The sequence below is a fragment of the Phyllobates terribilis genome, unplaced genomic scaffold (assembly GCF_046119375.1).
Source record: "Phyllobates terribilis strain yellow unplaced genomic scaffold, ASM4611937v1 Scaffold_267__1_contigs__length_2608826, whole genome shotgun sequence".
NCBI classification, from domain to species: Eukaryota; Metazoa; Chordata; class Amphibia; order Anura; family Dendrobatidae; genus Phyllobates; species Phyllobates terribilis.
Window position 1 is genome coordinate 18,347 of NW_027363027.1, and position 72,089 is coordinate 90,435.

Below are 72,089 nucleotides of genomic sequence, written 5' to 3' on the forward strand. Positions count from 1 at the left end.
CGGAAAGCATTCAGACCCCTTTAAATTTTTCACTCTTTGTTTCATTGCAGCTGACGCGCCCCCTGGGCCATATTCTTTTAGGGGGAATATCCGGAGCCGGATCAGATGGGGGTTGTAGTCTTCCGAGTGGCTGTGACCCGGTCCGTGCCCAGGGTGTCAAACTCAGTTGTATGTGGCAGTCCTACAGATGTTGTTAAGTTCTTTATTGTCGACTACGCCACCCGTTGTATTGCGGTCACTATGGCCGCCGCTGCAGCAGGGTCCGCTGAGGCTGATGGTATAGGTGCAGCTTGTGATAGATAACCCCCAACGGGTGGGGTATAGCCTCAGGGGGTCAGGTGCAGAGGATGGGGGTTGTGGTGGTGCAGCATAGGTGTTAAAGGAAGACAGAGTCGGGTTATGCAGTTAAGGGTGTTTACTCACTGCTGATGTTCCGGTCACTCTAGCTTCAAGTGACCACCCGAGCCGTGCTGCATCCACCAGGTCCTGGATCCAGCCAACCCCCAAGCGAGTCCGGAGCGTGACCCTGAGCTCTCCTTCTGTCCTTTCTCTGGCCGTCCCCACTATTGATCCACCCAGGTCCAGCTCCCTCGGGCCTTCTGTTGGGAGACCCTTGGCCTTGGGTTCCCTGACCCTCCACGTGGTATGCCTTCGTGGTGGATATGGTGGGTGGCCGTGGCAGACGCTGCCCACGGCCTCCGGTCTCTGGCTGGGGTGTGTTTTTGCCCCCACCAGCTTGGGTTCCGGTACCCTGATGCCGACTCTTCACCCGTGGATTGGATTTGGGGTCTTAGAGTCCTCTCTTCTGCTTCCCCCTCTGGGTCTCTCTTTCTTTCTCCTCTCTCTCTCTTGGGCTGCTCTGCTCCTCTGCTTCTTACTCTGACAGACTGACCCTGATCTTTGATGGTGCCCACCTTATATACACCCTCTATGTGTGAGCTCAGGTGACCAGCACCCAATGAGCTCCTATCTTTACCCAGGCTGCTCCCCCTATCTGCCCCTACACTACTTGGGATGTTCCACCCCCCTCCCACTCCAGCCAGGAACAGACTCGGTCATACCTGCACATTTCTAAGTGGGAGTACCGTCGGCCTGTTCCTCGGAAATGGGATGTATGTAGTGCATGCAGCCTACCGAGCTCAGGTCCACACTCCATCCTTACCCGGGAGTGGAATATCACACCTCTGGGTTGAGGTGCAATACCCCTGTAGCAGCCGAATCCTCAGGGTGCTACATTCCCCCCTGGTAAATCACAGCACGTCCTCGGGCTGTAAGACATAAAACAACACCAAAACATACAAATTTTTTTCATAAACATATAAAACATATAAAACAACATATATTAGCATATAAAACATTCTCGTCGCCTCTGGCTCCTCCTCCGGTCACTGTGCAACGTGTGACCGGGTAAAGTGCGACAGTCTCTCTGGAAAACTGGTTTTCCTATAAAACCGGTAGGGGGCGCTTTAGGACGCGCAACTATATACAGGGATTATGGCCGCTCTCAGTCCTCGGCCAGGTATTGGGGAGGAATGACCGCTCTCAGTCCTCGGTCAGTGGGATTAAGGGAAAAACGGGTAAACAGTTCACACATGCTGGTCCCAACGGGGACTATATTAGCAACAACAGTTTCAGTTTCAGTTTCACGGTTTCAGTTTACGGTGCCCCGACGGGCAACTATATACAGCTTCTGCTTCGCTGTCCTTAGCGACGGCATCCTCCTGCTCTTGCTTTATGGTTACCTTTGGCTTCAGACCCGTCCGGGTCCTCTTGCTCTTCCTCCTCACACCGCAGCTCTTCCTCCGTCAGGCGATGCACATGGAGGGCGTAGGGACCTTTGGCACACTTGTGCCGGGTGAAGGTGACCTCGTCCCCGATGTAAAGGTCACGACCTCTGTGTCCCTCTGGTAGGTGGGACTCAACGTCTCTCCTGGTTACGAAGACGTCGCCTACGGTGTGGTGGTCTCGGATGAAGCCCCACCCATGCTGCAGGTTAAACTTTATCACAGTCCCAGTGGTGCGGGGACTATGCGCTGCACGGGGGTCTCTCCCGGCCCGGCTCTTCTGCTCCGCGCTCCTTATTTGAGCTTGCTGTTCCCGGACCCGCCTCTCTCTCCGCTCCCTCTCAAAGTCCTCGAGCTGTTGGCGGCAGCACTCAGCACGCTCCGCTGCAGCTGCCCGAGTCTCTTGAGTGAACCCCATAAGATCTTCTCCGGTGGGGTCCCACTCAAACTGCGCTTCCGCTAGCGGGGGCGAGATCCTCTTCACGGGCTTTGGAGCCGGGATCAGGGGTTCATCCAGGGGTCTCTCTCTCCGGAGTCGGGGATGGTGGAACTCCGGTGGCCATATAAATGGCTGCCCATCCGGGCACGTATGCTGGGCGTACAGGTCTTCTCCCAGATGCGGCACTTTTGGTCTTATGGGCGCGGTGGTGTTAGCGCCCGGGTTGTCCGGGCCTTGCGGCCAGGCCTGGGGTATCTGGAAGGTGAAGGGCACCGTAAGGACGGCGGCGCCCTGGGCTACTTGGCCCTGCGACCAGGCCGGGGGCTCCGCGGAGGTAGGGGGCGCTGTTGGTATTGCGGCGCCCGGGGGTACTAGGCCTTGCGACCAGGCTGGTGGTACTTCCTGCTTGGTCACGCTCGGGGTCGAGGCGTGTGACGTCACAGGGGTCGCGGCTCCCGTTTGAGGCCTAGTCTGCGGCGGTGACGTTGCAGCGACGGGCACGGCAGGATAGACTTCGGGCTCTGCGACGGGGAGCTGGGGCAGGTACGCGGTTTCCCGGTTTGGGGTATAGACGTCCCCTTTACCTGCCTCCACTCGTTCGGTTCCCTTCTCGGCGCCGTCTCCGGCCTTCAATCCTCCCGCGCCATCCTCAGAGGCGGTCTGTCTCCTCATCTCGGGTGGCGTGCTCCGCTGACAGGTCTCGGTCTGCTGGGCCATCTCTCGGCTCCACTCCGCCAACGTCTCTCGCTGCACCCGGGCCATCCTCCTTGCGAGGCCCTCCAGAGCGGTCTGTGCACACTCCCGGTCTCGGGGGAGCTGTGCTAGGACCTCCACTAGGCCTAGTGGGGTCGTTGTTTCCAGCAGGCTCCTGACCAACGAGTCGGTGCTGCTCTGCTCTCCTACAGTTGTCTCCAGCAGGCTCCTGGCCAGCGGGCCGGTGCTGCTCTGCTCTCCTTCCTCTGTTTCTAGCAGGCTCCTGGCCAACGGGCCGGTGCTGCTCTGCTTTCTCGCCATCTCCGGGTAAGCTCCTCCGATACTCTTCTCCAGGCTTCTTGCCTCCGGGTGCGCTCGCTCTAGACTGCTCCAGGCGGCACCCATCTTTGTTCTCTCCTTTCGTCTCCTCCCACCTCGAGGGCGGTCCCGGGGCCACTTGGTGACTGTCAGCTCCAGGGGCAGTTCTTTCACGCTGACAGACACCTCTAGCATCACAGTCTCTGTTGGTGGGGGCGGTTTCCACTTTTGGCGCCATTTTCGGTCCTGGCCCACGATGGGAGGTGGCCTCTTGCCACCCTCTGGCACGCCCATAATGGCGTCCGCTCTTCCAAGGCGGGAAACCTTTGGAAATGGCGGGAATCGCTTCCCAGTGGCGGGAAACTCTGCAGATGGCGGGAAAAAGCTGTTAATGGCGGACAACCGGCGGGAATCGACCTGTGATGGGGTCCGATGGCGGGGACCCTCCGGAACCGGCAGGAGACTTCTTTTTGAGGTAAACTTGTTCTTTTCTTCAGGCACGCAGTACCCGGTTGTTGTGGGCACGTAATCCTGCCGACTACGCCAAAGTTGACGCGCCCCCTGGGCCATATTCTTTTAGGGGGAATATCCGGAGCCGGATCAGATGGGGGTTGTAGTCTTCCGAGTGGCTGTGACCCGGTCTGTGCCCAGGGTGTCAAACTCAGTTGTATGTGGCAGTCCTACAGATGTTGTTAAGTTCTTTATTGTCGACTACGCCACCCGTTGTATTGCGGTCACTATGGCCGCCGCTGCAGTAGGGTCCGCTGAGGCTGATGGTATAGGTGCAGCTTGTGATAGATAACCCCCAACGGGTGGGGTATAGCCTCAGGGGGTCAGGTGCAGAGGATGGGGGTTGTGGTGGTGCAGCATAGGTGTTAAAGGAAGACAGAGTCGGGTTATGCAGTTAAGGGTGTTTACTCACTGCTGATGTTCCGGTCACTCTAGCTTCAAGTGACCACCCGAGCCGTGCTGCATCCACCAGGTCCTGGATCCAGCCAACCCCCAAGCGAGTCCGGAGCGTGACCCTGAGCTCTCCTTCTGTCCTTTCTCTGGCCGTCCCCACTATTGATCCACCCAGGTCCAGCTCCCTCGGGCCTTCTGTTGGGAGACCCTTGGCCTTGGGTTCCCTGACCCTCCACGTGGTATGCCTTCGTGGTGGATATGGTGGGTGGCCGTGGCAGACGCTGCCCACGGCCTCCGGTCTCTGGCTGGGGTGTGTTTTTGCCCCCACCAGCTTGGGTTCCGGTACCCTGATGCCGACTCTTCACCCGTGGATTGGATTTGGGGTCTTAGAGTCCTCTCTTCTGCTTCCCCCTCTGGGTCTCTCTTTCTTTCTCCTCTCTCTCTCTTGGGCTGCTCTGCTCCTCTGCTTCTTACTCTGACAGACTGACCCTGATCTTTGATGGTGCCCACCTTATATACACCCTCTATGTGTGAGCTCAGGTGACCAGCACCCAATGAGCTCCTATCTTTACCCAGGCTGCTCCCCCTATCTGCCCCTACACTACTTGGGATGTTCCACCCCCCTCCCACTCCAGCCAGGAACAGACTCGGTCGTACCTGCACATTTCTAAGTGGGAGTACCGCCGTCGGCCTGTTCCTCGGAAATGGGATGTATGTAGTGCATGCAGCCTACCGAGCTCAGGTCCACACTCCATCCTTACCCGGGAGTGGAATATCACACCTCTGGGTTGAGGTGCAATACCCCTGTAGCAGCCGAATCCTCAGGGTGCTACACAGCCATTTGGTAAATTCTAAAAAGTTCATTTTTTTCTCATTAAAGTCCACTCTGCACCCCATGTTGACTGAAAAAAACAGAAATGTAGAAATTTTTGCAAATTTATTAAAAAAGGAAAACTGAAATATCACATGGTCATAAGTATTCAGACCCTTTGCTCATATTTAAGTCACATGCTGTCCATTTCCTTGTGATCCTCCTTGAGATGGTTCTACTCTTTCATTGGAGTCCAGCTGTGTTTAATTAAACTGATAGGACTTGATTTGGAAAGGCACACACCTGTCTATATAAGACCTCACAGCTCACAGTGCATGTCAGACCAAATGACCAGTATTGAGTAGAAGCCCCCTTTTGAGCTAGTGCATCCATGAGTCTTCTTGGGAATGATGCAACAAGTTTTTCACACCTGGATTTGGGGTTCCTCTGCCATTCTTCCTTGCAGATCCTCTCCAGTTCTGTCAGGTTGGATGGTGAACGTTGGTGGACAGCCATTTTCAGGTCTCTCCAGAGATGTTCAATTGGGTTTAGGTCAGGGCTCTGGCTGGGCCAGTCTAGAATGGTCACAGAGTTGTTCTGAAGCCACTCCTTTGTTATTTTAACTGTGTGCATAGGGTCATTGTCTTGTTGGAAGGTGAACCTTCGGCCAAGTCTGAGGTCCAGAGCACTCTGGAAGAGGTTTTCATCCAGGATATCTGTGTACTTGGCCACATTCATGTTTCTTTCAATTCCAACCAGTCGTCCTGTCCCTGCAGCTGAAAAACACCCCCATGATGCTGCCACCACCATGTTTCACTGTTGGGATTGTATTGGGCAGGTGATGAGCAGTGCCTGGTTTTCTCCACACATACCCCTTAGAATTATCACCAAAAAGTTCTATCTTAGTCTCATCAGACCAAAGAATCTTATTTCTCATAGACTGGGAGTCCTTCATGTGTTTTTAAGCAAACTCTGTGCAGGCTTCCATATGTCTTGCACTGAGGAGAGGCTTCCGTTGGGCCACTCTGCCATAAAGGCTCGACTTGTGGAGGGCTGCAGTGATAGTTGACTTTATACAACTTTCTCCCATCTCCCTACTGCATCTTTGGAGCTCAGCCACAGTGATCTTGGGGTTCATCTTTACCTCTCTCACCAAGGCTCTTCTCCCACGATTGCTCAGTTGAGCTGGACGGCCAGGTCTAGGAAGACTTCTGGTGGTCCCAAACTTTTTCCACTTAAGGATTATGGAGGCCACTGTGTTCTTAGGACCCTTGACTAATGCAGAAATTCTTTTGTAAACTTGGCCAGATCTGTGCCTTGCCACAATTCTGTCTCTAAGCTCCTTTGGCAGTGTCAGGATGCCAGGTTTAATTTTACTTTGCCAGTAGTTTTTCCCTTAGCCAAGATGGCTTCCATTGCCTCACTGGGGTCATGTGTTTCCTGCCTGTGGACCTACTTAAACTGCATGTGTTGCAATCATGCCTTGCCTGAGTATTGTGTGCTTTTAGCTTTCTACTCACCTGTGCTAGCCCTCTGAATAGAGTCTTGCTGACCTTGTGTTTACTCCTAGTCATCCGCTGAAAGGATTGCTGCCTGAATCCTCTGCTAAGGGGACTTCTGCTGAAAGGAACCGCTGGCTGTTGTTCACTCACGCTGGGATCTCTGAACTTTTGTCTTCCTGAAGAAAACTTCTCCTGGATCTCTACACCTCTGGTATAGTCACCATCTTGCTCTGTGTTTAAATACCCGGCTCCAGCTCTGCTTAAGACATCGCTGTTTCCTCCGCTGCACCTTCTGCATTCTTCAATATCCAGATCCATATTCCAGTTTGTCTTCTCTTCTGCACTACGTGAGTCCACAATCAACTGAGGAATACCTACGTCTGCTTACTATCCTTATTTCTGTTTGCATATTACTGTACCTAAGTAAACTTGGACTATCGTTAACGTTTACATACCCTAATAGTAATGAAGGCCGTGCCTTACAGATTAGGTTCTAAGAAGTATTGTTTGGAATGAACTTACCTTCATAAACTGTTTGCTGTGATCTTTTGCACTTGAGTTTAAAATAGACTTTCACACTACTCTTGTCTCAGTCTCTGCTTTTGGCCCACGCCATTGGACTTCAGGGTATCTACTAACATCGTAACAGGCAGTTCCTTTGAGCTCATGATTCTCATTTGGTCTGACATGCACTGTGAGCTGTGAGGTCTTATATAGACAGGTGTGTGCCTTTCCAAATCAAGTCCTATCAGTTTAATTAAACACAGCTGGACTCCAATGAAAGAGTAGAACCATCTCAAGGAGGATCACAAGGAAATGGACAGCATGTGACTTAAATATGAGCAAAGGGTCTGAATACTTATGACCATGTGATATTTCAGTTTTCCTTTTTTAATAAATTTGCAAAAATTTCTACATTTCTGTTTTTTTTTCAGTCAAGATGGGGTGCACAGTGTACTTTAATGAGAAAAAAAATGAACTTTTTAGAATTTACCAAATGGCTGCAATGAAACAAAGAGTGAAAGATGTAAAGGGGTCTGAATGCTTTCCGTACCCACTGTATATAGTACTCAATGTTCCAGGCAGTGGGAGGCATTACTGGGATCCAGAGCAGTCGCTCCAGTCACGTCCAGAGCCTAAGGTCTGGCATAGGAGCTGCCGGACACTTTGTGTGCTCTGAAGTACAAAGGAAGATGGACAGGGACCTGCATAGATGGAAGTTGAAGGCCAGTCCCGGGTGCACTGCAGAGGTGGACAAGAAATACAGGATGAGCTAGCAACAGGGCTGAAGAGGAGTTATGCTAAGAAGGAGGATAATGTGAATTGCTGTGCCTTATCCCATCTGTACCCACCTGATGAACTTGAACTGTCAAGTATATGTTTGACTGTTACAAAGAACTTCGTGTTCCCTAAATTGTGAGCGGCGGCTTCTGAGGACAGAAGCCTGAAGGCAGTGGAGGCCTGCGGCCTACAAGAGAGTGTGCTGCACCCCACACCCTAGAGCACACTGGGACTGGGACACCCATTGTCTGTAAAGTGCCAGAGCGAAATCAGACCGACGTTCAGTCACGACTACCGCTCTGTGCCACTTTACAAGATGAGTGATAAGGGAACTTCTCCATCAGAAGAGACGAGGAAATAATGGTCGCTGCCCAAACTGTGACAAGAACAGGACCACAATGCAACAAGAACTGTCTCACAATGCTCTTGGAACTTTCCCATAATGCATTGCAAATTGAAACTAGAGCAAATACATTAAATCACTAGCAGACAGTGCAGTTATCAAACAATAAAAAAGAGACAGGATTCAAATGCAAGCAACATAATGTCAGAACTGATATACACATAAAGTGACTAGATTCCCTGGATAGCTAAATTCGCTGCTGAGGCAAGAACACGGGCTGCCCAGCACTATTTAAGTGCACCCCATGAAGATAGACACTCTAATTTACAAGGCCATAACATATAGGTGCATCTCACAAAATTAGAATATCATCAAAAAGTTAATTTATTTCAGTTGTTCAATACAAAAAGTGAACCTCATATATTATATAGAGTCATTACAAACACAGTGATCTATTTCAAGTGTTTATTTCTGTTAATGTTGATGATTATGGCTTATAGCCAATGAAAACACAAAAGTCATTAACTCAGTAAATTAAAATAATTAACAAAAAACACCTGCAAAGACTTCCTAAGCATTTAAAAAGGTCCCTTAGTCTGTTTTAGTAGGCTCCACAATCATGACAATCATGGTGAAGACTGCTGACTTGACAGATGTCCAGAGTTCCAATTTTCATTTGAAATCAAGGTCCCAGAGTCTGGAAGAAGAGTGGAGAGGCCACAATCCAAGCTGCTTGAGGTCTAGTGTGAAGTTTCCACAATCAGTGATGGTTTGGGGAGCCGTGTCATCTGCTGGTGTAGGTCCACTGTGTTTTTTCAACACCAAAGTCAGCGCAGCCGTCTACCAGGAAATTTTAGAGCACTTCATGCTTCCCTCTGCCACAGTATCAAGATACCAGGGGGGCAAAGGGGGCGGTGGCCCCGGGCCCCTCGCTCTTAGGGGGCCCATCCAGGGCTACGCCAGTGTAACTGTATCTAGCATGCCCCTGGTGCCAGCATCGGGCCCCACTGCCCGCCACCGCCGCAAGTTTACTGATGAGAGAGGGAGTGCGGATCTCTCTCCCATTAGTCCCTTCTGTGACTGACATCTCTGACATCATCACTTGGCGCCCAGCCCGCTGTGCTGAAGATGTGTGCGTGCTGGGTGCTCTGAGCAGTGTGGGGGGCGGCATTATATTACAGACTCTGCCTATGGGAAGGGGGAGGTGCATTATACTACAGACTCTGCCTATGGGGGAGCATTATCCTAAAGACTCTGCCCACAGAGAGGGGGGGCATTATACTAAAGACTCTGCCTATGGGGAGGGGGGGCATTATACTACAGACTGTCTATGGGGAGGGGGGAGCATTATACTAAAGCCTCTGTCTATGGGGGGGCATTCTACTACAGACTCTGCCTATGGGGGGCATTATACTACAGACTCTGTTTATGAGCAGGGGAGAGCAGTAGACTACAGACTCTGCCTATGGGGGGACATTGTACTACAGACTCTGCCTATAAGAGGGGGAGCATTATACTACAGACTCTGCCTATGGGGGGTACATTTTACTACAGACTCTGCCTATAGGTGGGGCATTATACTACAGACGCTGCCTATGAGATGGGGGGGGCATTATATCACAGACTCTGCCTATGAGGAGGGGGGGCACATTATACTACAGACTCTGCCTATGAGATGGGGGGGCATTATACTAAAGATTCTGCCTATGAGGAGGGGGGGGGATTATACTACAGACTCTGACTATGAGGAGGGGGGAGCATTATACTACAGACTCTGCCTATGGGGGGGCATTATACTGCAGACTCTGCCTATGGGGGGGCATTATACTACAGACTCTGCCTATGAGGAGGGGGGGAGCATTATACTACAGACTCTGCCTATGGGGCGGACATTGTACTACAGACTCTGCCTATAAGAGGGGGAGCATTATACTACAAACTCTGCCTATGGGGGGTGCATTTTACTACAGACTCTGCCTATAGGTGGGGCATTATACTACAGACGCTGCCTATGAGATGGGGGGGGCATTATACCACAGACTCTGCCTATGAGGAGGGGGGGCACATTACACTACAGACTCTGCCTATGAGATGGGGGGGGGGCATTATACTACAGATTCTGCCTATGAGGAGGGGGGGTCATTATACTACAGACTCTGCCTATGAGGAGGGGGGAGCATTATACTACAGACTCTGCCTATGGCGGGGGGCATTATACTGCAGACTCTGCCTATGGGGGGCATTATACCACAGACTCTGCCTATGAGGAGGGGGGGAGCATTATACTACAGACTCTGCCTATGGGGGGGAGCTTTATACTACAGACTCTGTCAATGGGGGGAGCATTTTACTACAGACTCTGCCTATAGGGGCGCATTATACTATACGAAGGACTATGGGGAGTGCATTATACTATATTGAGGACTATCTGGTGCATTATACTATATGTAGGCTATTTATACAGTGTGGGAGATAATGTGGGTTCTTTGAACAGCGTGGGGGCCATCATACAGTGTGGGAGATAATGTGGGGTCTTTGTATAGTGTGGAGGCCATCATACAGTGTTGGAGCCATCAGCTTGGGGGCTACTAAGGGGTCAGTATACTTTTTGGGGGTACTATACAGTGAGGGGGAATTATATCGTGAATAGGAGAACATCATACTGGTTAGAGCGGAGCTCTACATGGGGGGAGACTCAGGACATTATTAAATCTTAGGTGGGCACTTATTGTTATAGGGGAACTCAGGTTATCGTGACTGTCGAAGGGGCACTATTACTTTCTAGGGGGCACAATGCGGGCACTGTTTTCTAGGACACTTGCACACGGCATTACTTTATTTTAGAGGTTTGTTTTACCATCTAGAGGGCACACAGTAGGTGCAGTAATAGGGACACATTTTGCAGCAGAGGCTCAGTATTGGGGTATCAGCAGGATGAGAAGTTTGTGCAGGTTGGGGATAGATGTGGTCAGTGCCTGAAATGTAAGGAGTCAAATGTGTCTTTGTTGTGATCTCTGCATACCTGAGACTCTGAGCCCTGGCTGGAGAAGTTGTCGTGTCGGTCTGGGCCAGATGGAAAAGACAGGAAAAGTGAACAATTTAATCAGAAAGAACGTCAGCTGTAAGGTACTATATATAACTGAGCTGTGATCTCTTATATGTTTTGCAGGACTGGCATCTATCAATATATGTCACCATATGGCGGTAATATCAGTGCTGGTCTTTGTATAGAGATTATTTTTAGTAACAGCGCGGTCATCTGCTGAGGTTTTCCTACATCCACTATCTGGGTGCGCCGCTATAGTTGGAATCAGGGTTACCTGGTTAGAGGCCTACTCAGAAGTTTCGGCCCCCTGAACCAAAACCTTAGCTACGCCAAGCTTTTTGGAGATGGAAATTTCATTCTCCAGCAGGACTTGGCCCCTGTCCACACTGACAAAAGTACTAATACCTGGTTTACACACAACAGTATCACTGTGCTTGATTGGCAGCAAACTCACCTGACCTTAACCCCATAAAGAATCTATGGGGTATTGTCAAGAGGAAAATGAGAGACACCAGACCCAACAATGCAGACGACCTGAAGGCTTCTATCAAAGCCACCTGGGCTTCCATAACCCCTCAGCAGTGCCACAGGCTGATCGCCTCCATGCCACATTGCCGCATTGATGCAGTAATTGATGTAAAAGGATCCCCGACCAAGTATTGAGGGCATTTATTGAGCATACATTTCAGTAGGATAACATTTTGGATTTTGAAAACATTTTTCAAGCTGTTGTTATAAGGTATTCTAATTAATTGAAATAATGACTTTTGAGTTTTCATTGGCTGTAAGCCATAATCATCAATATTAACAGAAATAAACACGTGAAATAGATCACTCTGTGTGTAATGGCTCTATATAATATATGAGTTTCACGTTTTGTATTGAAGAACTGAAATAAATTAACTTTTCTGGTGATATTCTAATTTTGTGAGATGCACCTGTAGATGGGCTTGGCTGCACCCTGAATAAAAATAGCATGTAAAAAATATATATGATATATATGAGGTATTGGTCGATATTTTGGCCAAAATATACAAGCTCGCAACCTGCTCAAGGGTCCTCATACTTGCGAGTCCCTACACTAACATTAAAAGCAAAGTCACAAAAACAAGGAATTAAAGTTCCCACCAAAATTCAAGAATTAACACAGCAAATACAGCAACAATAATTACAAGGATGCAGCAAACCCATATAATGAAGAAGTCAGCAACACAGGTGCAAAATATTGATGAGACAACCACTCACAACCTACCAATTCATGGAGGGGGTGATTGCTTAGTATTAAAACTGCACACAAATAAGCCTTGTATAGGGCACTGGTCACACACAGGTAGTGCACAATGTCTGGCTTACAGCCTATTAGTGAAGCCCAAACTATTAGATTAGGCGGGCTGCCCAGCACTTTTTAAGTACACCCCATGAAGACAGACACCCTAGTTTACAAGGCCAACATTGATGGGTCTGGCTGCACCCTGAATAAAAATAACGTGCAAAAAATATATATGATATATATGAGGTATTAGTAAATATTTTGGCCAAAATACACAAGCTCGCAACCCGCGTCAAGGGTCCTCATACTTGCGAGTCCCTACACTAACATTAAAGCAAAGACAAATTTAAATTCCCACCAAAATTCAAGAATTAACACAGGAAAAAAGGGCAACAGTGTTTACCTGCCTAGGTCTCAGTACTAATCATACCATATAATAACGATGACAGCAACACAGGTGCAAAATACTGATGTGACAACCACTCACATATTACCAATTAATGGAGGGGGGTGATTACATAGTATTAAAACTGCACACAAAATTATATGGGATTGCTACATCCTAATAGTGCATTAGTTCTGAGATCTGGGCAGGTAAATGCTATATTAATAATTGATTTTTTGAGGAAAGTTAAATTCTCTTTTGTTGGCTTTACTTTTAATCTAACTGAAATACACATAAGCTTTTTTCCTAAACATTAGGATCTGTGTAGAGCCATCAGCTCAAAAAGGCTTCCTTTGACAGACTTGGCATAAGCAGGTCAAAAGGAACCCTGATCTTTACCATTACACCCCTTTACAGGAATGGAGACTTACCACATGCTCAGGGTTGCATCTACAGAGTAGCTGCTGGCCAGAGGAGCGAGCTTGAGGCTATAACTCTAACTAAAGCTTTTTTATTACTAAATGATGGGTTCTGTCTAAGGCCATTGGCTCAAAAAGGCTTCCTCGGACAGACTTGGCGCAAGCTACTCCATTCTGCAGATCCCAAGGGAACCCTGGCCTTTACCATTACACCCCTGTACAGGGATAGATACTTACCATAGGCCCAGGGTTGCATCTACAGAGTAGCTGCTGGCCGGAGGAGCGAGCTTGAGGCTATAGTGGTTGATTCAACTCTAACTAAAGCTTTTTTTTCCTAAATACTGGGATCTGTTTAAGGCTGTTGGCTCAAACAGACTTCCTCGGACAGACTTGGCGCAAGCTACTCCATTCTGCAGATCCCAAGGGAACCCTGGTTTTTACCATTACACCCCTGTACAGGGATAGATACTTACCATAGGCCCAGGGTTGCATCTACAGAGTAGCTGCTGGCCGGAGGAGTGCGCTTGAGGCTTGAGTAGTTGAGTCAATCCTAACTAAAGAAAAACCTATCTAATGACACTTTCTTGTTAGGACCTGTCTGAGGCCTATGGCTCAAAAAAGCTTCTTTGGAAAAACTTGGCAAAAGCCAGTCTATCCTACAGGTTCCAAAGGAACTCTGACCTTCACTCTTACAGCCCTGTACAGTGATAAAGACTTATTACAGGGCCTTGATTGCATCTACATAGTAGATGCTGACTGGAGGGGCAAACTTAAGGTTAGAATGGTTCAGCCAACCCTAACTATTGCTACTTTCTTAAATGTTAGGATATTTCTGAGGCCGTTGGCTCAAACAGGCTTCCTTGGACAGGCTTGGCGCAAAACACACCATTTCTGATGTTTCCAAATGAACCCTGGGCTTCACCCTTGAACCTCTATACAGGGACCGTTTCATAGTTTTAAGGTTGAAAGACACAAGTCCATCAAGTTCAACCTAAAAGCTAATGTGTTGATCCAGAGGAAGGCAAAAACCCCATGAGGCAGATGCTAATTGCCCCATATTAGGGGAAAAATTCCTTCCCGACTCCACATATGGCAATCAGACTAGTTCCCTGGATCAACGTCCCATAACAAAATCTAGTACGGATAACCTGCAATTTTATATTATTCAAGAAAGGCACACACATGCCCTCCTTGAATTTTTTTTAGAAAATTAAGTATTTCAATTTCATGTGGTAGAGAGTTTCATAACCTCATTGCTCACACAATAAAAATTTGCCAACTAACTTCCTTTAGACAAAGTGAATTAGGATCTTTATGCTAGAGTAATTGAATTAACTCTAACTGAAATAGATTAATGTTTTTTTCCTAAATGTTGAAATTTGTTTAAATCCATCAGCTCAAAAAGGCTTTCTCGGACAGACTTGACGCAAGCTACTCCATTCTGCAGATCCCAAGGGAACCCTGGCCTTTACCATTACACCCCTGTACAGGGATAGATACTTACCATAGGCCCAGGGCTGCATCTACATAGTAGCTGCTGGCCGGAGGAGCGAGCTTGAGGCTATAGTGGTTGATTCAACTCTAAGTAAAGCTTTTTTTTCCTAAATACTGGGATCTGTTTAAGGCTGTTGGCTCAAACAGACTTCCTCGGACAGACTTGGCGCAAGCTACTCCATTCTGCAGATCCCAAGGGAACCCTGGTTTTTACCATTACACACCTGTACAGGGATAGATACTTACCATAGGCCCAGGGTTGCATCTACAGAGTAGCTGCTGGCCGGAGGAGTGCGCTTGAGGCTTGAGTAGTTGAATCAATCCTAACTAAAGAAAAACCTATCTAATGACACTTTCTTGTTAGGACCTGTCTGAGGCCTATGGCTCAAAAAAGCTTCTTTGGAAAGACTTTGCAAAACCCAGTCTATCCTACAGGTTCCAAAGGAACTCTGGCCTTCACTCTTACAGCCCTGTACAGTGATAAAGACTTATTACAGGGCCTTGATTGCATCTACATAGTAGATGCTGACTGGAGGGGCAAACTTAAGGCTAGAATGGTTCAGCCAACCCTAACTATTGCTACTTTCTTAAATGTTAAGATATTTCTGAGGCCGTTGGCTCAAACAGGCTTCCTTGGACAGACTGGGCGCAAAACACACCATTTCTGATGTTTCCAAATGAACCCTGGGCTTCACCCTTGAACCTCTATACAGGGACCGTTTCATAGTTTTAAGGTTGAAAGACACAAGTCCATCAAGTTCAACCTAAAAGCTAATGTGTTGATCCAGAGGAAGGCAAAAACCCCATGAGGCAGATGCTAATTGCCCCATATTAGGGGAAAAATTCCTTCCCGACTCCACATATGGCAATCAGACTAGTTCCCTGGATCAACGTCCCATAACAAAATCTAGTACGGATAACCTGCAATTTTATATTATTCAAGAAAGGCACACACATGCCCTCCTTGAATTTTTTTTAGAAAATTAAGTATTTCAATTTCATGTGGTAGAGAGTTTCATAACCTCATTACTCACACAATAAAAATTTGCCAACTAACTTCCTTTAGACAAAGTGAATTAGGATCTTTATGCTAGAGTAATTGAATTAACACTAACTGAAATAGATTAATGCTTTTTTCCTAAATGTTGAAATTTGTTTAAATCCATCAGCTCAAAAAGGCTTTCTCGGACAGACTTGGCGCAAGCTACTCCATTCTGCAGATCCCAAGGGAACCCTGGCCTTTACCATTACACCCCTGTACAGGGATAGATACTTACCATAGGCCCAGGGCTGCATCTACAGAGTAGCTGCTGGCCGGAGGAGCGAGCTTGAGGCTATAGTGGTTGATTCAACTCTAACTAAAGCTTTTTTTTCCTAAATACTGGGATCTGTTTAAGGCTGTTGGCTCAAACAGACTTCCTCAGACAGACTTGGCGCAAGCTGCTCCATTCTGCAGATCCCAAGGGAACCCTGGTTTTTACCATTACACCCCTGTACAGGGATAGATACTTACCATAGGCCCAGGGTTGCATCTACAGAGTAGCTGCTGGCCGGAGGAGTGCGCTTGAGGCTTGAGTAGTTGAATCAATCCTAACTAAAGAAAAACCTATCTAATGCCACTTTCTTCTTAGGACCTGTCTGAGGCCTATGGCTCAAAAAAGCTTCTTTGGAAAGACTTGGCAAAAGCCAGTCTATCCTACAGGTTCCAAAGGAACTCTGGCCTTCACTCTTTCAGCTCTGTACAGCGATAAAGACTTATTGCAGGGCCTTGATTGCATCTACATAGTAGATGCTGACTGGAGGGGCAAACTTAAGGCTAGAATGGTTCAGCCACCCTAACTATTGCTACTTTCTGAAATGTTAGGATATTTCTGAGGCCGTTGGCTCAAACAGGCTTCCTTGGACAGACTGGGCGCAAAACACACCATTTCTGATGGTTCCAAATGAACCCTGGGCTTCACCCTTGAACCTCAATACAGGGACAGTTTCATAGTTTTAAGGTTGAAAGACACAAGTCCATCAAGTTCAACCTAAAAGCTAATGTGTTGATCCAGAGGAAGGCAAAAACCCCATGAGGCAGATGCTAATTGCCCCATATTAGGGGAAAAATTCCTTCCCGTCTCCACATATGGCAATCAGACTAGTTCCCTGGATCAACATCCCATAACAAAATCTAGTACGGATAACCTGCAATATTATATTATTCAAGAAAGGCACACACATGCCCTCCTTGAATTTTGTTTTAGAAAATTAAGTATTTCAAGTTCATGTGGTAGACAGTTTCATAACCTCATTGCTCACACAATAAAAATTTGCCAACTAACTTCCTTTAGGCTGAGTTCACACGATGCATATTTAATGCGTTTCCGCGGCGTTTTTGCAGTTGCGTAAACGCCGCGGAAACGCATGAAAAACGCATGGTAGAAGGGCAGCAATGTTCCCCAATTGAAATCCGCATGTGCTGTGCCCATGATGCGGATTTTTCTGCAGCGTAAACGCTGCGCTCAAAAATCCGCAGCATGTCAATTAATTTTGCGTAAACGCAGCGTTTTCGCCGCCATTGACTTGCATTAGAACGCGCCAATTCCGCAAGACAGCATCTGTACTTGCGTAATTGGCGCGTTCTAATGTGCGGATGGTACCCGAGTGTGGAGAAGAGGAGAGTCTCCTCCACACCCAGGTACCATTAAAAAAGCTGTAAAACAAGAATAAAATAAAAAATATATATATACTTACCATCTGTCGGCCCGCGCAGCGCTCCTGCTTGGTTCCCGGCACTTGCAGTGAGTTGAAGGACCTGCGCTGACGTCAGAGTCATGTGACGGGTCACGTGACGCTGACGTCGGCAGGTCTTTCAATTCAAAGTTGCCGGCAGCCGGGAGAACGGAGTGTAAAGCAGGACAGCGCGGGCCATCGGAGGTAAGTATATACACTCTCTCGGGTCACGCTATATAAATCCATGCTGTTTGCATGGATTTATAGAGTGTGACCTAGTTGTCAAGCACTTTCCAGGTGATGCTAAAATCGCCTGGAAAGCGCTTGTCAATCTGCATGCGGAAATGCATGTGAATCCGCATGTGGATCCGCATGTATTCTGCAGGAAAAACGCATGCACAACCTGCATGCGTTTTTTCTGCCAGGGAGATGCAGAAATGATTCAGAAATTTTCTGCTTCATTTCTGCATCGTGTGCACATACCCTTAGACAAAGTGAATTAGAATCTTTATGCTAGAGTAATTGAATTAACTCTAACTGAAATAGATTAATGCTTTTTTCCTAAATGTTGAAATTTGTTTAAATCCATCAGCTCAAAAAGGCTTTCTCGGACAGACTTGGCGCAAGCTACTCCATTCTGCAGATCCCAAGGGAACCCTGGCCTTTACCATTACACCCCTGTACAGGGATAGATACTTACCATAGGCCCAGGGCTGCATCTACAGAGTAGCTGCTGGCCGGAGGAGCGAGCTTGAGGCTATAGTGGTTGATTCAACTCTAACTAAAGCTTTTTTTTTCCTAAATACTGGGATCTGTTTAAGGCTGTTGGCTCAAACAGACTTCCTCGGACAGACTTGGCGCAAGCTACTCCATTCTGCAGATCCCAAGGGAACCCTGGATTTTACCATTACACCCCTGTACAAGGATAGATACTTACCATAGGCCCAGGGTTGCATCTACAGAGTAGCTGCTGGCCAGAGGAGTGCGCTTGAGGCTTGAGTAGGTGAATCAAGCCTAACTAAAGAAAAACCTATCTAATAACACTTTCTTGTTAGGACCTGTCTGAGGCCTATGGCTCAAAAAAGCTTCTTTGGAAAGGCTTGGCAAAAGCCAGTCTATCCTACAGGTTCCAAAGGAACTCTGGCCTTCACTCTTACAGCCCTGTACAGCGATAAAGACTTATTACAGGGCCTTGATTGCATCTACATAGTAGATGCTGACTGGAGGGGCAAACTTAAGGCTAGAATGGTTCAGCCAACCCTAACTATTGCTACTTTCTTAAATGTTAGGATATTTCTGAGGCCGTTGGCTCAAACAGGCTTCCTCGGACAGACTGGGCGCAAAACACACCATTTCTGATGGTTCCAAATGAACCCTGGGCTTCACCCTTGAACCTCAATACAGGGACAGTTTCATAGTTTTAAGGTTGAAAGACACAAGTCCATCAAGTTCAACCTAAAAGCTAATGTGTTGATCCAGAGGAAGGAAAAAACCCATGAGGCAGATGCTAATTGCCCCATATTAGGGGAAAAATTCCTTCCCGACTTCACATATGGCAATCAGACTAGTTCCCTGGATCAATGTCCCATATCAAAATCTAGTACGAATAACCTGCAATTTTATATTATTCAAGAAAGGCACACACATGCCCTCCTTGAATTTTTTTTAGAAAATTAAGTATTTCAAGTTCATGTGGTAGACAGTTTCATAACCTCATTGCTCACACAATAAGAATTTGCCAACTAACTTCCTTTAGACAAAGTGAATTAAGATCTTTATGCCAGAGTAATTGAATTAACTCTAACTGAAATAGATTAATGCTTTTTTCCTAAATGTTGAAATTTGTTTAAATCCATCAGCTCAAAAAGGCTTTCTCGGACAGACTTGGCGCAAGCTACTCCATTCTGCAGATCCCAAGGGAACCCTGGCCTTTACCATTACACCCCTGTACAGGGATAGATACTTACCATAGGCCCAGGGCTGCATCTACAGAGTAGCTGCTGGCCGGAGGAGCGAGCTTGAGGCTATAGTGGTTGATTCAACTCTAACTAAAGCTTTTTTTTTTCCTAAATACTGGGATCTGTTTAAGGCTGTTCGCTCAAACAGACTTCCTCGGACAGACTTGGCGCAAGCTACTCCATTGTGCAGATCCCAAGGGAACCCTAGTTTTTACCATTACACCCCTGCACTGGGATAGATAGTTACCATAGGCCCAGGGTTGCATCTACAGAGTAGCTGCTGGCCGGAGGAGTGCGCTTCAGTCTTGAGTAGTTGAATCAATCCTAACTAAAGAAAAACCTATGTAATGCCACTTTCTTGTTAGGACCTGTCTAAGACCTATGGCTCAAAAAAGCTTCTTTGGAAAGACTTGGCAAAAGCCAGTCTATCCTACAGGTTCCAAAGGAACTCTGGCCTTCACTCTTACAGCCCTGTACAGTGATAAAGACTTATTACAGGGTCTTGGATTGCATCTACATAGTAGATGCTGACTGGAGGGGCGAACTTAAGGCTAGAATGGATCACCCACCCTAACTATTGCTACTTTCTTAAATGTTAGGATATTTCTGAGGCCGTTGGCTCAAACAGGCTTTCTTGGACAGACTGGGCGCAAAACACACCATTTCTGATGGTTCCAAATGAACCCTGGGCTTAACCCTTGAACCTCAATACAGGGACAGTTTCATAGTTTTAAGGTTGAAAGACACAAGTCCATCAAGTTCAACCTAAAAGCTAATGTGTTGATCCAGAGGAAGGCAAAAACCCCATGAGGCAGATGCTAATTGCCCCATATTAGGGGAAAAATTCCTTCCCGACTCCACATATGGCAGTCAGACTAGTTCCCTGGATCAACGTAACATAACAAAATCTATTACCACTAACCTGAAATGTTATATTATTCAAGGAACATTTTTCATCAAGCAGTTTTCACCGGAAATGTGTTGCACAACTGTTTGAATCTCAGTAAATTCCTGCACAACTTACATTTGAAAACTCTGACCTTTTTACACCCACTCTTTTAACTTCTTAAATAGTGAACAGAGCTTATCTGGACCGCTTGTGGCTTAGCTTTACCTGAAAACTTATTACAAATTAGGCTGGAAAAGTGGTGTAAATTAGGACTGAAATTGACTCCATCTTTTGACTGGAGTACATTTCTTGAGGTGTAGTACGTCAGCTTTAAGGGGATATTTCAATAAATGAATGACCCTGGCTGCAGGTATAAAGAATCAAACTGTGCTGTCCTGACCCATTCCTGGGATTGTGTATGGCACTGACATCACCTCAATACTGCCGCAGCCAACAAATGTAATCAGACGGACTGCCCAGCTGAGCGCACTGAGCTGCTGCAGCTCTGAGATGGTGGAACCTCTTTTTTTTAATTAAATGACCTGCATCTAGGGACATTCATTTATTGAAAGGGAACAACCCCTTTAAGGATGAGTCAAGTTCATTAAGAGGTTTAGTCTTTTTAATGAATTTGGTGCACGTTCCTCCAATAGGCGATTCATGAATGCTGGTATAGAAATCCACCAGCCTTGATGAATCGGCCACCATAGGTTTACATGGCATGAGCATATACAGAACAGTTGTGTAGTATACGTTACCAGGCCCTCATGATGCTCTTGGTCCTGGATGGCCTTCCACAGTCTGCTTTCTTGCTTCATCATCTTGAAGGGCTCCACTTTCTTTTCTTCTGGCTGGCATGGTGCGGCTCTATCATCCTGCTCCTTTAACACGAAGGGACGACTGTAAAGCTGCCAGGAGCGTTTTTTTATCCCCTTAGATCATTGTGACACCACAAAGTGATGACATAGACAAGTGGGTGAGGCGCCTTTATTCAGTCATCGGGTGTGGTCAGAAGAAATTAGCATATTCCGTGATGTTACTACAATGAGAACAGACATGAACATTCTATTCGGAACCCGACCGCCATTATCAGCGGAACCTTCACTGCTGTCAGATTGGCACTAAAAACAAAAAGAGACCGCGGTGAACCTGGACAGTAACAATCTACAGGGACAGTGACTGCTAAGCGGACTTCATGTCAGATGTTATGCAGTTTTGTCAGAAAAAAAAACAATAAAATATATAAAAGACAGGCTCCAATAAACCTTAAACACTGGGCTGTAGTCACAGATTCTCCTTCCACCTGCAGCACATTGCTCCCCTGCCTAACCCTCCCCGTCCTGCAGCATGTTTCTCACCGCTTAATTCTCCCACTCCTGCAGCACATCGCTCCCCTGTCTAAACCTCCCCCTCTTGCGGCACATTGCTCCCATCTAATCCTCCCCTCCTTGCAGCACATTGTGCCTTTTCTAAATCTCCCGCTTCCTGCACCACATCGCCCACGGCCAAATTCCCTCTTGCACCACATCGGCAACTGCCAAATCCTCCACCTCCTGCAGCATATCGCTCCCTGCCTAATCCTCCCTCTCCTGCGGCACATCGCTCACCTGCCTAATCCTCCCCCTCCTGCAGCACATCGCTCACTGCCTAATCCTCCACCTCCTGCAGCTCATCTCTCTCCTGCCTAAGCCTTCTCCTCATGGAGCACATCGCTCTCCTGTCTAATCCCCTCCAGCAACATTTCGCTGTCTGCCTATACAGCCACTGACTGCAGTATATCACTCCTCTCAGCACCGTGCTGCAGTACATCGCTCCACTCATCTATATACTGGTTATTTCTGCAGCACATCTCTAACTGCTTAATCCTCCTCCTGCATCACATTGCTACCCTGCCTAATTCTCCCTCTCCTGTAGCACATCGCTTCCTGCCTAATCCCCTCTCTCCTGCATTTCATCAGTCCCCTGCCTACTCCTCCTTTTCTTGCAGCACATCGCTCCCCTGCCTAAGCCTCCCCCTCCTGCAGCACATTGCACCCCTGCCTAATCCCCTCCCCTTCCTGCAGCACATCGCACCCCTGCCTAATCCCCTCACCTTTCTGCAGCACATTGCACCCCTGCCTAATCCCCTCCCCTTCCTGCAGCACATCGCACCCCTGCCTAATCCCCTCCCCTTCCTGCAGCACACCACTCCTCTGGCTAATCTTCCCCCTCCTGCAGCACATCGCTCCCCTGACCCCCTCTTACGTGACATCTTTTCTATCAGTTACATTTGTGAAGTAACTGCTGTCTCCTGTGAGCAGTGGAGAGCGAAGCTGAGAGCCAGGAGGCTCTGCCCCTCTGCCCCTTCTTGCCACATCATCATCCATCTACATCAGGGCTGTCAAACTCAAATATATAGAGGGCCAAAAGGAAGAGTTTAACTCAGAAAAATAAGTCAACACTTTATCAGATGTTTCTGTGAAAACTTGAGTACAACAAATAAGATTTTGTTATTTTCCCTCAGTTATACAAAAAATAGTTATGAGAAAAGTGTGACAAAAAGGAGTCATAAAATGCACCAAAATGAAATATCACAATTTATGGCTCAAATTGAGGTGAAGCAAGGAAGAGGTTGAGCTTAGCTAATGAGATGCATCAAACATACAGGTGCTTCTCACAAAATTAGAATATCATCAAAAAGTTTATTTATTTCAGTTCTTCAATCCAAAAAGTGAAACTCATATATTATACAGAGTCATTACAGAGTGATCTATTTCAAGTGTTTATTTCTGTTAATGTTGATAATGATGGCTTACAGCCAATGAAAACACAAAAGTCATTATCTCAGTAAATTAGAATAATTAACAAAAAACACCTGCAAAGGCTTCTTACGCATTTAAAAAGGTCCCTTTGTCTGTTTCAGTAGGCTCCACAATCATGGGGAAGACTGCTGACTTGACAGATGTCCAGAAGGCAGTCATTGACACACTCCACAAGGAGTGTAAACCACAAAAGGTCATTGCTAAAGAAGCTGGCTGTTAACAGAGTGCTGTATCCAAGCATATTTATGGAAAGTTGAGTGGAAAGAAAAAGTGTGGTAGGAAGAGGTGCACAAGCAACCGGGATAACCGCAGCCTTGAAAAGATTGTTAAGGAAAGGCCATTCAAACATTTGGGGAAGATTCACAAGGAGTGGACTGCTGCTGGAGTCATTGCTTCAAGAGCCACCACACACAGACGTATCCAGGACATGGGCTACAAGTGTCACATTCCTTGTGTCGAGCCACTCATCACCAATAGACAACGCCAGAAGCATCTTACCTGGGCCAAGGAGAAAAACACCTGGACTGTTGCTCAGTGGTCCAAGGTGTTGTTTTCCGATGAAAGTAAATTTTGCATTTAATTTGGAAATCAAGGTCCCAGAGTCTGGAGGAAGAGTGGAGAGGCCACAATCCAAGCTGCTGGAGGTCTCGTGTGAAGTTTCCACAATCGGTGATGGTTTGGGGAGCCATGTCATCTGCTGGTGTAGGTCCACTGTGTTTTATCAAGACCAAAGTCAGCGCACCCGTCTACCAGGACATTGTAGAGCCCTTCATGCTTCCCTCTGCCCACAAGCTTTTTGGAGATGGAAATGTCATTTTCCAGCAGGACTTGGCCCCTGTCCACACTGCCAAAAGTACCAATACCTGGTTTACACAACAGTATCACTGTGCTTGATTGGCAGCAAACTCACCTGACCTTAACCCCATAGAGAATCTATTATAGAGAATCTATGGGGTATTGTCAAGAGAAAGATGAGAGACACCAGACCCAACAATGCAGACGAGCTGAAGGCTTCTATCAAAGCCACCTGGGCTTCCATAACACCTCAGCAGTGTCACAGGCTGATCGCCTCCATGCCACATTGCCGCATTGATGCAGTAATTGATGCAAAAGGAGCCTGGCCAAGTATTGAGGGCATTTACTGAACATACATTTCAGTAGGACAAAATTTCAGATTTTAAAAACATTTTTCAAGCTGGTGTTATAAAGTATTCTAATTTACTGAGATAATAACATTAACAGAAATAAACACTTGAAATAGATCACTCTGTCTGTAATGACTCTATATAATATGAGCTTTACTATTTGTATTGAAGAACTGAAATAAATTAACTTTTTGATGATATTCTAATTTTGTGAGAAGCACCTATAGTATGCTATATGCCCAATTTTAACAAATGTACTGCAATTTTTGCTGAATGTGTTCAGAAATGTACTGATGTGTAAGCAGACAAATGCAGAGACTTAGGCTATGTGCCCACGATGCAGAAATGCTCCGGATTTTTCCTGAGCGTTTCTGCATCTCGCTGGCAGAAAAAACGCATGCGGATTGTACATGCGGATTGTACATGCGGATTGTACATGCGGATTGTACATGCGGATTGTACACGCGGATTGTACACGCGGATTGTACATGCGGATTGTACACGCGGATTGTACACGCGGATTGTACATGCGGATTGTACACGCGGATTGTACACGCGGATTGTACAAGCGGATTGTACACGCGGATTGTACACGCGGATTGTACACGCGGATTGTACACGCGGATTGTACATGCGGATTGTACATGCGGATTGTACATGCGGATTGTATATGCGGATTGTACATGCGGATTGTACATGCGGATTGTACACGCGGATTGTACACGCGGATTGTACACGCGGATTGTACACGCGGATTGTACATGCGGATTGTATATGCGGATTGTACACGCGGATTGTACATGTGGATTGTATATGCGGATCGTACACGCGGATTGTACATGCGGATTGTATATGCGGATTGTACACGCGGATTGTACACGCGGATTGTACATGCGGATTGTACATGCGGATTGTATATGCGGATTGTACACGCGGATTGTACATGCGGATTGTACATGCGGATTGTACATGCGGATTGTACATGCGGATTGTACATGCGGATTGTATATGCGGATTGTACATGCGGATTGTATATGCGGATTGTACATGCGTTTTTCCTGCCAGGGACATGCAGAAGTGGAGCGTTCTTCACATGCATTTCCGCATGCGGGTTGACAAGCGCTTTACAAGCGATTTTAGCATCACTTGGAAAGTGCTTGTCAACTTGGTCACACTATAGAAATCCATGAAAACGGCATGGATTTATATAGTGTGACCCCAAAGACTGGTTAAAAATAAAAAAATAAATCTATACTTACCTTCCGATGGCCCCCGCAGTCTTGCTTCGCTCCGTCCTGGCTGCCGGCAGATCGCGGTACACTGAAGGACCTGCTGTCACATGACTATGACGTCAGCGCAGGTCCTTCAGTCCATCGCGAGCTGCCGACATGGGAGGACGAGCGCAGCGGGGGCCGTCAGAAGGTAAATATAACATTTATTTTTTATTTTATTCTTTATTTTGACAGGTTCTATAGTACCCGGGTCCGGAGGAGAGTCTCCCATCCTCCACACCCGGGTACCATCCGCACATTGAACGCATGTATTCCGCATGTGCTTATCTAGTGAAGCGGAATCCATGCGTTCCAATGCAAGTCAATGGCCAGGAAAACGCTGCGCTTCCGCAAAATAATTGGTAGTGCTGCGTTTTTTTCCGCAATGATAATCCGCAGCGGAAATTTCCGCAGCATGTGCACAGCACATGCGGACTATCATTGGGGAACATGGCAGACCTTCTAACATGCGTCTTTAAGCGTTTCTGCAGCGTTTTTGCCATGCGGAAACGCTTAAAATACGCGTCATGGGCACACAGCCTTAGGCTATGTGCCCACGTAGCGTTTTTGTAGCGTTTTTGCGGCGTTTTTACGGCCGCGAAAACGTTTGTAAAACAGTCTGCCATGCAAAGCCATGTGAATTCGGATGTGCTGTGCACATGATGCGCTAATTTGCGCGCCGAATTCGCATTACTTTGCAAAACGCAGCATGACCATTTCTACTGCGATTACGCTGAAGCTTATTCGCGATGCGTGTGGTATCTGGGAGGAAGACGAGACTACAACCCCTCTTCATCCCGGCTACCACGCGGTGAAAAAAAGAAATAAAAAAGTTAAAAATAAACAAAACCTGTATATTCACCTCTCCGGCGGCCCCCGGTCTGCTCTCCGGTCTCCTCCGGTCTGCTGTCTGTACTGTCAGGACCTGCGCTGACGTCATTTAGTCAGGTGATGGTCGCATGACCGCTGACGTCGGCATCAGGTGATGGTCACGTGACCATCAGCTGACTAAATGACGACACCGCAGGTCCTGACCGTACACTGCAGGACGCTGAAGAGAGAAGACGCGGCCGGGAGCAGACCGGAGGAGACCGGAGAGCAGACCGGGGGCCGCCGGAGAGGTGAATATACAGTTGTTTTTTTTTATTTATTAACGTTTTGATTCTTTTTTTTACTATAGATGCTGCATTTAAAGCATCTAAGTTGTTCACACATTATAGATCCATGTCGGTTGCATGGATTTATATTGTGTGATCAACTTGTCAAGCACTTTTCCAAGTGATGCTCAAAATTGCTTGGAAAAGTGCTTGAAAAAATGCATGTGAAAACGCTTCTCTCTGGCAAAAAAAATGCATGTAAATCTGCATCAAATCTGCTAGGTGTGCACACAGCCTTATAGCTGGTTTTGCTCTGAGCTGAGATGTCCGGGCTGAATAATGCTCTGGGAGCAGAACCCATCAGCAGAATCTGTTTCCTGCCTTGTAGCAGTGGATCCCAGCTATTTAGCTCACAGAGCATTGTCTACACAAGATACAATTGTATCCAATTTTCAGCTGGGAACAGGACTATGGACAAGTTTTGCAGCAACTGCATTTGTGATAGGAAATGTTGATCAATCTAGATTTTCTTCAGTGTTCTTATTCATTGCAGAAAATCTTAAAAAAGCCGAGGAATGTGGGCAACATGGTGGGTCAATGATTAACGCTGTGGGGCTGGGTTCATATAATAGCAAGGACAACATCTGCAAGGAGTTTGTATGTTCTCCCCGTGTTTGTGTGGGTTTCCTCCGGGTTCTCCGGTTTCCTCCCACACTCCAAAGACATACTGATAGGGAATTCATATTGTGAGCCCCAATGGGGACAGTGATGATAATGTCTGTAAGGTGCTACAAAATCTAACGGCGCTATATAAGAGAGTAAAATAAATATATAACTAAATAAAATGAATGTATTAAAAGGCTAAGATTGCAAAGAGCTTGTAAAAACAAGAAACTTTGCAATTTCCTTCTTATTCAAAATCTTCTCTGTTCTCAAGAAGGAAAAGATTTTTAATTCTGCAGTGTACAGCTCATTGCTATGGTTACTGACCACCTGAGAAGTGGCCGGTCTCCTTGGCAAGAAGCGCTCACTTGCAGACTGGTGGACTTCAGCGCCCCTGTGCCTGTCCCATTCTGCAGAGGCAAAGCCGCCTCTGCCCGCAGAATGCAAGAGGGCACAATTCAGACAAGCGGCTCAGCCAAGCCACCGGCCAGAACTGTAAATCTTCAGCTTCTGATGAGAGGAACACAAGACCACCCCTTTAATAAAGGAGTAGAGCAGAACTCATACAGTGATTAGTGGGGGTCTGACACCTGAAATCCCCAGACATCAGCTACTTCTGCAAGATGATGTACACAGTGTTAAGAGCTGGAATAGCACAGCTCCGCACACTGTGCAATGGCTGGTTTCAGGTACTACAGCTCAGATCACAATCATTTCAATAGGAGCTGCAGTACCAAGATCGGCCACTACACAGTGTACAGCGCTGTGCTGTTTGGTCTCTACGCTGAGTATTTCCAGCTGCTGTCTTATTGGTGAGGGGGCCGTGTGTTGGAACCTCACTGATCTGATATTGATGACCAGGGTCGGACTGCGGTGTCTGGGGCCCACAGGGGAAATTAACTCTAGGGGCCCACCTACAGCAAGATGCAAATATCTGTTATCCGCTCTCGCTGTTATAGTGGAGCATTGACTGGCGGCTCCTGCACATCTACTGGGCGACACTCTAACTGGGATGGACATGTTTGCATTAAAGGGCTTCTTTGGTTAAAACTAGTGTTGAGCGAGTATGTTCTGTTAACCCTTTCGGCTAGTATGCTCGGGCCGAGCTCCGAGTATTTATAGCTGCTCGGTGATATGGTTGAATCGCTCCCGTGTGCATGATTTGCGACTGTTTGACGGTTTTAATACATGTGAGGAATGTGTAAGAAATAGACATTCCTCACATGTATTAACCCCTTAAGCCGTGGAGCATTTTCCGTTTTTGCATTTTCGCTTTTTGCTCCACTTGTTCCCAGAGCCATAGCGTTTTTATTTTTTGGTCAATATGGCCATGTTAGGGCTTATTTTTTGCGGGACGAGTTGTACTTTTTAACGCCATTACTAGTTTTACCATGCCGTGTACGGGAAAACGGGAAAAAAATTCCAAGCGCCGTGAAATTGCAAAAAAAGTGCAATACCACTGAGGTTTTTTTAAATTTTTTTTTACCACGTTCACTGAATGCTAAAACTGACCTGCCATTATTATTCTCCAGGTCATTAAGAGCTCGTAGACACCAAACATGTATAGGTTCTTTTTTATTTAAGTGATGAAAAAAAAATCCAAAGTTTGGTAAAAAAAAAAAAAAAAAAATGGTGCCATTTTCCGAGACCCGTAGCGTCTCCATTTTTCGGGATCTGGGGCAGGGTGAGGGCTTATTTTTTGTGAACCAAGCTGTAGTTTTTATAGATGCTATTTTGGGGTAGATCCGATGTTTTGATCGTCCGTTATTGCATTTTATTGCAATTTTACGGTGACCAAAAAACGTAATTCTGGCGTTTAGAATTTTTTTCTCATTACGCCATTTACCGATCGCATTAATTCTATTTTTATATTGATAGATCAGGCGATTCTGAACGCGGCAATACCAAATATGTGTATGTGGGGTTTATTTTATGATTTTAGGGGGTGATTTAAACTTTTACATTTTTTTATTTTTTTTCATATTTTTTAAAACTTTTTTTTTTCACTTTTTGCTTGCTTCTGTAGTCTCCATAGGAGACTTGAAGCAGCAACTGTCCGATCGCCTCTGCTACATACAGGGGACCAGCAGTTCCCCTGTATGCAGCAGAAATGGTCCTGTCCTATGAGCGCCGACCACTAGATGGCGCTCATAGCGACAGGATCATTACAACCACTGGTGTCTGCTGTAGACCCAGGGTTGTCATGACCACACATCGCCGACCCGCGATCATGTGATGGGGTCACCGATGGGCGGGGTAAGTGACGCGCTTCCAGGAAGCGCGCATTAAATGCCGCTGTCGGAGATTGACAGCGGCATTTAATATGTTAACAGCCGCTGGTGGATCGCGATTCCACCCGCGCCTGTTGCGGGCACATGTCAGCTGTAATAATCAGCTGACATGTGCTTGGTTCAGTGCGGGCTCAGCGCCGGAGCCCTCACTGAACTGGAGGATAACGACATGCGCGTACTAATACGTGACATGTCGTTAAGGGGTTAAAGCTGTCAAACAGTTGCAAATCATGCACACGGGAGCGATTCAACCATATCACCGAGCAGCTGTAAATACTCGGCGCTCGGCCCGAGCATACTCGGACAGAACATACTCGCTCAACACTAGTTAAAACAAGTTATCAACGATCCATGGGCTCTACAGGATAGGTGATCACTTATTGAGCATTTGTGTCCGAACATTGGAAAACGCACCTATCGGAAGAATGGGGAAGTTTTATCCCTGACAGAACACTTATCCCTATTTTAAAATGCTGCGGCAGGTGGGACGTCTGACCGCAGCTCTATTCATTCTCTTAGAGACTTGCAAAAAAGAGCAGCGCTCACAGCCACTGAGAGAATGAATGGATCAGTGGTCGCATCTCACATGCCGCTCCAGTCTAATGGGGAGAAAAGCTCCACATTCTGCCGGTGTGTGCAAGCAGTCAGACCCCCACCAATCAATATTATCAATGATCCTGTGGAGAGGTGATTACTTGTTTTCACCGGAGAACCCCTGTAAGTGCATCTCTGCCGCTCTGGTCCAAGTATTTAATCGCTAAGGCCACGGCCCTACTATCAGTATTCGGTCAGTGTCCAGTCAGTATTTTTTCTCAGGAGTGGGAGCCAAAACAGGTGATGAACAATCAGAGAAAAGGTATAATAGAAACAAGTCACCAATTCTGCATTAATCAACCATTCCTGGTTTCGGCAGCCACTCCTGAGAAAAATACTGACCAAATACTGATGGTGGGGCTGTGGCCTAATGGAAAAAAATCTTTTCCTAGTTAAGATCAGCGAGAATAAAATGACCGCCATACACAACACAGTCCACTATATCAACACCAATAATACCACATACAAAAGGGACAAATATCGCCACACCTTGACTAGATCACATATTACCACTACATAGTGACCGAATAATACCACATACAAGGAACAAATATGGCCAAACTATGACCAGACCATATATTACCACCCCAAGGTGACCAAATACTACAATACTGATCATGAATACAAAACCACAATACTAACAACACTGTTATTACCACCAGCGACATTATACACAGGAGCTCTGTATATAGTGTCAGTGTACAGGTAACACAGTGATCACCAGTGACATTATAGACAGGAGCTCTGTATATAGTGTATAGGTAATACAGTGATCACCAGTGACATACACAGGAGCTCTGTATATACTATATACACACGTGGTCAAAATTGTTGGTACCCCTAGTTTAATGAAAGAAAAACCCACAATGGTCACAGAAAAAACTTGAATCTGACAAAAGTAATAATAAATTAAAAATCGATGAAAATGAACAAATGAAAGACAGACATTGCTTTTCAACCCTGCTTCCACAGAATTTTAAAAAAAATTAAACTCTTGAAATAGGCCTGGACAGAAATGATGGTACCCCTGAAAATAATGTGACAAAAGGGACATGTTAAATCAAGTTGTGTCCACTAATTAGCATCACAGGTGTCGACAATCTTGTAATCAGTCAGTGGGCCTGTATATAGGGCTACAGATACTCACTGTGCTGTTTGGTGACATGGTGTGTACCACACTCAACATGGACCAAAGGAAGCAATGGAAAGAGTTGTCTCAGGAGATTAGAAAGAAAATTATAGACAAGCATGTTAAAGGTAAAGGTTATAAGACCATCTCCAAGCAGCTTGATGTTCCTGTAACTACAGTTGCACATATTATTCAGAAATTTAAGATCCATGGGACTGTAGCCAACCTCCCTGGACGTGGCCGCAGGAGGAAAATTGATAACAAATCAAAGAGACGAATAATATGAATGGTAACAAAAGAGCCCAGGAAAACTTCTAAAGAGATTAAAGGTGAACTTCAAGCTCAAGGAACATCAGTGTCAGATCGCACCATCCGTCGTTGTTTGATCTAAAGTGGACTTCATGGGAGACGACCAAGGAGTACACCATTGTTGAAAAAAAATCATAAAAAAGCCAGACTGGAATTTGCCAAACTACATGTTCACAAGTCACAAAGCTTTTAGGAGAATGCCCTATGGACAGATGAGACAAAAATGGAAAATTTTGGCAAGGCACATCAGATCTATGTTCACAGATGGAAAAATGAAGCATATCAAGATAAGAACACTGTCCCTACTGTGAAACATGGAGGAGCCTCTTTTATGTTTTGGGGCTGGTCTGCCGCATCTGGCACAGGGTGTCTTGAATCTGTGCAGGGCACAATGAAATCTCAAGACTATCAAGGGATTCTAGAGAGAAATGTGCTGCCCAGTGTCAGAAAGCGTGGTCTCAGTCGCAGGTCATGGGTCTTGCAACAGTATTATGACCCAAAACACACAGCTAAAAACACCCAACAATGGCTAAGAGGAAAACATTGGACTATTCTGAAGTGGCTTCTATGAGCCCTGACCTAAATCCTATTGAGCATCTTTGGAAAGAGCTGAAACATGACGTCTGGAAAAGGCAACCTTCAACCATGAGACAACTGGAGCAGTTTGCTCATGAGGAGTGGCCAAAATACCTGTGGAGAGGTGCAGAAGTCTCATTGACAGTTACAGGAGTCGTTTGATTGCAGTGATTGCGTCAAAAGGTTGTTCAGCAAAATATAAAGTTAAGAAGAACCATCATTTCTGTCCAGGCCTGTTTCATCAGTTTATTTATTTTTTTTTATTCTGTGGAAGCAGAAAAGCAATGTCTGACTTTCATTTGTTCATTTTCATAGATTTTTAATTTATTATTACTTTTGTCAGATTCAAGTTATTTCTGTGACCATTGTGGGTTTTTCTTTCATTAAACGAGGGGTACCAACAGTTTTGACCACGTGTGTAGTGTAAGTGTACATGTGTGTCACCCTGGCCTGGATGCCACAAGTGTAATTAAAGCTGTGTCTGAGAGCAGGGGGGAGGTTCTCTAGTCAGGGGAACATTAGCATGCAATGCCTCCTGTCTCAGGCCAGTAGGGGGAGCAGGCTGCCCCTATAAAAGCTGGTGCTGAGGGCAGGGTTAGAGAGAACCCAGATGACCTGTCTCAGGACTGAGACGTGTCTCAGCAGAGCAGGGACAGACAGTTGCACTGCACCTAAGAGGAAGTGTGGCAGGAGGAGAGCCACAAGCCAGAGACAAGAGGCGAAGAGAGCCTGTCTTGGCAGATAACAGACTTAATCTACCAGAGTTTGGTGTCTGAGGCTGGAAGGATTCCACATCCCCCAGCAGAGAACCAGTCCGCAAGGGACTGTATATTCCTTGGCCTAAGAAGCCTGGAGGCTCTGCAACAACAGAAGGGACCAGTAAAGCCATACAAGGCTGGGAGCAGAAAGGAACCCACGTCGCAGGCCATACAGGCGAGAATACACGGAAAGCTCGGAAACGTGGGCTGTTACCCTATCAGGAGGAGATAGCCAGAAGGAGCGCAGAAAGCACGGTAGGCCTACACCCTCACCCTGACCAGGGCCAATTTCCCCGTTGCTCTCAGACATCCAGGTCCCCTCCTAGCCGGGACTGTTTGTGGGTCAGTTTACCTGTTTAGTAAAGACCCTAGACTGCAACCTGTTGTCTGTGTGCTCCTTGCTCCTCCAGCACTATCAGCACTGGGACTCCCACTACCATCACTCCCAACATCCATTATACTGCCCTGGGGCCGCACTCTTCCCGTGGAGAGTCACACTACCCTAGCTGCACACCTCATCAGCCCCAGCGGTCTGCATGCAGCGGCGGTTCCTAATAACCGCAATCCATGGGTGGCGTAGTCGGACATTATCAGCAGAACATAGCAGACTACCATTGGCCTGACCACCCTGAGCCACGGAACCGGGTCGCCACTACTACCCCCATCGTCTCCCTATTGCCCGGATCCGAGTGCCGCACGGCCCAGGGGGCGAGTCAGCTTTGGCGTAGTCGGCAGGATTTCGTGCCCGCAACCACCGGGTACTGCGTGCCTGAAAAAGACTTTTGTAACTTACCTGTGGCAAAGTTTCCCGCCGTCCGGAGTCTTTTCCCGCCATCCGGAGCCGATTCCCGCCATCGGACGCCTTCTTGGACCGTTTCCCGCCATCTTCTGCCGCCTTCCCGCCATCCGCAGCTGCTTCCCGCCATCGGACACCATCTTCAGCACGCCGCGCGGGAAGAAGAGGGGCGTGGACGTCAAAACCGCGCGAGATCCGAAGCTCCGCCCCACGCACCGACGCTGCGCAAGGTCCTGGAAGGGAGAGAGAGCGACGCTGACGTCATCAGGACGCGACGCCAGGTCCTCGTCCATAGCAGCAGCAGCGGAGCCGCGGCCTACAGAAGAGGATCGTCGGAAGGTAGGCCACGCGTAACTAGGGGGGGAGGAAGATGACGGACACAGAGGCGCCCACTACCACCAACGCAACTGCAGCAGCGGTGATGCCCTTTTCCTTGCCCTACATCCCTGGAGCGGCCTGGCTGCCCAAATACTCAGGGGAGCCCCATGCCCTAACTGACTTCAAGGAAAGGCTATACAGTTTGTTCCACGTTTACCCCCTGACAGAGGAACAGAAGGTCAGCATATTAACAGGGCAGTTAACTGGCGCAGCCCAGCGGGAGGTAAAATCATGGCCCACTGAGGAGAAAAGGACTGTGAAGGGTATTCTGGCCCGGCTGCGGGGTACCTTTGACACACGTACCTCCGCTGAGATTAAAATGAGGTTCTATGGATGTAAGCAGCGGGCACAGGACAGCATCAGAGACTATGCCCTAAATCTGCAGGAAGCCTTGAGGGCTGGCAGTGTGCAGGAAACGGATAAGCTGCTAACAGAACAATTCATAGAAGGTCTGCTGTCTAGCGCCCACAGGGCCCAACTGCGCCTCATGTTCTTTCAGAACCTCGACCTGACCTTTGCCCAATTTAAGGACAGGGCCATAAGGGTGCTCCGTGAATCTGCAACCAGTGGCGCTATAAACCCCCGGCGCCCTGCTATCACTTACCACCAGGAGGCGGCGCCCTCCTCTATGGACTCCGTGGAGGCTGATGCACAGGCCCTGAACCAAGCCCCGTCGAAAGATCTGCACCAACAAGTCCAGGAGCTGACCAGGAGCGTCGCGGCGTTGACCAGGACCGTCCAGGCGTTGCAAGTGGACCCGTCAAGACCCATCGAGCTGGCTTCAAGTCCGGAGGATGTCCCATGGCGTCGACAGAGGAGGATCCCGTCGTTCCGAGGGAGGCCCACAGACCGCTACGCAGAGGATGGACAGCCCATTTGCCGTCGATGCAACCAGCCCGGACACATTTCCAGGTACTGTAATTTAAACGGGTCCAACCTGGGGCAGAGGGCCAACCCCCAGGCATAAGATCACCAGGCCCTTACAATTGGCGTAATAAGTACGTTGGGGGGCGCCCGGTTTTACCCGTGGTGCTGGACGGTATCCCCATGAGCGCCTTGCTGGATACTGGGTCACAAGTAACCACTATCCCTTATGTACTTTTTAAGCAGTATTGGACTGATGCTGATATCACACGGTATCCAGACGGTAACTTGAGCATCATCGCCAGTAATGGCTTACCCGTGCCGCAGATGGGGTTCAAGGAGATGACCATTAAGATTGGTAAAGTTGAACTACCGGCACAGGGAGTGATTATTGTGGACATTGACCGTTGTGAAAGTCACCCTAAAATAACTGTGGGTACTAATGTAATTGAAAATTGTCTTTCAGAGGTAATTCTAATCTTACAACAGGTGGCGGTGAATGCTAGTTCCAGCCAACAGAGAGTTCTCAACAAGGAGATTAAGGCCCTGATGAGACGGCAGCAGGTAGAACTGTCTGGTGGTGAGATCGGTAGCGTAAGACTGAGTGACCCATTCCCCATTTCCATGCCTCCCAAAAGTGAAATGATGATCTGGTGTCGGACTGCAATCGGGTTGAGAGGTAGAGACTACCAAGCCATGGTAGAACCCGTGTACTCAGACAGCAGGCCCACCATTTTGACAGCCCGGGGGGTGGTTGATGTCCGTCATGGGAGGGTGCCCGTCCGCATCCTCAACATTGGGGAGAGGGAGGTACACTTACCCAGGTACGCTACACTCGCCAAGCTGTTTGTGGTCGAACACAAAGCTATCAGGGCCGTGGAACCCTTGCCTCCATCTCCTCAGGCGGAGGGTAATGGCTCCCAGAAACAAAAGGAGGACTGGTGCCAGAAACTCCACGTGGGTGCTGACTCCACTCCCCTGCACCAAAAACAAGGAGTCTACCGGGTGGTACAGGAGTACGAGAGAGTCTTTAGTAAGCACCCGCTAGACTTCGGCAGAGTAAAGGGGATAGAACACCACATCCCCACAGGGAGCCACCCACCGATAAAAGAGAGGCACAGACCTGTACCCCCTGCACATTATCAGAACGCAAGGGGCATGCTAAGAGAGATGAAAGAAGCTGGGGTTATTAGAGACAGCTGTAGCCCCTGGGCAGCCCCCTTGGTTCTGGTCAAAAAGAAAGAAGGCACCATGAGAATGTGCGTCGACTATAGACAAATCAACCGTATCACTCACAAAGACGCATATCCGCTGCCTAGAATAGAGGAGTCTTTAGCCGCACTAAAATCAGCTAACTTCTTTTCTACTTTGGACCTTACTAGCGGGTACTGGCAGGTTCCTGTGGCAGAGGCTGACAAGGAGAAGACCGCCTTCACCACCCCGATGGGACTGAGCGAATTCAACTGCATGCCTTTCGGGCTCTGCAACGCACCAGGGACCTTCCAGCGGCTGATGGAATGCTGTCTAGGGCACCGAAACTTCGAGACGGTCCTCTTTACCTGGACGACGTGATCGTCTATTCGAAGACCTACGAGGACCATCTGAAGCACCTGGCCGAGGTGTTCGAAGCCCTGGCAGGCTATGGCCTGAAGGTGAAACCATCGAAGTGTCACCTGCTGAAACCAAAGGTCCAGTACCTAGGGCACGTGGTAAGCGCGGAAGGAGTGGCCCCCGACCCTGACAAGGTCACGGCAATCAAGAGCTGGCCAAGCCCCTCGAACATCAAAGAGGTGAGACAGTTTCTCGGGTTGGTAGGCTACTACCGAAGATTCATCCCCGGGTTCACCAAGATGGCAGCTCCTATGCAGGACCTCCTGATCGGACAGTCTAAGTCCAGGAGGCAAAAGCCGCCCTTCAAGTGGGATAAACCGGAAGAGGAGTCCTTCCGCCAGCTAAAGATGGCCCTCACAGGGGATGAGATCCTGGCCTACCCTGATTATGGCCAGCCTTTCATTCTCCACACAGATGCCAGTAATGTGGGACTGGGAGCCGTATTGTCCCAAAACCAACAGGGCAGAGAACGGGTGATCACATACGCCAGCCGGAAGCTGAGGCCCACCGAGAGGAACCCGGAGAATTACAGCTCCTTCAAGCTAGAATTCTTGGCGGTGGTGTGGGCCGTGACGGAACGCTTCAAGCATTACCTGGCCTCCGCAAAGTTCACCGTGTACACGGACAACAACCCGTTGACACACCTGGACAATGCAAGACTGGGTGCCCTGGAACAGCGGTGGATGGCCCGTCTCTCCAACTATGACTTCGTGATCAAGTACCGGGCAGGCAAAACCAACTCCAACGCGGACGCCCTATCAAGGATGCCTCACTTACCTGAAGGTGACGAAGACCCAGAAGAGCTGGAGGAGGTAGAACTCCCCGCGTTTCACCGGTATGGAGCCGCTCAACACTCTCACCGCGTGAAGGAGGAGGATCTAACAACTGTGATGATGAATCCCCTACCTCACCACAGCTGGGCTGAGACCCAAGATAGTGACCCTGCAGTCCGCCTGGTGAAAGATCTGCTGACCCGGGAAGACGCCCGCTTAGATCCAGATGCCCCAGAGGAAGCCAAGCAGCTATGGAAGGAGAAGAGCAAGCTGTTCCTCTACGAAGGCAAGTTGTGCAGAAGGATTGTCAACCACCGGACGCACGAGCTGACCTGGCAAGTCGTGGTCCCAAGGAGGGATGCAGCTATGGTCCTGGGGGCTTACCATGACAGAGCGGGACACTTCGGTTGGAAGAAACTGGAGTTCCTACTAAGAGGAAGATTCTTTTGGGTCGGCATGAGAGGAGCTGTAGAAAAATGGTGCAGAGACTGTGGCCCTTGTCACCTAAGGAGGAAGGACCGTGCCAGCCAGAAGACACCCTTGAGGCCCATCATCACCACGCAGCCTCTTGAGCTGGTAGCTCTGGACCATGTCAAATTGGCTCCCAGCCGGTCAGGATACATCTATGCCCTGACAATCGTGGACCACTATTCCCGTTTTCTAGTGGTGGTCCCGGTAAAGGACTTGACAGCAAAAAACAGCGGCCAGAGCCTTCCAGCAATATTTCTGCCGTCCACACGGGTATCCGGAACAGGTCCTGACAGACCAGGGTCCAGCGTTCGAGGCTGAAATCTTCCAGGAGTTCTGCAACCTCTATGGCTGTAAGAAGATTCGTACAACGCCTTACCACCCCCAAACCAACGGGATGTGTGAGAAGATGAACAATATAGTCATTGATCTCCTGAAGACGTTGCCCCTGGAGGAACGCAGCCTGTGGCCAGAAAAACTGCCGGACCTGATAGACCTATACAACAATATCCCGGTGAATGCTACAAACTGCACCCCGGCTTACCTGATGCGAGCTAGACCAGGAAAGCTGCCCGTAGACCTGGAGATGGGAGTCCTAATACCTGAGGACACCTCCCCGGATGCGGACTGGGATACGGAAAGGCAACTGCAGTACAAGAAGGTACAGGAGAGTGTGGAGAAGAGCCTGGCCCAGGTGAGAGAGAAGCAAGAAAGACTCTTCAATCAACACGCCCCTGCTATTCCCCTAGAACCTGGTGAGCAAGTCCTAAAGCGAAAAAGAAGGCTACATAAGTTGGACGACCAGTGGGAAAGGGAACCCTACACCGTACTGCAGTCTGACCACAACAACCCAAAGGTGTGCGTAATCACCAAGGACGGAGGAGAAACCACTAGTGTCGTCTCCAGAGACCATCTCAAAAGGTGCCCCGAGCAACTCCGTAGTGCAGAAGAGGATCAGAGTGACCTTGAACCCGCAGAGGACAAGGAAGAAATGATCAGCACCGTTCTCGGAGAGTTTCCTCAGTCCTGGACTCGCATAAATGATGCCATAGTGGTACCTGTCCTGCATTTCCTGCAACCGACACAGCAACAACCAACACCAGAGCCGGAAGGTGAAGAGGAGCAAGCAGTTCCAGAGGCAGAAGAGCCTGTACCAGCAGCCCAGGAGAGTCAACCCTCTGCTGACAGTGAGCCTGCCATGCCTGCGGTAAGCCAAAGGACCTGCAGACAGCTGCCTGCCCTACCTGTACACCCAGCTGGTAGCTGCACCCCTAACGCTAGTGGGGAAAGCCAAGTCAGTCCACTACCAGACAGTGGGCTACGTAGGTCAACCAGGAGCACAAAGGGACAGATACCCGCTCGCTGGAGAATATAGAGTGTACTAAAATTGTAAATAACCCTGTTGCCAAATGTTGAATTGTTTGCAAAGTTACATGCATGTTTGGTAATACTCTGTTTCAGTTTCTTGCAGCTACCGTAAGGACTCACAGGTTATGGACTTTTTATAACCGGGACCTTGTATGGACTGCGTTCAGAGCCTAACCCAGGAATGAACTAAGACTGTGAAGGACTTGGGGTAGGACAGACCCCCACCTGGTTAAGGCTCCCCGTTGTGCTGGTGATATGGACACCCGGTCACAGGCCACACTGTGACCTTAAGAACTCAATTTGTGTGTCGTCTGTCTATTAATGTTTCATTGTTATGCATATTGTCTTTGTTTACTGTTTAGTCCCGGAGTACTAAATTTCACTAGGGGGGAATGTGTCACCCTGGCCTGGATGCCACAAGTGTAATTAAAGCTGTGTCTGAGAGCAGGGGGGAGGTTCTCTAGTCAGGGGAACATTAGCATGCAATGCCTCCTGTCTCAGGCCAGTAGGGGGAGCAGGCTGCCCCTATAAAAGCTGGTGCTGGGGGCAGGGTTAGAGAGAACCCAGATGACCTGTCTCAGGACTGAGACGTGTCTCAGCAGAGCAGGGACAGACAGTTGCACTGCACCTAAGAGGAAGTGTGGCAGGAGGAGAGCCACAAGCCAGAGACAAGAGGCGAAGCAAGCCTGTCTTGGCAGATAACAGACTTAATCTACCAGACTTTGGTGTCTGAGGCTGGAAGGATTCCACATCCCCCAGCAGAGAACCAGTCCGCAAGGGACTGTATATTCCTTGGCCTAAGAAGCCTGGAGGCCCTGCCACAACAGAAGGGACCAGTAAAGCCATACAAGGCTGGGAGCAGAAAGGAACCCACGTCGCAGGCCATACAGGCGAGAAAACACGGAAAGCTCGGAAACGTGGGCTGTTACCCTATCAGGAGGAGATAGCCAGAAGGAGCGCAGAAAGCACGGTAGGCCTACACCCTCACCCTGACCAGGGCCAATTTCCCCGTTGCTCTCAGACATCCAGGTCCCCTCCTAGCCGGGACTGTTTGTGGGTCAGTTTACCTGTTTAGTAAAGACCCTGGACTGCAACCTGTTGTCTGTGTGCTCCTTGCTCCTCCAGCACTATCAGCACTGGGACTCCCACTACCATCACTCCCAACATCCATTATACTGCCCTGGGGCCGCACTCTTCCCGTGGAGAGTCACACTACCCTAGCTGCACACCTCATCAGCCCCAGCGGTCTGCATGCAGCGGCGGTTCCTAATAACCGCAATCCACGGGTGGCGTAGTCGGACATTATCAGCAGAACATAGCAGACTACCATTGGCCTGACCACCCTGAGCCACGGAACCGGGTCGCCACTACTACCCCCATCGTCTCCCTATTGCCCGGATCCGAGTGCCCCACGGCCCAGGGGGCGAGTCACATGTAATACACTGACTCACCAGTGACGTCTCTAGATGAAGTCCTTCATCTTCGCTTTTCTTCTTCATCTGGCACAGACGGCCATCACTTCTTCCAGCCAGGAATCATCTCTGCAGAAAATAACACACAGTTATCAATAACTGATCTCTTCTAGGGAATATTCCCACTCCACCCCCCGACTTCTACACTACACCAGTTGAAGAAAAAAAGCGATATAGTGCCGCCCTGCACAGTAACAGGAGCCCGCTTTTGTCCTATCCCATGGAAAACAATTTCCTAAAAAGTAAATTATATTACAGAAGTAATAATGTCTCTAATTGGACTCTAAAATAATAATGTTCCTCACTGGCCACCATAAACTAATAAAGTATGTTCCTCAATCTGGCACCAAACAGTAATTAAGTCCCTTGTTCAGCCTGGCACCCCCATATATTCATCCTGGCCCCCCCTTCCCTGCATATATCCATCCTGACACCCCCCATATATCCCTTCTGGCCCCCATATGTCCAGTGTGACCCCTCCATATATTTATCCTAGCCCACGTGTATCGAGCCTGCCCCCTCCCATATACCCATCCTAGTCCCCCATGTGGCCCTCCTGTTCCCCCCATATATCCATCCTGGCCTTCATGTGTCCAGCCTGCCCCCCCACATATCCATCCTGGCCTCCATGTTTCCAGCCTGCCCCCCCATATATCTGTCCTGGCCTCCATGTGTCCAGCCTGCCCCCTCCCATATATCTGTCCTAAAGCCCCATGTGTCAAGCCTGCCCCCCATATATCCATCCTGGCCTCCATGTGTCCAGCATGCCCCCCCTACATATCCTTCCTGGCCTCCATGTGTCCAGCCTGCCCCCCACAATATATCCATCCTGGCCTCCATGTTTCCAGCCTGCCCCCCATATATCCATCCTGGCCTCCATGTGTCCAGCCTGCCCCCTCATATATCCATCCTGCCCTTCCCCCCTGCATATATCCATCCTGACACCTGCCCATATATCCATACTGGCCCCCATATGTCCAGCGTGGCCCCTCCATATATTTATCCTAGCCCACGTGTATCGAGCCTGCCCCTCCACATATCTATCCTAGCCCCCCATGTGTCCAGCCTGCCCCCCACATATCAATCCTGGCCATCATGTGTCCAGCCTGCCCCTCCCCCCATATATCCGGCCCCCCCATATATCCATCCCCCTCACATATCCATCCTGGCCTCCATGTGTCCAGCCTGCCCCACCATATAGCCATCCTGCCCACCCTTTCCCATGTGTCCAGCCAGGCTCCCCCTTATGTGTCCAGCCAGGCTCCCCCCCTTGTGTGTCCAGCCAGGGTTCCCCCTTGTGTGTCCAGCCAGGCTCTCACCCTTGTGTGTCCAGCCAGTGTTCCCCCTTGTGTGTCCAGCCAGGGTTCCCCCTTGTGTGTCCAGCCAGGGTTCCCTCTTGTGTGTCCAGTCAGGGCTTCCCCTTGTGTGTCCAGCCAGGGCTCCCCCTTGTGGGTCCAGCCAAGGTTCCCCCTTGTGTGTCCATCCAGCTCCCCCCTTGTGTGTCCAGCCAGGGCTCCCCCTTGTGTGTCCAGTCAGGGCTCCCCCTTGTGTGTCCAGCCAGGGCTCCACCTTGTGTGTCCAGCCAGGGCTCCCCCTTGTGTGTCCAGCCAGGGTTCCCTCTTGTGTGTCCAGTCAGGGCTCCCCCTTGTGTGTCCAGTCAGGGCTCCCCCTTGTGTGTCCAGCCAGGGCTTCCCCTTGTGTGTCCAGCCAGGGCTCCCCCTTGTGTGTCCAGCCAGGGCTCCCCCTTGTGTGTCCAGCAAGGCCCCCCTTGTGTGTCCATCCGGGCCCCCCCTTGTGTGTCCAGCCAGGGTCCCCCCTTGTGTGTCTAGCCGGGCCCCCCCTTGTGTGTCCATCCAGGGGCCCATCCCATTCTGCATCCACTCATATACACACAGACACACACACAGACACCTCTTACCTTCCTGCTCTCCCGTGCGGTGTCTTCCTTCTCCGGTGACGTCATACGCCAGTCGGGGAAGGGAGACGCGCAGCTTCAGCTGCTTCACTGGGACGTGTGTCGCGGCGGTTCAGGTAATGAACGCCGCGTGCGCGCGTCCCTGCATACACTGTGCCTGCGCTTTTAAAGGGCCCGTGCCCCTTAAAACCGCAGGTTTTTTTATTTTTTCATTCTCTTCTCCCCCTCTCCTCTGCAGAAGGGTACCCCGCCAGCCCAGTCCCACCCTGTTGATGACTTATCCTAAAATCGGTCATTAATATATAAGTCCTGGACAGTCCCGTTAAGCTTGTTTTACCTAGTTATAAAAGCCCTTTAAGTCCTCATTATAAGGTAAGGTATGAATGGATCTAATTAAATTCTCCAAAGAGAACTATTTATACATTTTAGTCACTGTGAGCTTTCTACAAGATATTGCGGGCAGTATATAGCGAATATACGGACACAGAGCCATTCGCCGGCTCAGATTGCCAATAAGCACCTTGTAAATATGAGACCTTGACATCATAGGTTACTTGGCTTAATATGAAATTGTCCCTCATGTGTACCGCATTGTGGGCAGGGACTATATGTACATCACTGCAGAATATGTTGGCAATAAAAAGTCAACAGAAATGAATATCATGCAGATCCTCACCAGGACTCCAGCAGTGTCACCATCCTGCCACCATACAGCTATAGAAGGACAATAAACCTGCAGGGTTCTCCCCTCAGTTATTTTTCCTTTAATTTTATTATCTGTTTCTTACTCACAGTGAAAGAACAGTCATCAGATATTTTATTGTTCACTTTTTATTTTACAGTCTCAGCTCTGAAGAATAGAACGTCTTATGAATAAATGACAGCTCACTTATTACAGTGGTGGCCAAAAGTATTGGCACCCCTGCAATTCTATCAGATAATACTCAGTTTCTTCCTGAAAATGATTGCAATCACAAATTCTTTGGTATTATTATCTTCATTTAATTTGCTTGCAAGGAAAAAACACAAAAGAGAATGAAGCAAAAATCAAATCATTGATCATTTCACACAAAACTCCAAAAATGGGCCAGACAAAAGTATTGGCACCCTCAGCCTAATACTTGGTTGCACAACCTTTAGCCAAAATAACTGCGAACAGCCACTTCCGGTAACCATCAATGAGTTTCTTACAATGCTCTGCTGGAATTGTAGACCATTCTTCTTTGGCAAACTGCTCCAGGTCCCTGATATTTGAAGGGTGCCTTCTCCAAACTGCCATTTTGTGATCTCTCCACAGGTGTTCTATGGGATTCAGGTCTGGACTCATTGCTGGCCACCTTAGAAGTCTCCAGTGCTTTCTCTAAAACCATTTTATAGTGCTTTTGGAAGTGTGTTTTGGGTCATTGTCCTGCTGGAAGACCCATGACCTCTAAGGGCGACCCAGCTTTCTCACACTGGGCCCTACATTATGCTGCAAAATTTGTTGGTAGTCTTCAGACTTCATAATGCCATGCACACTGTCAAGCAGTCCAGTGCCAGAGGCAGCAAAGCAACCCCAAAACATCAGGGAACCTCCGCCATGTTTGACTGTAGGGACCATGTTCTTTTCTTTGAATGCCTCTTTTTTTTTCCTGTACACTCTATGTTGATGGTTTTTCCCAAAAAGCTCGACTTTTGTCTCATCTGACCAGAGAACATTCTTCCAAAACATAGTAACATAGTTTGTAAACATAGTTAGTAAAGCCGAATAAAGACTTGCGTCCATCAAGTTCGACCTGTTAGTTCTGTAATTGGTAAAGTTGATCCAGAGGAGGGCAAAAACCCCAAATGATTTGGCCAATCTTCACCTGAGGAAAAATTCCCTCCTGACTCTGAAACCAGCAGTCAGAATAAATCCCTGTATCAACTTACTATTTTATTTTATTTTTAAGTATATGCTGAAATCTGCCTGGTATCTAGAAATGCATCCAGTCCCCGCTTGAACTGGTGTAGTGAATCTGACATCACCGTCTCCTCACTCTGTGAATTCCATATTCTCACTGCTCTTACCGTAAAGAACCCCTCTAGTGACGCTTACCCAATCTGAGTATATTCCATTTATAACCACCCTCTGCCTTCTATCCCTTAGCCAGTTAGCTACCCACTTGCAGACATTTTCCCCCAGCCCCATCATTCTCATTTTGTATACCAACCTATTATGTGGCACGCTATCGAAAGCTTTTGAGAAGTCGAGATACACGACATCCACTGGTTCCCCCTGATCTACTCGAGAGCTAATCTCCTCGTAGAAGTCAATCAGGTTTGTTTGGCAGGAGCGATTCCTCATGAATCCATGTTGGTTCGGGATTAAAAGATTATTAGCATCAAGATGCTCCGTAATTGCCTCTTTAATGAAGCTTTCAAAAATTTTGCCCACAACGGACGTCAGACTCACCGGCCGATAGTTTCCGGCGTCACTTTTCGCTCCCTTTTTGAATATTGGCACTACATTCGCCTGTCGCCAATCAAGTGGCACAGACCCAGTCTCAACAGAGTCCTTAAATATAAGATATAACGGTCTGTCTATCACATTACTTAGTTCCCTTAGTACCCGTGGGTGTATGCCATCAGGTTCTGGTGATTTGTTTATTTTAATGTTACTGAGGCGTTTCTGTACCCCAGCTTGGGTTAGATTTGTCATACTTAGTGGAGGATTAAGCTTGTCACTTCTCATTTCTCCTGTTAGTTTGATTTCCTTTGTGAAAGTTGTCGAAAAAAAATTATTTAATAGATTAGCTTTATCCTCATCTTTCTCTATGATTTTGCCTTCCTCACTTTTTATTGGTCCAATATTATCCGATTTAATCCTTTTACTATTTATATACGTAAAGAACAGTTTGGGATTTGATCTACTTTCCCTAGCAATACGTCTCTCTGTTTCCTCCTTCGCTATTTTTATTTGTTTTTTGCAGGTTCTCGTTTTTTCCTTGTAACACATTAGTGCCTCCTTACTGTTTTCCTGTTTTAATCTCTTGAATGCCTCTTTTTTGCTATTTAACGCCCCTTTTACGTTCTTGTTCAACCATATTGGTTTCCTCTTATTTCTGGCCCTTTTATTCCCATACGGTATATACCTCTCGCACTGAGTATTCAGAATTCTTTTGAAGGTTTCCCATTTACTATTCGTATTCCTTTGATTAAGAACTTTGTCCCAGTCAATAAGTTGAAGGCTTTCTTTCAGCTGATCAAACTTCGCCCTCCTAAAGTTTAATGTTTTTGTTGTTCCCTTATTGATAACCCTACTGAAGGGCATTTTGAAGTCGATAATATTATGGTCGCTATTACCTAGGTGCCCCCCTATCTGTACCTCAGTTATTCTATCAGGCCTATTAGTCAATATTAAGTCCAACACGGCCTTCCCTCTCGTTGGTTCCTGCACTAGTTGGGAGAGATAATTATCCTTAATATTTGTCAAGAACCTTTTTCCTTTCTGAGATCTACAGGTTTCTGTTTCCCAGTCAATATCCGGGTAGTTGAAATCCCCCATTACAATCACTTCATTATGTTTTGCTACTTTGTCTATTTGTCCTAATAGCAGATTCTCATTCTCCTCTGTTATATTGGGTGGCTTATAGCAGACCCCCAGTAATATTTTATTATTATTTTTAGTTCCCTCTATCTCTACCCACATGGACTCGACCCCCTCTTCTCCCTCTCCTATATCTTCCCTTAGTCTGGGTTTTAGACATGACTTTACATATAAGCAGACTCCTCCGCCTTTCCCCTGTTTCCAGTCCCTTCTAAATAAACTATAATCTAATAAATTTACCGCCCAGTCGTAGCTATCGTCTAGCCAAGTCTCTGTTATACCTACGATGTCATACCTCTCCTCCCATATAAGCGCCCGCAGCTCATCCGCCTTATTGGTCAGGCTTCTTGCGTTGGTCAGCATGCAAGATAAAACTTTGGGGTTATTTAGCATCCTATTCTTCTCTAACGATCTAACTGTACTATCCCCACCCCCCTCTCCACCCTCATTATATTCACTTCTCCCCTTCCCCCTTGCTTGCCTCACATCCCACCTATTTCCTTGGTTCCCCCCCCGTCTCTAGTTTAAAAACTCCTCCAACCTATTAGCCATCTTCTTCCCCAGCACCGCTGCACCCTCCCCATTGAGGTGCAGCCCGTCCCTACGGTAGAGCCTGTAGCCGACCGCGAAGTCGGCCCAGTTCTCCTGAACCCAAACCCTTCTGCCTTGCACCAACTCTTTAGCCACTTATTCACCTCCCTGACCTCCTGTTGGCGCTCCTGTGTGGCTCGCGGGATTGGTAGTATTTCTGAGAAAACTACCTTGGAGGTCCTTGCCCTAAGCTTCCTACCTAGGTCCCTGAAATAATTTTTAAGGACCCTCCATCTACCACTCACTTTGTCATTGGTGCCGATGTGGACCATGACCGCTGGGTCTTCGCCAGCCCCACCCAGTAACCTGTCAACCCGATCCGCGATGTGCCGGACTCGAGCGTCAGGGAGGCAGCACACCGTTCGGCGATCCCGGTCTTTGTGACAGATTGCCCTGTCTGTCCCCCTAATAATAGAGTCACCCACTACCAGAACCTGTCTTGCCTGCCCTACACTTCCCCCCTCCCCCTCATTACTGGAGCATACACTCCCCCGGCGGTCAGAGGATCTGTCGTGCTCCAATAATGCCGGTTCTGAACCAGCCTTCCTATACTTCTTCCCTCTATCCCTCCTTACTGTTATCCAGCTCCCTGCCTGTTCAGCCTGCACTTCCCCTCTATGCTCCACCCCCAGTATTGACCCATTGAGTGTCTGCTCGGTGAGCAGCAAACTCCGTTCTATGTTGTCGATGCTGAGCACTTAGATCCAGAATTTGGGCTTCCAAGTGCACGATATGCTCACATCTCTCGCAGCAGTATGGATCCTCGAGCGGGTGCTCACGGAATGCATACATTGCGCAAGATGTACACTGCACGGCTCCGTCCAACATGGACGTCATTCTAAATATGGGGATACAGTCAGTATATATATACAAGTACAAAACACAATTATTTATATATAGGTGTATGGACGGGGATCAATTAGGGATGTGCAAGTGTATCAATTAGATATCGGCGGGGGATCAGTTAAGTATGGACGGGGGATCAATTAAGTATCAAGTATGGACGGGGGAATCAGCTAAGTAGGTCAGGTGGATTAATTAAGTAAAAAGTAAAGTAAAGAAAGAATGAAATACAGTCAGCAATTCAGTCCTAAGTCCTCCCTTCCAAACTCCCTGAATCCAAAGTCACTGAAAAACAAGTCACACACTTACTTTCGTTCGCACTTACGCTCCGGACACACGCAGCTCGTTCACACTCGCAAACTAAGAGATTTAAAGTGTTTTTTTTTTTTTTTGTTTTTTTTTTCCTTTTCCAGCAATGTACCCTTCACCTCAATGCACTTCCAAAGGACTTGATGCCCAACCAGCTGCCCCTTATAAACCCTTAATTATGACCCCTTCCCCTTAATTAACCCCTTGTGAGTAAATCTACACCTCAGGATTTTAGTGCAATGTAGTTAACCCTTAAATACACAGGTAGTAAACTAAGAAACTAAAACTGTAGTGAGAAAATAGATTTTTAATAGCCCAATAAATCTAAACAGGTAGAAAAGCACTCAGCAGATCACAATGCAGCACTCACCGCAATTCACACAGGTATTTTCTGCAGGATTCCCAATACCTCTTCACTGAAAAACAAGTCACACACTTACTTTCGTTCGCACTTACGCTCCGGACACACGCAGCTCGTTCACACTCGCAAACTAAGAGATTTAAAGTGTTTTTTTTTTTTTCCTTTTCCAGCAATGTACCCTTCACCTCAATGCACTTCCAAAGGACTTTATGCCCAACCAGCTGCCCCTTATAAACCCTTAATTATGACCCCTTCCCCTTAATTAACCCCTTGTGAGTAAATCTACACCTCAGGATTTTAGTGCAATGTAGTTAACCCTTAAATACACAGGTAGTAAACTAAGAAACTAAAACTGTAGTGAGAAAATAGATTTTAAAAAGCCCAATAAATCTAAACAGGTAGAAAAGCACTCAGCAGATCACAATGCAGCACTCACCGCAATTCACACAGGTATTTTCTGCAGGATTCCCAATACCTCTTCACGCAATTCACACAGGTATTTTCTGCAGGATTCCCAATACCTCTTCACGCAATTCACACAGGTATTTTCTGCAGGATTCCCAATACCTCTTCACCTTCACCTCAATGCACTTCCAGTTTTAGGCTTTATCAGGTAAGTTTTGGCAAACTCCAGCCTGGCTTTTTTATGTCTCGGGGTAAGAAGTGGGGTCTTCCTGGGTATCCTACCATACAGTCCCTTTTCATTCAGACGCCGACGGATAGTACGGGTTGACACTGTTGTAGCCTCGGACTGCAGGGCAGCTTGAACTTGTTTGGATGTTAGTCGAGGTTCTTTATCCACCATCCGCACAATCTTGCGTTGAAATCTCTCGTCAATTTTTCTTTTCCGTCCACATATAGGGAGGTTAGCCACAGTGCCATGGGCTTTAAACTTCTTGATGACACTGCGCACGGAAGACACAGGAACATTCAGGTCTTTGGAGACGGACTTGTAGCCTTCAGATTGCTCATGCTTCCTCACAATTTGGTTTCACAAGTCCGCAAACAGTTCTTTGGTCTTCTTTCTTTTCTCCATGCTCAATGTGGTACACACAAGGACACAGGACAGAAGTTGAGTCAACTTTAATCCATGTTAACTGGCTGCAAGTGTGATTTAGTTATTGCCAACACCTGTTAGGTGCCACAGGTGCTCTTTCAGCTGCTCATAAAACCCGGCCCTGTAATCCGGACCCATCAAATTCCTCTCAGCACTATGTGTGCTGGAGCCTGCTTCTCCGGATCCTACATCACCAAAGCATGGCACTTCGAGGACACATACCTCCCGTCCACGATCTGTCCGGCAGCAACCTTACATACACCCCCCCTCTGTCACCATACAATAAACCCTTGACAAGGCAGCGGCATTCCCATGTTGTTTCCCAGGCCTATGCTCTACCCGGAAACTAAAATCTTGTAGAGCCAGGAACCACCTAGTCACTCTGGCATTGTTTCCCTTCTTTTCTCGCATCCACCTCAATGGGGCATGGTCTGACACTAACCTGAACCTTCTACCTAATAGGTAATACCTCAGAGTGTTTAACGCCCACTTAATGGCCAAACATTCTTTTTCTACAATGGAGTAGTCCTTCTCACAAGCGGAGAGCTTCAGACTGAGGTATTTTACAGGGTGTTCTTCTCCGTTAATCTCCTGGGACAAGACTGCTCCCAGCCCGACATCCGATGCATCCATCTGGACCACAAACTCCTTGGAGAAGCTGGGTGCCACCAAGACTGGTTGTTTACAGAGGACCAGTTTCAATTCCTGGCAGGTCGCTTCTGCTTCCGGGGACCACTTGGCCATAGCTGACTTCATCCCTTTCAGAAGATCCATCAGTGGGGCTGCTATCAGGGCAAAGTTAGGGACAAATCTTCGATAGTAGCCCACAATGCCTAGAAACGCCATGACCTGCTTCTTCGAGAGGGGCTGTGGCCAGTTCAAGATTGCCTCGACCTTATTTATTTGTGGTTTTATTTCCCCTCTACCAACCACGTACCCTAGGTACTTGGCTTCCTCCATCCCCATGGCACATTTCTTCGGGTTGATAGTAAAGCCCGCCTTCCTTAGGGCATCAAGTATGGCTTGAACTTTGTCCAGATGACTTTCCCAGTCCTGGCTAAATATGACGATGGCATCTAGGTAGGCCGCTGCATACTGTTTGTGGGGTGCTAAGATCCGGTCCATGGCTCTCTGGAAGGTGGCCGGAGCTCCCTTCAACCCAAATGGCATCCTGACGTATTGGCGTCGAGAAGGCTGTCTTCTCCTTAGCCTCTTTGGACAGGGGAATTTGCCAATATCCTTTGGTGAGGTCCAGAGTGGTGATGTACCGAGCGGGTCCTAGCCTTTCGATAAGCTCATCTACCCTAGGCATTGGGTAGGCGTCGAACTTTGAGACCTCGTTCAGCTTCCTATAGTCGTTGCAAAACCGCCATTCCCCATCTGGTTTCGGCACTAAGACTATAGGACTGGACCATCCACTTTTGGACTCTTCAATGACTCCCAGGTTTAGCATCCGCCTTACTTCTTTAGAGATCACCTCTCTGCGGGCTTCGGGGATCCGGTATGGTTTTAGATTGACGCGAACATGAGGCTCTGTGAGAACCTCATGCTCTATGACCTGAGTGAGTCCTGGCAACTCCGAAAACATGTCTTTATTTCGCTGTAACAACTCTTTGCACTGTTGCTTTTGGGCATGTGACAGTGACTCTGCCACCTTGACCTCTTTCACATCGGCCTCAGCCTCAGCCATTAAACAGGGAGCTTCCGCAGGCTCTCTATCTTGCCATGGCTTAATCAAGTTAACATGGTAAATTTGGTAGGGCTTCCTCTTCCCTGGTTGGTGGATCTTAAAGTTGACTTCCCCCACTTTCTCTACCACCTCATAGGGGCCCTGCCACTTGGTCATGAACTTGTCTCCACTGTGGGACTAGCACAAGCACTCGATCTCCTGGGTTGAACGATCTCACCCTGGCCGACCTATTATACACCCTGGACTGTGCCTCTTGTGCCTTAAGGAGGTGCTCCCTCACAATGGGCATCACATGGGCAATCCTCTCTTGCATCCGGGCAACGTGCTCCACCACTCTCCTATAGGGAGTGGTCTCAGCTTCCCAGGACTCTTTCTCCACCTCCAGGAGTCCTGAGGGTGTCGTCCATAGAGTGGTTCAAACGGGGAGAAACCTGTGGAAGCTTTGGGAACTTCCCTCATGGCGAACAACATATAGTCCCAGTCTCGGCCATCCTTTTCCACTGCTTTCCTCAACATTGCTTTCAAGGTTTTGTTAAACCTCTCTACCAGTCCGTCCATCTGGGGAGAGTACACGGAGGTTCTCAGTTGTGCAATCTGCAGTGTCTTGCACAATTCCCTCATGACCTTCGACATAAATGGAGTTCCATGGTCTGTTAGGATCTCGTTAGGCAACCCAGTTCTTGAAAACATGTGGTCTAACTCCCGGGCTATACACCTGGTGGAGGAGTTTCGTAGTGGTACGGCCTCCAGATACCATGTAGCATAATCTAATACCACCAGGATATACTGATGCACTTCGGCGGACTTGACCAGAGGCCCCACTAGATCCATTGCTATGCGTTCGAATGGAACCTCGATGACTGGTAGTGGCACTAGGGGACTGCGGAAGTGGGCCACTGGGGAGGTTATCTGGCATGTGGGGCAGGAACGACAATAACTCTATATTTCTCTATAGCAACCTGGCCAGTAGAATCTTTGGAGGATCCGTTCTTGAATCTTGTCTGCACCCAGGTGACCACCCAACACATGAGAATGAGCCATGTCTAACACCCTGCGTCTATAGGGCCCTGGCACCAGCAACTGTTCTATTACCTCACCCCTTGGCTTGGTTATTCTGTACAGCAAATCCCCATTCACAGCAAAATGAGGGAACCGAGTGTCAGCCCCCGGTTCCTGAGGCACCCCATTTAACACAGTAACATTTTCAAAGGCCCCTTTCAGAGTTAAATCCCTGAGTTGGGCAGTTCCAAAGTTTCCCTCGGACACCTAAAGCTCAGGGATATTGGACTCAGGGGATGCTACTTCAGCCTCATTGCCCACCAGCACACACATGGGAAACTCATCTACTATGTTCTGCGGGTAAGTTTCCTTAGGGGCGATCTGGCTGTCGTCCAAGCAACCAGGTGTCCCCGCTTTCCCCCACATTTCCCAGAATAATGCAAAGTAACGTCCAATTATTATGGGATGCAATAGGTCCTTAACGACCGCCACTTCATGAGATGTGGTGCCACAATCTGTGTTTACATCCACCTGGGCCACAGGATAGTTCTTAGCGTCCCCATTGATACACCGGACACCCACCACCTTCCCAGAAACCAGCCGATGAGGGAGTGTGGCCCTTATCAGGGTCACCAAACTTCCTGAGACCAATAGTCCAGAGACTTGTGCCCCGTTAACTGACACTGAGCATGCCTGAGGGCCCTCGCCATGTTGACGAACCGCGCTGCAGGCGGGGTAGGCAAAATAAGAGCAACGCCGGCCCATGTTACAGTCCATTGGTTCAGAGGTTATGGGACACCGGGAGGCAATATGGCCAGGGGTATGACATCTCCAACACACTATATTATGGGGTGGGACCTTGGGCAGCAACTCAGACCCCTCCTGAATGCTAGGATGCCCCCCAGGTGTGGCGCTAGCTCCCTTCTTTTGGGTGTCCGCCACCTTTTGGGAACCCCAGTATTGAGAGGCTACGACCCCTTGTTTTCCCAACGGACTCTCAACCGCCTGGTATCTTTCCACCAACCCCACCAAGTCATCAGCATTATAGGGATCTCCCTGGGCAACCCAGGATTTTACCGACTTCGGGAGAGAGTGTATAAACCTGTCTATAACGACCTCTATCTCATATCATAGGACTATCTATCATCTATCTATTATCTATATGACGCGCCCCCTGGGCCATGGGGCACCCGGGACCGGACTTCAGGGCAATGCTGGGAGTAGTTGTGGCGACCTGGTCCCGTGGCTCAGGGTGGCCAGACCAATATTGTGGCAGTCTCTGTATCAGTATAATGCAATGTCCGACTACGCCACCCGTGGATTGCGGTCAATAAGAACCGCCGCTGCTGAGCAGACCTCTGAGGCTGATGTTGTGAGGGCAGCAGAGTGTAGTATAACTCCCCACGGGAGGAGTATAGCCTCAGGCTAGTGAGTGTGGATGATAGGAGTGATGGTACACGAGCGCAGCAGGAACGACTCAGAGGCTTTGCAGTGCAGTTCAGGGTCTTTACTGATGGTGATAAGGCAGACCCTCCCGGGAGTACTGGCTAGCATAAGAGGCCTGGTCAGTCTGTGAGCAAACTGGAGTTCCCCTGGCCAGGTGGAGTTGTAGGCCTCCCCGACTATCTGCACTCTTCCTGGCTACCTTGCTGTAAGCGAGTGGAAGTAGCCCACGTCCCTGAGTGTTCCGTGTGGTGCTCACCTGTATGGCTGGTGACTTGGGGCCTTCTGATAGCCCCCGCTCCTCGATTGCAGTGCTGGTCCCTTGCTCGTGACTGAGCCTCCGGGCTTCTATGGCCAGAGGACTTGAAATCCCCTGCCGGCGGGTTTCTGCTGCTGGGTATATATAAGTCCCCGCAACCTCGGACTCCTGTGTCCGGTTCTCAGAGTCTTCTGCCAGGACGAACTCCGCTTAGCTCAAGTCCCTGGTCTTCAGCTCCTGCTCCTACAGAGCTCCTCGCTGTTACTTTCCCTGTGTCTGGAACTAACTCCAGGCTCTGACTTCACTAACCCCGCCCCAGATCCAGTTTATATAGGGCAGGTTCCTCCCCTATCTGGTCTGGGACAGGAGGTGTTGCATGTTTAAGGGCTCCGAACCAGGAAACCTCCCACTTGCTCTCAGACATAATATTTCTATTACAGTGGTAACCAGACCCCTGGGGTGCCACATATCCATCTATCTATCTCATATCTATCTATCTATCAATCTCATATCTATCTATCTTCTCCACTTTTTATCTGGTCTCAGGTATGACTTTCATATTACCCACGACTGTTACTTGCCACAGGTGAGTTTTAACGAGCATCACATGCTTGAAGCAAAGTTGTTTTTCCACAATTTTGGAAAAGTGCCAACAATTTTGTCCGGCCCATTTTTGGAGTTTTGTGTGAAATTATGTCCAATTTGCCTTTTTTTCCCATTTTTTTGTGCTGTTTCAATACACACAAAGGAAATAAATATTATAACAAATGTATAACAAAACATGTGTAATTGTAATAATTTTCTGGGAGAAATACTTCACTTTCTGGAACAATCTCAAGGTTGCTAAACACTTCCGGCCATGACTGTGTGTATATATGGGCCCTCAATAAACCATCCCTCTCAACGAAAAGGCCACAGCAAGGCCTTCCCTCTCCGAATCTTAGGGAGAGACGGTTGTGCTTCCAGCATCCACCTAGGCTGCCACCCCAGTGGAACTAATAGCAGGGTAGCCAACTGTCCAGAAATTCTTGGACAGTCCATAAAAATAGGGCACTTTTTTCCCTGTCCGTAAAAAAAAATGTGATGCGTCCATAATCTTTCTGAAGCTGGAGAGACTTGTTCAGATGGAGGGAGATGTAGGGGCATCATATTGTGTATAGGGAGATGTAGGGGCATCATATTGTGTATAGGTATCACATTGTGTATCTGCATATGTGGGGACATCATACGGTGTATATGGAGCTGTGAGCACATCATACTGTATTTAGGGAACAATGAGGGAATCATACTGTATACAAGGAGCTGTGGAAACATAATGCTGTGTAAAGGGTCTGTGGGGTCATCATCTAATATACAGTACAGACCAAAAGTTTGGACACACCTTCTCATTTAAAGATTTTTCTGTATTTTCATGACTATGAAAATTGTACATTCACACTGAAGGCATCAAAACTATGAATTAACACATGTGAAATTATATACTTAACAAAAAAAGTGTGAAACAACTGAAAATATGTCTTATATTCTAGGTTCTTCAAAGTAGCCACCTTTTGCTTTGATGACTGCTTTGCACACTCTTGGCATTCTCTTGATGAGCTTCAAGAGGTAGTCACCGGAAATGTTTTTCACTTCACAGGTGTGCCCTGTCAGGTTTAATAAGTGGGAGTTCTTGCCTTATAAATGGGGTTCGGATCATCAGCTGTGTTGTGCAGAAGTCTGGTGGATACACAGCTGATAGTCCTACTAAATAGACTGTTAGAATTTGTATTATGGCAAGAAAAAAGCAGCTAAGTAAAGAAAAATGAGTGGCCATCACTACTTTAAGAAATGAAGGTCAGTCAATGCAAAAAATTGGTAAAACTTTGAAAGTGTCCCCAAGTGCAGATGCAAAAACCATCAAGCGCTGCAAGAAACTGGCTCACATGAGGACTGCCCCAGGAAAGGAAGACCAAGAGTCACCTCTGCTTCTGAGGATAAGTTTATCCGAGTCACCAGCCTCAGAAATCGCAGGTTAACAGCAGCTCAGATTAGAGACCAGGTCAATGCCACACAGAGTTCTAGCAGCAGACACATCTCTTCAACAACTGTTAAGAGGAGACTTTGTGCAGCAGGCCTTCATGGTAAAATAGCTGCTAGGAAACCACTGCTAAGGACAGGCAACAAGCAGAAGAGACTTATTTGGGCTAAAGAACACAAGGAATGGACATTAGACCAGTGGAAATCTGTGCTTTGGTCTGATGAGTCTAAATTTGAGATCTTTGGTTCCAACCACCGTGTCTTTGTGCGATGCAGAAAAGGTGAACGGATGGACTCTACATGTCTGGTTCCCACCGAGAAGCATGGAGGAGGAGGTTTGATGGTGTGGGGGTGCTTTGCTGGTGACACTGTTGGGGATTTATTCAAAATTGAAGGCATACTGAACCAGCATGGCTACAACAGCATCTTGCAGTGGCATGCTATTCCATCCGGTTTGCGTTTAGTTGGACCATCATTTATTTTTCAACAGGACAATGACCCCAAACACACCTCCAGGCTGTGTAAGGGCTATTTGACCAAGAAGGAGAATGATGGGGTGCTACGCCAGATGACCTGGCCTCCACAGTCACCAGACCTGAACCCAATCGAGATGATTTGGGGTGAGCTGGACCGCAGAGTGAAGGCAAAAGGGCCAACAAGTGCTAAGCATCTCTGGGAACTCCTTCAAGATTGTTGGAAGACCATTTCCATTGACTACCTCTTGAAGCTCATCAAGAGAATGCCAAGAGTGTGCAAAGCAGTCATCAAAGCAAAAGGTGGCTACTTTGAAGAACCTAGAATATAAGACATATTTTCAGTTGTTTCACACTTTTTTGTTAAGTATATAATTCCACATGTGTTAATTCATAGTTTTGATGCCTTCAGTGTGAATGTACAATTTTCATAGTCATGAAAATACAGAAAAATCTTGAAATGAGAAGGTGTGTCCAAACTTTTGGTCTGTACTGTATATAATCGTCTAATCCCGTCTGTCTGTCTGTCCTTCTGTCCAGGAAATCCTGCGTCGCTGATTGGTCCAGCCGCGGCCAATCAGCGACGCGGGATTTCAGAAAAAGATGGCGGCCGTTAGCAGCTCATCTGCCGCACGGAGGTCAGCGGCGATGCAGCCAGGAGATGACCGGCGCTAGCCGCTCATCTCCCGGCTGCTCGCAGCAGAAGTACCGCGACCGGCGGCGCCGCTGACCTCCATGCGGCTACCGTCGGGAGATCAATGGCTAGGGCCGCTGATCTCCCGACGGCAAGTGTGAAGCGAGGACCGGGGAGCGGCGCCGCCAGTCGGGATACTTCGGCTGTGAGCAGCCGGCCATCTCCCGGTTCCTCGCAGCGGAAGTACCCGCACAGGTAGCGTCGCTGCCCGGTCCTCAGTAATACGATTCGCTGATTGGTCGGAATCAGCGATATTGGCGCCGCGACCAATCAGCGATACTGGCGCCAAATTTAAACACCGCTCTGCTGATTGGTCGTGGCCGGCGGCCGCGACCAATCAGCGATTTTGGCGCCACATTTAAACACCACTCTGTTGATTGCGCCTGGTCGGCCGCATACAGATTCTAGAATACCCGATGCGTTAGAATCGGGACACCATCTAGTACTGTATATAAAGAGCTGTGGGAGCCATCACACTATATATAGAGACCTGTGAAAAGCTAATGTGTTGATCCAGAGGAAGTCAAAAAACCCCATGAGGCAGATGCTGCTTGCCCAAAATTAGGGGAAAAATTCCTTCCCGACTCCACATATGGCAATCAGACTAGTTGCTTGGATCAACGTCCCATAACAAAATCTAGTATGAATAACCTGTAATATTATTCAAGAAAGTCACACAGGACCTCCTTGAACTTTTTTTTAGAGAATTAAGTATTACAAGGTCATGTGGTAGAGAGTTCCATACCTCACACAATAAAACATTGCCATCTAACTTCCTTTAGACAAAGCGAATTAGGAGCTTGATGCTAGAGTAGTTGAATTAAAACTGAAAAAAATTATTAACACAGCAAAAAAGAGGAACAGTATTTATTCTCCAGCCCAGGTCTCAAAACTAATGCACTAATCAGGATGAAGCAAACCATATAATAAAGGCAGGGGCAGCACAGGTGCAAAATACTGATGAGACAACCAACTCATAACCTACCAATTCTTGGAGGGGGTCATTGCTTAGTATTAAAACTGCACACAAAAAATGGCTTGTATAGGTCACTGGTCACACACAGATTGTTAGGGGAATGGTTGCAAACAACTTTATTAAATAATGGAAAGCAAACGAACCCGGGGTCCGTGATGCAGCCCGGAGGACTGCGGACGAACACCTTCCGGGTAAGAAAGTAAAACAACCAACTGAAATAACAATCCCCCCCGTGTTATTGCACACCGGAACGGGAATAGGGATTCGCACTATCTCCGTTAACTGCACGAGAGATGTGCGACAAATAATGGAGCCGTAGCCCTGTTAACTGCACAGAGGCTACGCAGCAGGCGCTAGGATGCGTGTGTGATTCACGCCGGCGTATACATGCTCCCAGCCAGCGTGCTACCGGACTGAGGAGTATCTCTCCACGTGGCTAACAGGCGGTGCCGGGAATACGGAGTCCGCAGTCTGCTCGGGGTGTATAGCGACCCCCTTGTTGGAGCCAGACTGTCAGACGAAGCTACCTGCCTCCCTCCATCTAAGGCTGTCTATCCCCTGCTAAACCTGCTTGTCAGAAGCTATAACAGCAAAAGTACACGTGGAGCCGAAACGACCAAGCGTCCACACAATAACACCAACTCAGCTCAATGATCAGAGCGCGCCGCCATGTTTGTGGGCGTGCTATTTAAATATTAAGCCCTGCCCACCGTCACATTATTGGTGACGTCACCCGCGACCAATCAGGCGGTGCCAGGTCACCGGATCAGCTGACTCCCAAACCACTAATCACGGTCCGCCATGTCACGGGCATGCTCAGTGCAGTGTATCCTGGACTTAGGCTGTAACAGCCCTGTTTCCCTCCGCAACCTATCCTTCATGTTGCTAGGAACAAAGACCCAAGAGACAGCTTGTACATCTCGTGCACCAGCTAGGCGTTGGGACCAATGACGATGCTGAGCAGCATCTGGACCGGAATGGGAGACCACAGAATCCACTGATGATTCTGAACCCATTTCAGATCCAGAAAACACCTGACGCCTAACACAGATAGTGCTCAATATAGGGCTTACAGCCTATTAGTGACCCTCATACTGTTAGATTAGGCAGGCTGCAAAGCACTATCTAAGTGCACCCCATGAGGACAGACCCCCTAGTTTACAAATCCAGCATTGATGGGCTTGTCTGAACCCTGAATAAAAATAATGTGCAAAATCTATATATGAGGTTCTGGTAAATATTTTGGCGCTGGTCACGCACAGTGTCTGGTTTACAGCCTATTAGTGACGCCCATACTATTAGATTAGGCGGGCTATGCTCCCCTCATACACCTTACCACGGTGTGTAGTGTGACATGGAGCTAAACCCCCTGTCTTCTTAAGAATAAGGCTGCGAAAAACCTTCTCTTTATTGATAGTAGAGAAACCTCCATACAGTAGATGCGGAAAACATACGATGAACCCCAGTATTGTACCACATAGATAGGGCTCTTACCGGCTAAGCTTGGAGCAGGCTGTGTGCACAGAGCCCAAGATACAAAACTGTAGGGATGTGGACTGTCTTACCCTGTTCCTGCCCCTGAAGACAACAAACACCTCATGTGAACACTCTCTTGCGGTTTTATATGTAAAAGTGATAGGTGTCTTATGTAATGTATAATGGTGATGTAACAGCATGTGAAGTGTTAATGCATAATGTGAGTATAGCATAAGATAAGCTTAGGATACCATAAGACATAAGTATAACATAAACCCTAAAATACAAATTTTATTAAATCTCTTTAAAATCGGGACATGCGGCATAAAGATGATCCGCATCAGTATTGCACTTTATCAAGATAAGTTCCTTTTATTGTTTAGTCTTGTGATCATTTATGTTATTGATACCTCTATGGGTGATTAATTCCAGGGCTGGCTAGGGTTATCCAGGGATAGCCGCCGTTGAGCGGGGCGCCACAGTGTCAACATTAACTAGGGTGTCACCCTCCACTATAAGGCAGGTAATCAGCATCTAGGGTGTTGAACAGGGCTGATTGTAGCCTTTGTTTGGATGCCCGAATGTATCCTTTGGCTTGGAGGTCCAAAGATATTAGGAACGTTCTTGGGTGTTTTTATAAATTTGCACATTGTCACTTTATTCACTGTTGTCACTTTAATCATTTAGTACACACTGAGGATTGATTGTTTGATGTGATATCTGTACCAGTTTCTGGTAGACTGTCAGATCTTTGGTCTATGTAAGTACGAATAAGGGACTTTTAGGGTCTAGGGGCAGCTGCCGTTCAGCAAGGGTGCCATTGTCATCTATATGTAGGATGCCCATCTCCGTTGACATGCAGGTTCAGGCTAGGGTATCTATAGGGTGAGTTTTATTGAAGTACAGTGGGTACGGAAAGCATTCAGACCCCTTTAAATTTTTCACTCTTTGTTTCATTGCAGCCATTTGGTAAATTCTAAAAAGTTCATTTTTTTCTCATTAAAGTCCACTCTGCACCCCATGTTGACTGAAAAAAACAGAAATGTAGAAATTTTTGCAAATTTATTAAAAAAGGAAAACTGAAATATCACATGGTCATAAGTATTCAGACCCTTTGCTCATATTTAAGTCACATGCTGTCCATTTCCTTGTGATCCTCCTTGAGATGGTTCTACTCTTTCATTGGAGTCCAACTGTGTTTAATTAAACTGATAGGACTTGATTTGGAAAGGCACACACCTGTCTATATAAGACCTCACAGCTCACAGTGCATGTCAGACCAAATGACCAGTATTGAGTAGAAGCCCCCTTTTGAGCTAGTGCATCCATGAGTCTTCTTGGGAATGATGCAACAAGTTTTTCACACTTGGATTTGGGGTTCCTCTGCCATTCTTCCTTGCAGATCCTCTCCAGTTCTGTCAGGTTGGATGGTGAACGTTGGTGGACAGCCATTTTCAGGTCTCTCCAGAGATGTTCAATTGGGTTTAGGTCAGGGCTCTGGCTGGGCCAGTCTAGAATGGTCACAGAGTTGTTCTGAAGACACTCCTTTGTTATTTTAACTGTGTGCATAGGGTCATTGTCTTGTTGGAAGGTGAACCTTCGGCCAAGTCTGAGGTCCAGAGCACTCTGGAAGAGGTTTTCATCCAGGATATCTGTGTACTTGGCCACAATCATGTTTCTTTCAATTCCAACCAGTCGTCCTGTCCCTGCAGCTGAAAAACACCCCCATGATGCTGCCACCACCATGTTTCACTGTTGGGATTGTATTGGGCAGGTGATGAGCAGTGCCTGGTTTTCTCCACACATACCCCTTAGAATTATCACCAAAAAGTTCTATCTTAGTCTCATCAGACCAAAGAATCTTATTTCTCATAGACTGGGAGTCCTTCATGTGTTTTTAAGCAAACTCTGTGCAGGCTTTCATATGTCTTGCACTGAGGAGAGGCTTCCGTTGGGCCACTCTGCCATAAAGGCTCGACTTGTGGAGGGCTGCAGTGATAGTTGACTTTATGCAACTTTCTCCCATCTCCCTACTGCATCTTTGGAGCTCAGCCACAGTGATCTTGGGGTTCATCTTTACCTCTCTCACCAAGGCTCTTCTCCCACGATTGCTCAGTTGAGCTGGACGGCCAGGTCTAGGAAGACTTCTGGTGGTCCCAAACTTTTTCCACTTAAGGATTATGGAGGCCACTGTGTTCTTAGGACCCTTGACTAATGCAGAAATTCTTTTGTAAACTTGGCCAGATCTGTGCCTTGCCACAATTCTGTCTCTAAGCTCCTTTGGCAGTGTCAGGATGCCAGGTTTAATTTTACTTTGCCAGTAGTTTTTCCCTTAGCCAAGATGGCTTCCATTGCCTCACTGGGGTCATGTGTTTCCTGCCTGTGGACCTACTTAAACTGCATGTGTTGCAATCATGCCTTGCCTGAGTATTGTGTGCTTTTAGCTTTCTACTCACCTGTGCTAGCCCTCTGAATAGAGTCTTGCTGACTTTGTGTTTACTCCTAGTCATCCGCTGAAAGGATTGCTGCCTGAATCCTCTGCTAAGGGGACTTCTGCTGAAAGGAACCGCTGGCTGTTGTTCACTCACGCTGGGATCTCTGAACTTTTGTCTTCCTGAAGAAAACTTCTCCTGGATCTCTACACCTCTGGTATAGTCACCATCTTGCTCTGTGTTTAAATACCCGGCTCCAGCTCTGCTTAAGACATCGCTGTTTCCTCCGCTGCACCTCCTGCATTCTTCAATATCCAGATCCATATTCCAGTTTGTCTTCTCTTCTGCACTACGTGAGTCCACAATCAACTGAGGAATGCCTACGTCTGCTTACTATCCTTATTTCTGTTTGCATATTACTGTACCTAAGTAAACTTGGACTATCGTTAACGTTTACATACCCTAATAGTAATGAAGGCCGTGCCTTACAGATTAGGTTCTAAGAAGTGTTGTTTGGAATGAACTTACCTTCATAAACTGTTTGCTGTGATCTTTTGCACTTGAGTTTAAAATAGACTTTCACACTACTCTTGTCTCAGTCTCTGCTTTTGGCCCACGCCATTGGACTTCAGGGTATCTACTAACATCGTAACAGGCAGTTCCTTTGAGCTCATGATTCTCATTTGGTCTGACATGCACTGTGAGCTGTGAGGTCTTATATAGACAGGTGTGTGCCTTTCCAAATCAAGTCCTATCAGTTTAATTAAACACAGCTGGACTCCAATGAAAGAGTAGAACCATCTCAAGGAGGATCACAAGGAAATGGACAGCATGTGACTTAAATATGAGCAAAGGGTCTGAATACTTATGACCATATGATATTTCAGTTTTCCTTTTTTAATAAATTTGCAAAAATTTCTACATTTCTGTTTTTTTTCAGTCAAGATGGGGTGCACAGTGTACTTTAATGAGAAAAAAAATGAACTTTTTAGAATTTACCAAATGGCTGCAATGAAACAAAGAGTGAAAGATGTAAAGGGGTCTGAATGCTTTCCGTACCCACTGTATATAGTACTCAATGTTCCAGGCAGTGGGAGGCATTACTGGGATCCAGAGCAGTCGCTCCAGTCACGTCCAGAGCCTAAGGTCTGGCATAGGAGCTGCCGGACACTTTGTGTGCTCTGAAGTACAAAGGAAGATGGACAGGGACCTGCATAGATGGAAGTTGAAGGCCAGTCCCGGGTGCACTGCAGAGGTGGACGAGAAATACAGGATGAGCTAGCAACAGGGCTGAAGAGGAGTTATGCTAAGAAGGAGGATAATGTGAATTGCTGTGCCTTATCCCATCTGTACCCACCTGATGAACTTGAACTGTCAAGTATATGTTTGACTGTTACAAAGAACTTCGTGTTCCCTAAATTGTGTGCGGCGGCTTCTGAGGACAGAAGCCTGAAGGCAGTGGAGGCCTGCGGCCTACAAGAGAGTGTGCTGCACCCCACACCCTAGAGCACACTGGGACTGGGACACCCATTGTCTGTAAAGTGCCAGAGCGAAATCAGACCGACGTTCAGTCACGACTACCGCTCTGTGCCACTTTACAAGATGAGTGATAAGGGAACTTCTCCATCAGAAGAGACGAGGAAATAATGGTCGCTGCCCAAACTGTGACAAGAACAGGACCACAATGCAACAAGAACTGTCTCACAATGCTCTTGGAACTTTCCCATAATGCATTGCAAATTGAAACTAGAGCAAATACATTAAATCACTAGCAGACAGTGCAGTTATCAAACAATAAAAAAGAGACAGGATTCAAATGCAAGCAACATAATGTCAGAACTGATATACACATAAAGTGACTAGATTCCCTGGATAGCTAAATTCGCTGCTGAGGCAAGAACACGGGCTGCCCAGCACTATTTAAGTGCACCCCATGAAGATAGACACTCTAATTTACAAGGCCATAACATATAGGTGCATCTCACAAAATTAGAATATCATCAAAAAGTTAATTTATTTCAGTTCTTCAATGCAAAAAGTGAACCTCATATATTATATAGAGTCATTACAAACACAGTGATCTATTTCAAGTGTTTATTTCTGTTAATGTTGATGATTATGGCTTATAGCCAATGAAAACACAAAAGTCATTAACTCAGTAAATTAAAATAATTACCAAAAAACACCTGCAAAGACTTCCTAAGCATTTAAAAAGGTCCCTTAGTCTGTTTTAGTAGGCTCCACAATCATGACAATCATGATGAAGACTGCTGGCTTGACAGATGTCCAGAGTTCCAATTTTCATTTGAAATCAAGGTCCCAGAGTCTGGAAGAAGAGTGGAGAGGCCACAATCCAATCTGCTTGAGGTCTAGTGTGAAGTTTCCACAATCAGTGATGGTTTGGGGAGCCGTGTCATCTGCTGGTGTAGGTCCACTGTGTTTTTTCAACACAAAAGTCAGCGCAGCCGTCTACCAGGAAATTTTAGAGCACTTCATGCTTCCCTCTGCCACAGTATCAAGCTACCAGGGGGGCAAAGGGGGCGGTGGCCCCGGGCCCCTCGCTCTTAGGGGGCCCATCCAGGGCTACGCCAGTGTAACTGTATCTAGCATGCCCCTGGTGTCAGCATCGGACCCCACTGCCCGCCACCGCCGCAAGTTTACTGATGAGAGAGGGAGCGCGGATCTCTCTCCCATTAGTCCCTTCTGTGACTGACGTCTCTGACATCATCACTTGGCGCCCAGCCCGCTGTGCTGAAGATGTGTGCGTGCTGGGTGCTCTGAGCAGCGAGGGAACCAGGAGGAGAGATGAGTACTGTTTATTTATTTTTTGCCGGGTGGGGGGGCGGCATTATATTACAGACTCTGCCTATGGGAAGGGGGAGGTGCATTATACTACAGACTCTGCCTATGGGGGAGCATTATCCTAAAGACTCTGCCCACAGAAAGGGGGGGCATTATACTAAAGACTCTGCCTATGGGGAGGGGGGGCATTATACTACAGACTGTCTATGGGGAGGGGGGGAGCATTATACTAAAGCCTCTGTCTATGGGGGGGCATTCTACTACAGACTCTGCCTATGGGGGGCATTATACTACAGACTCTGTTTATGAGCAGGGGAGAGCAGTAGACTACAGACTCTGCCTATGTGGGGACATTGTACTACGGACTCTACCAATAAGAGGGGGAGCATTATACTACAGACTCTGCCTATGGGGGGTGCATTTTACTACAGACTCTGCCTATAGGTGGGGCATTATACTACAGATGCTGCCTATGAGATGGGGGGGGCATTATATCACAGACTCTGCCTATGAGGAGGGGGGGCACATTATACTACAGACTCTGCCTATGGGGGCGCATTATACTATACGAAGGACTATGGGGAGTGCATTATACTATATTGAGGACTATCTGGTGCATTATACTATATGTACTCTATTTATACAGTGTGGGAGATAATGTGGGTTCTTTGAACAGTGTGGGGGCCATCATACAGTGTGGGAGATAATGTGGGATCTTTGTATGGTGTGGAGGCCATCATACAGTGTGGGAGCCATCAGCTTGGGGGCTACTAAGGGGTCAGTATACTGTGTGGGGGTACTATACAGTGAGGGGGAATTATATAGTGAATAGGAGAACATCATACTGGTTAGAGCGGAGCTCTACATGGGGGGAGACTCAGGACATTATTAAATCTTAGGTGGGCACTTATTGTTATAGGGGAACTCAGGTTATCGTGACTGTCGAAGGGGCACTATTACTTTCTAGGGGGCACAATGTGGGCACTGTTTTCTAGGACACTTGCACACGGCATTACTTTATTTTAGAGGTTTGTTTTACCATCTAGAGGGCACACAGTAGGTGCAGTAATAGGGACACATTTTGCAGCAGAGGCTCAGTATTGGGGTATCAGCAGGATGAGAAGTTTGTGCAGGTTGGGGATAGATGTGGTCAGTGCCTGAAATGTAAGGAGTCAAATGTGTCTTTGTTGTGATCTCTGCATACCTGAGACTCTGAGTCCTGGCTGGAGAAGTTGTCGTGTCGGTCTGGGCCAGATGGAAAAGACGGGAAAAGTGAACAATTTAATCAGAAAGAACGTCAGCTGTAAGGTACTATATATAACTGAGCTGTGATCTCTTATATGTTCTGCAGGACTGGCATCTATCAATATATGTCACCATATGGCGGTAATATCAGTGCTGGTCTTTGTATAGAGATTATTTTTAGTAACAGCGCGGTCATCTGCTGAGGTTTTCCTACATCAACTATCTGGGTGCGCCGCTATAGTTGGAATCAGGGTTACCTGGTTAGAGGCCCACTCAGAAGTTTCGGCCCCCTGAACCAAAACCTTAGCTATGCCAAGCTTTTTGGAGATGGACATTTCATTTTCCAGCAGGACTTGGCCCCTGTCCACACTGACAAAAGTACTAATACCTGGTTTAAAACAACAGTATCACTGTGCTTGATTAGCCAGCAAACTCACCTGACCTTAACCCCATAAAGAATCTATGGCGTATTGTCAAGAGGAAAATGAGAGACACCAGACCCAACAATGCAGACGAGCTGAAGGCTTCTATCAAAGCCACCTGGGCTTCCATAACCCCTCAGCAGTGCCACAGGCTGATCCCTCCATGCCACATTGCCGCATTGATGCAGTAATTGATGTAAAAGGAGCCCCGACCAAGTATTGAGGGCATTTATTGAACATACATTTCAGTAGGATAACATTTTGCATTTTGAAAACATTTTTCAAGCTGTTGTTATAAGGTATTCTAATTAATTGAAATAATGACTTTTGAGTTTTCATTGGCTGTAAGCCATAATCATCAACATTAACAGAAATAAACACTTGAAATAGATCACTCTGTGTGTAATGGCTCTATATAATATATGAGTTTCACGTTTTGTATTGAAGAACTGAAATAAATTAACTTTTATGGTGATATTCTAATTTTGTGAGATGCACCTGTAGATGGGCTTGGCTGCACCCTGAATAAAAATAGCATGTAAAAAATATATATGATATATATGAGGTATTGGTCGATATTTTGGCCAAAATATACAAGCTCGCAACCTGCTCAAGGGTCCTCATACTTGCGAGTCCCTACACTAACATTAAAAGCAAAGTCACAAAAACAAGGAATTAAAGTTCCCACCAAAATTCAAGAATTAACACCGCAAATACAGCAACAATAATTACAAGGATGCAGCAAATCCATATAATGAAGAAGTCAGCAACACAGGTGCAAAATATTGATGAGACAACCACTCACAACCTACCAATTCATGGAGGGGGTGATAGCTTAGTATTAAAACTGCACACAAATAAGCCTTGTATAGGGCACTGGTCACACATAGGTAGTGCACAATGTCTGGCTTACAGCCTATTAGTGAAGCCCAAACTATTAGATTAGGCGGGCTGCCCAGCACTTTTTAAGTACACCCCATGAAGACAGACACCCTAGTTTACAAGGCCAACATTGATGGGTCTGGCTGCACCCTGAATAAAAATAACGTGCAAAAAATATATATGATATATATGAGGTATTAGTAAATATTTTGGCCAAAATACACAAGCTCGCAACCCGCGTCAAGGGTCCTCATACTTGCGAGTCCCTACACTAACATTAAAAGCAAAGACAAATTTAAATTCCCACCAAAATTCAAGAATTAACACAGGAAAAAAGGGCAACAGTGTTTACCTGCCTAGGTCTCAGTACTAATCATACCATATAATAACGATGACAGCAATACAGGTGCAAAATACTGATGCGACAACCACTCACATATTACCAATTAATGGAGGGGGGTGATTACATAGTATTAAAACTGCACACAAAATTATATGGGATTGCTACATCCTAATAGTGCATTAGTTCTGAGATCTGGGCAGGTAAATGCTATATTAATAATTGATTTTTTGGGGAAAGTTAAATTCTCTTTTGTTGGCTTTACTTTTAATCTAACTGAAATACACATAAGCTTTTTTCCTAAACATTAGGATCTGTTTAGAGCCATCAGCTCAAAAAGGCTTCCTTTGACAGACTTGGCATAAGCAGGTCAAAAGGAACCCTGATCTTTACCATTACACCCCTTTACAGGAATGGAGACTTACCACATGCTCAGGGTTGCATCTACAGAGTAGCTGCTGGCCAGAGGAGTGAGCTTGAGGCTATAACTCTAACTAAAGCTTTTTTATTACTAAATGATGGGTTCTGTCTAAGGCCATTGGCTCAAAAAGACTTCCTCGGACAGACTTGGCGCAAGCTACTCCATTCTGCAGATCCCAAGGGAACCCTGGCCTTTACCATTACACCCCTGTACAGGGATAGATACTTACCATAGGCCCAGGGTTGCATCTACAGAGTAGCTGCTGGCCGGAGGAGCGAGCTTGAGGCTATAGTGGTTGATTCAACTCTAACTAAAGCTTTTTTTTCCTAAATACTGGGATCTGTTTAAGGCTGTTGGCTCAAACAGACTTCCTCGGACAGACTTGGCGCAAGCTACTCCATTCTGCAGATCCCAAGGGAACCCTTATTTTTACCATTACACCCCTGTACAGGGATAGATACTTACCATAGGCCCAGGGTTGCATCTACAGAGTAGCTGCTGGCCGGAGGAGTGCGCTTGAGGCTTGAGTAGTTGAGTCAATCCTAACTAAAGAAAAACCTATCTAATGACACTTTCTTGTTAGGACCTGTCTGAGGCCTATGGCTCAAAAAAGCTTCTTTGGAAAAACTTGGCAAAAGCCAGTCTATCCTACAGGTTCCAAAGGAACTCTGACCTTCACTCTTACATCCCTGTACAGTGATAAAGACTTATTACAGGGCCTTGATTGCATCTACATAGTAGATGCTGACTGGAGGGGCAAACTTAAGGTTAGAATGGTTCAGCCAACCCTAACTATTGCTACTTTCCTAAATGTTAGGATATTTCTGAGGCCGTTGGCTCAAACAGGCTTCCTTGGACAGACTTGGCGCAAAACACACCATTTCTGATGTTTCCAAATGAACCCTGGGCTTCACCCTTGAACCTCTATACAGGGACCGTTTCATAGTTTTAAGGTTGAAAGACACAAGTCCATCAAGTTCAACCTAAAAGCTAATGTGTTGATCCAGAGGAAGGCAAAAACCCCATGAGGCAGATGCTAATTGCCCCATATTAGGGGAAAAATTCCTTCCCGACTCCACATATGGCAATTAGACTAGTTCCCTGGATCAACGTCCCATAACAAAATCTAGTACGGATAACCTGCAATTTTATATTATTCAAGAAAGGCACACACATGCCCTCCTTGAATTTTTTTTAGAAAATTAAGTATTTCAATTTCATGTGGTAGAGAGTTTCATAACCTCATTGCTCACACAATAAAAATTTGCCAACTAACTTCCTTTAGACAAAGTGAATTAGGATCTTTATGCTAGAGTAATTGAATTAACTCTAACTGAAATAGATTAATGCTTTTTTCCTAAATGTTGAAATTTGTTTAAATCCATCAGCTCAAAAAGGCTTTCTCGGACAGACTTGGCGCAAGCTACTCCATTCTGCAGATCCCAAGGGAACCCTGGCCTTTACCATTACACCCCTGTACAGGGATAGATACTTACCATAGGCCCAGGGCTGCATCTACAGAATAGCTGCTGGCCGGAGGAGCGAGCTTGAGGCTATAGTGGTTGATTCAACTCTAACTAAAGCTTTTTTTTCCTAAATACTGGGATCTGTTTAAGGCTGTTGGCTCAAACAGACTTCCTCGGACAGACTTGGCGCAAGCTACTCCATTCTGCAGATCCCAAGGGAACCCTGGTTTTTACCATTACACACCTGTACAGGGATAGATACTTACCATAGGCCCAGGGTTGCATCTACAGAGTAGCTGCTGCCCGGAGGAGTGCGCTTGAGGCTTGAGTAGTTGAATCAATCCTAACTAAAGAAAAACCTATCTAATGACACTTTCTTGTTAGGACCTGTCTGAGGCCTATGGCTCAAAAAAGATTCTTTGGAAAGACTTGGCAAAAGCCAGTCTATCCTACAGGTTCCAAAGGAACTCTGGCCTTCACTCTTACAGCCCTGTACAGTGATAAAGACTTATTACAGGGCCTTGATTGCATCTACATAGTAGATGCTGACTGGAGGGGCAAACTTAAAGTTAGAATGGTTCAGCCAACCCTAACTATTGCTACTTTCTTAAATGTTAGGATATTTCTGAGGCCATTGGCTCAAACAGGCTTCCTTGGACAGACTTGGCGCAAAACACACCATTTCTGATGTTTCCAAATGAACCCTGGGCTTCACCCTTGAACCTCTTTACAGGGACCGTTTCATAGTTTTAAGGTTGAAAGACACAAGTCTGTCAAGTTCAACCTAAAAGCTAATGTGTTGATCCAGAGGAAGGCAAAAACCCCATGAGGCAGATGCTAATTGCCCCATATTAGGGGAAAAATTCCTTCCCGACTCCACATATGGCAATCAGACTAGTTCCCTGGATCAACGTCCCATAACAAAATCTAGTACGGATAACCTGCAATTTTATATTATTTAAGAAAGGCACACACATGCCCTCCTTGAATTTTTTTTAGAAAATTAAGTATTTCAATTTCATGTGGTAGAGAGTTTCATAACCTCATTGCTCACACAATAAAAATTTGCCAACTAACTTCCTTTAGACAAAGTGAATTAGGATCTTTATGCTAGAGTAATTGAATTAACTCTAACTGAAATAGATTAATGCTTTTTTCCTAAATGTTGAAATTTGTTTAAATCCATCAGCTCAAAAAGGCTTTCTCGGACAGACTTGGCGCAAGCTACTCCATTCTGCAGATCCCAAGGGAACCCTGGCCTTTACCATTACACCCCTGTACAGGGATAGATACTTACCATAGGCCCAGGGCTGCATCTACAGAGTAGCTGCTGGCCGGAGGAGCGAGCTTGAGGCTATAGTGGTTGATTCAACTCTAACTAAAGCTTTTTTTTCCTAAATACTGGGATCTGTTTAAGGCTGTTGGCTCAAACAGACTTCCTCGGACAGACTTGGCGCAAGCTACTCCATTCTGCAGATCCCAAGGGAACCCTGGTTTTTACCATTACACACCTGTACAGGGATAGATACTTACCATAGGCCCAGGGTTGCATCTACAGAGTAGCTGCTGGCCGGAGGAGTGCGCTTGAGGCTTGAGTAGTTGAATCAATCCTAACTAAAGAAAAACCTATCTAATGCCACTTTCTTGTTAGGACCTGTCTGAGGCCTATGGCTCAAAAAAGCTTCTTTGGAAAGACTTGGCAAAAGCCAGTCTATCCTACAGGTTCCAGAGGAACTCTGGCCTTCACTCTTACAGCCCTGTACAGCGATAAAGACTTATTACAGGGCCTTGATTGCATCTACATAGTAGATGCTGACTGGAGGGGCAAACTTAAGGCTAGAATGGTTCAGCCAACCCTAACTATTGCTACTTTCTTAAATGTTAAGATATTTCTGAGGCCGTTGGCTCAAACAGGCTTCCTTGGACAGACTGGGCGCAAAACACACCATTTCTGATGTTTCCAAATGAACCCTGGGCTTCACCCTTGAACCTCTATACAGGGGCCGTTTCATAGTTTTAAGGTTGAAAGACACAAGTCCATCAAGTTCAACCTAAAAGCTAATGTGTTGATCCAGAGGAAGGCAAAAACCCCATGAGGCAGATGCTAATTGCCCCATATTAGGGGAAAAATTCCTTCCCGACTCCACATATGGCAATCAGACTAGTTCCCTGGATCAACGTCCCATAACAAAATCTAGTACGGATAACCTGCAATTTTATATTATTCAAGAAAGGCACACACATGCCCTCCTTGAATTTTTTTTAGAAAATTAAGTATTTCAATTTCATGTGGTAGAGAGTTTCATAACCTCATTGCTCACACAAAAAAAATTTGCCAACTAACTTCCTTTAGACAAAGTGAATTAGGATCTTTATGCTAGAGTAATTGAATTAACTCTAACTGAAATAGATTAATGCTTTTTTCCTAAATGTTGAAATTTGTTTAAATCCATCAGCTCAAAAAGGCTTTCTCGGACAGACTTGGCGCAAGCTACTCCATTCTGCAGATCCCAAGGGAACCCTGGCCTTTACCATTACACCCCTGTACAGGGATAGATACTTACCATAGGCCCAGGGCTGCATCTACAGAGTAGCTGCTGGCCGGAGGAGCGAGCTTGAGGCTATAGTGGTTGATTCAACTCTAACTAAAGCTTTTTTTTCCTAAATACTGGGATCTGTTTAAGGCTGTTGGCTCAAACAGACTTCCTCGGACAGACTTGGCGCAAGCTACTCCATTCTGCAGATCCCAAGAGAACCCTGTTTTTTACCATTACACCCCTGTACAGGGATAGATA